Source organism: Megalops cyprinoides, chromosome 13 (assembly GCF_013368585.1).
Source record: "Megalops cyprinoides isolate fMegCyp1 chromosome 13, fMegCyp1.pri, whole genome shotgun sequence".
NCBI lineage: Eukaryota > Metazoa > Chordata > Actinopteri > Elopiformes > Megalopidae > Megalops > Megalops cyprinoides.
The window spans coordinates 19,826,473-19,897,762 of record NC_050595.1 but is presented as its reverse complement, the minus strand read 5'-3'; the positions used below and the strand labels follow the sequence as shown (position 1 = coordinate 19,897,762).

Below are 71,290 nucleotides of genomic sequence, written 5' to 3'. Positions count from 1 at the left end.
ATGTTGTTTTATCTAAAGGAATAGGAAAAATAAGGTATTCAGATAAATTCATTTGCTTCTCTGCATTCGCGTCCCTAACCATTGTCGATCAGTGAAAATAGCAGTTGACTTAGCTGCCACATATTTAAAAGTTTATACAATTATGATATGGAGAGCCATACATTTGAAATACCAATATTTCGAAATGATGAGCACTTCTCCTACAGCTATAGGTGATTTTGTCACCATTATGTTTACCAAAGCTGCCAACTGGAGTTGTAATTGTAAATCATAGTCGTTCATAAATAAAAACAGAGGTGGGATCAGGCGATTCCAAAAACCACTATAAAAATAATCCAAGTTATCAGAAAGTATGACTTAGATTAGGAATCCTCTACTATGATCAGTTAGATCTACTTTACCATATTTTCTTCACATCATTTACAAGGTTAAAAACCATCTACATATCCTCTGAGGGGTAGTAGAAGTGTTAAGACCTCCTTCCTTTCATGAATAATCCTGTTTAAACCTGTTTAAAATGATACTACATCAAAAGAACCACTTGTATTTATAGTGCCTCAGCTGAGACAGACCTCAAAAACAGCTGCTTCAAATTTTGCCTTGTAGTTTGTAGTTCATTGCAAGACAAGGTTTATATTATTTGTCAAACGTTAGCATAAAAAGTTGCTTCGGTCTGTCATAAAGGCTACCCTGCTAAGCGATACCAGTTGTTACTGTAATTATGGCTGACGAATCTAACGTGCAGGCCTGCGCTGTGTTTTGTGTCCTCGGGGGGGTAGGTGGTTGAAAGGTACAGAAGGGAAGAGAGGAGCCCTTTCATTCGCGGGGAAGCGCTTGCGGATGGTCGCGCATAGTCGCGGAGATGGGAAACTCACCTGAGGTTTTCCCCCGTGGCTCAGTGCAGCTGGTGCAAGCGCCAGCCCCTCCGGACCCACGGCTCCGCTCTGATCCAGAGCCAGTCGAATGGTCTGAAATGAAAAGCAGACGGTGGACTGTTCTTACCCCTGCCTTTTTTTCCACTAAAGTCGCACCGAAAACGCTGCAACCAGCGTCAGAGGCTACCTTCGCAAGCTATCAGCGAGCTCTCTGCAGCGATCGTCGTACTAGATCACTAGACAAAACCCGCATCACGTTCATATGACATGTTCTCATCAATTCTAGCGCAGCATCAATTCAGGGGCGGCTCATTCTGGTTATGTAGACAGCCTTGAAGGTTCCGCAGCCACCCTAGGCGTTGCTGAAAGTGCTGTTCCTGTTACTGTTTGTAGTCGCCCTGGATAATTGTAAACGGTAAGCAGAAATTAGGATCCCTACTTACTTTGCTTAATTGGTGTGTCATCAATCATCGTTGTTCTGCTTTATTTATATAATTGTATATATACTTGTAGTTTCTGATGTATTCCTGTGTAGGTTTTTTCATTCAGCAGTGTGAAAGGGTTTATTGTGCTGCTATTGGAAATCAAAACATGAAAAAACACAAATGGAGCAGTGATTTTCTATGCTCCACACCCCCACTACAATGCTGTTTTTTCACAGCCATCAGCCGTCTCTAGGAGGACAATGGTAGCTGAATGTAAGCTCATTATTGGATGTGATTTTAAGGACTTTATTCTCCTTTATACTGCCTGAAAATGTTTTTTCTGCATCACATTTTGAAATGACAGAGATTGTGCACCCAAAGAAACATTCATGACATATGCCACTAATCTATAAACGCCATTTATGAAGAGCACCAACTAAGTCTTAATGTCAGATGGACTGACCTTTAATGCAATCACTTAAATCATGTGAAATAACAATGCACTTTGAAAATGATTTTTCCATTCCAAAAATACATCCAATGTGACTGTGTTTTCCAGTAGTTGCTTGTTTAATATCCACAATCCCATACACAAGTTTGCGGACATTACTCAGCTCTAATGATATTAAGACATTTACTGTGTTATTGGTAGAAGAAAATTATATTATTAAACATATCATTCATCCAAATGAACATAATAAAACTGAAACACATTTACATTTTTACATTCTGTGCTACTTTTACAATTAAGAGCTTCACAGCATTCTGCAATAACAAGTTTGTTTTGTTTTGTTTTAAGTTAACATTCCATGAATGGACTGATATACTGGCTAGCTTTATTAGCAGCTGAGACCCTTTACTGCCATGGAAAGGGTAGATGGCATCTACTTTAATACTTGGCATCCAACCTCTAGTGCCTAGTTAATCATTGCTGTGTTATTATGTTAGCCCAAAGGGCTTAAAAAACCTCAGGCCTTAAATGAACATTGTCAGCAGGTGTGTACATGGATCAATAGGTTATTTTGGCGTTTGGATCAGTGCTAATGAGTGAAAAAGCACCTCTCTACAGCCACGTCTAAAAAGCAGCGGAACACTAGACTAGTACCTTGCTGTGCGAAATGCCTCTTTCCACATCTCTGGTAAGCTCATCAGCTCATCAGGATGAGACGCACACCCACCTCAGCAAGTCGTCCCACTTCTGCCAGACACCGGAGAGCACACAAACCTGAATTATCTCTGAAAACCAAATGGTCATATGTGAAACAAGTGAGTGTTGTTTACTAATCACAGTGTGCCAAGGGATGCAGCGGAGGGACCCTCGGTCTACGACCATATGAAGGAATCATCAAACGTTTTTTTCATCATTTTTTTTTCTTCTGAAGTGTATTAGTCTGGGTTGGTGTCTCACTAGGAGCACGAATGTTCCATAGTTCTCTCTGGGACGGTACAGGTTATGTCTGGGTTTTCGTGACTGGGTTCTAGCGCCGAAGCACTGCTCGCCGTCGTTCCAGCTTCCCCCGGCGGATTTCCATTGTCCGAACAGAGGGGGACCCTGCATCAGCACCGCTCAGCACGTCCTCTGCTTTCAATAAAGAGCAAATGAGGCTCAGCTTGGGAACAGTATCGTTTTTCAGCTCTGCGGCTTTTCCTCCGAGCACTGTGTTTTTGGCAGCTGCACCGGGGTTTCATTCAGCCCATCTCCATTGTGCAGGCCTCAGGCACGGCATCTTCATTCAGAGAGGCCTCCGGTTTCCCCTGCGCACACAGGACACAACCCAACTCAACTCTACACACATCTCAGAGGGAGTCTACAATGCAATATTAACTTTTTTTTTTTAACTTTTTCACTGTATCATGACCAAAAACAGGTGAGAGACCTCCTCTCCCGAAAACAATGAAATAAAGACTCTACTTTCAGGACTGTTGATGATAAACACAGGCAAAATCCCAAGTACCCCACACACTGCTGCTAATGACACTGACATGACAGACTGTGTGGGTTTGAGTTAGCCAGCTGTAAGTGCACTGTGTACCACTGTACCCTCCATGATTGGGTGGGGCCTGACCTCAGTGCAGTTCAGACCCATGCTTGTGGTTTGGATGTGTTACCTCCGGTACTTACAGTCTGGACGCTGCCAGCTAACCATTTCCAAAACTCCTCTACAGTAATGTAGTGATTTGTCAAAAGCCATCCAAGCAGTTTTTATAAAGTTTTTTTATGGTTATTTATCATTTCGACCACTTGTCTTCCACCAGTCCAATTAATCAAACCAATGTTTTCAGTCTGGTTTTGATGGTTTTGATTTTCTTGGGTTAAGGCAGAACCTCAAAGTGATTCATTAACTTGAACTCAGCTGTGGGGAAAAAACAACACAGAGCACCTTGGCCATCTCTGAACCTGTTTCAAAGACAACAAACACACCAGTGCATTCTAACCATCTGAGGACCACCAATAACAAAAGCAATAACTTGCACATAACTTTGAAAAATCTCCTCTTTCCCCTTATCCAACAAATGGTGAGGTTTAGGTGCGGTAATGAGGCTGTAAAGAGTGGACCAGCAGAGGGAGGCTGAGCCAGCAGAATGGTTTCAGGTTTTAGGAGGACTGCAATCCGCCAAGGCAAACGCAACAAAACACGGCCCTCGCTGTCTGCTCCTGCCAACAGCAATTACCCTCTGGATGTGTACTGTACCCAGCCCAAGGCCTCTGGATTACAGGTTAGAGAGAGGTCACGACCACACAAATTACACTGACCACGGATCTTCAGGATGCTGTGGCCCAAACTCAATTTCAGAGGTCCCATTCTGTGGCACAGGAAGCAGGTGCAGAACTTAACCATTGTGATGTTATCATAGGCCCCTGACTCTGTTTGGTGACAGTATCCAGAATGGCAAGAATGAGGTGAAACAGCATAATCAATGTATTTTTGCCAGGAGAGGGGAGAGTCCAGTTGAGGTCAAGATGTAGTGTGAACAGGTGGGTCTTCAGCCTACCAATGGAAGATGACTAGCAACTCTGCTCCTCTGACTGCTGTGGGAAGCTTATTCCACCGCACAGGGGCCAGAACAGACAGCAGACATTATATATTCTCAATACCGTATACCTGAATACCTCTTAATACCCATGTTCTGACTACAATTAATTATAATGGCTGGCTCCTTCACTTTTGAATTTCTGTCTCTGTGCTACATGATCAACGCCCAAACAAACACATACTGAGCATAATAGCATGCTATTAATGGTGTGCTGATAATGGTGATGGTACACTAATAATGATACATAATGATAATGATACACTCGTACAATGTTCCCTTGCTTTGGTGAGGAAAAAATAGTCATTAGGATTCTCCATTCAGACAAATACATTAGTGATACAAATGAACTTTTTTTTTCATCTTAATGATACAGTCATTTCTGATAACAAATATCAAGCCACTGCCTTATTCATCTGTGAAACAGTCAAGCATTATTGCTTTATCTATTTGTTAAGAAGACACTCTCATGTGGGTCATTTGCATAGCATTTGTTTCTACATATTATGCATTAATGCAGGTGGGAGTTAGTGAAGCAGTTCTGGTTATGTGCTTAAATCTCACCTGAGATTGACACCTGTAACCTTCTGGATGGAAACTCAATTCCCTTACACCCATCAACAGACATTTGATGAGCTGTGTGTTTTTTAAAACTATTTGTTCTGTTCTTGCAGGCCGAGGCACGTCATTTGGATTTAATGGATTGAACACGTACGTGTTCACATTAAGAGAGTGCTCTCACAGTCCTGTTAGGACACTGGGTCGACAGGAGTGAAATGTGACATTATTGGCTCACCGCTGCCTCCTCGGGCTCGCCCGAACGCCGAAATAACAGCAGTCCAGTTTGCAGAGGTCAACAGGGGTCGAGCAATGACGATAGCGATGACTGCTTTTTGCGTTCAATAGGTGACCTCCATATCAGCCTGCCAAAATGATGAAAATAGAACACAAAGTTCACTGCATTAGCCATGAGAGACCTCCCCAAACCTCGGCCGCCCTTTAAACAGAGTTCGGTCAAGAGTCAGATTACAGCAACGGAGGGAAGCTATTGCTCTGGACATCAATGCAATCTGTTTGACCCATCCGTCTTGTTTCCTCCAAATGAGGAGATTGCTTGACTTGTCGGGTTTGAAATGGGGATTTGGGTAACAGCAGCTGGGTCCTGTCCACCTCCACGCAAGTGAAGATGACTGATTTGTAAGCATTCTGAAAGCGCTTCCGTTGATTGAGAAACATGGCCAGACTGAAATATCCTGTGTGCCTTTGCTGAAATGCATTTGTGAGAGTCAAGTAAAAATTCCTTAAAATACATGAAAAAAAAATATTTTATGTAACTTTTTGTCACTTCCATTAAATTTTCTTTCTATTCAAACAGCAGTGAAATGATAATAGTTATTGTCATGAATATAATTGTGATTAATGACTACCATTGTTCTCAGTAGTAGTATTAATTTGACAAACACTTTTATGAGGAGGGATTTACAAAGCTAACGAGGCCAGAAACATTAAATGTATATAAAAGTGAATAAATACTTTGTATATGACAGCGCTGCTCTCAGCCTGAAGCTCAGAACATCCAGCAGCACAGTTAATGAGCTTAAAGTTGAGAGCATTGCTTTTATATACAGCATATTTACTAAAGCATACAACAGTAACTGTTTTAGCATACACTAAACACTTGTATTCACTGAAAACTGCCAAGTCATCAAAGTGACCTTTTTCCATTAATATGGCTTGGTGGTTTTGATTAAATCCAGGAAATAAAGTCTTACATTTATCCTTCGAGAATATCAGGCTTACAGCATACTAATGTGCACTGACTGTACATTCAACCTAAACTAGATCTAGGAGTAACATTAGATCATAGCATGCTACTGCACTCACGGCATCAAACAGTGATCTCTAAGAGCTATATCAGATAGCTCTTAACACTCTATCAGATTTCACTTAGGGGTTTGAATGATCAGCTACTGAGTGCTGGGTACAGGATATGACCAAGTTCTGGGAACCAAGGTGAAGCCACAAGAGTTGTGACTTTAGCCAGAAATGTTTACTGTTTTATGAAAATAGGAATCATCGCCTTAAATCTGAGACCAGCCGCTATGGATTTTGCACTTTGACTGAATAGTTAGAAAGATTATTTTGTATTGCGCTGTTTTGGATACAATGTGGATCCTGTTTAGCCACAATTCATGTTCTTCAGTCTCACAGCACAAAGGTAGAACTGTATCGGATCCGCTATTGTTCAGAGCACGCTCACCTTATCCAAGCCAGGGACTGAGATTGCACTCCTGTAGCTTTAACGGTCAAGAGGTCAAATTCCCCCAGGGCAAAACTTCACCATCTGCCATTATATCATGTGTGCTGCTTTAAGTGTTGTATCACTTTTCTTTTTCTCACTGACCTGGCTGATGCTGTAATGAAACTGTGGAACTGAAAATGCAACTGTCATTTGCCCATGAATCTTTTTTTTTTTTTTTAGCAAATTAGGGTATTAAAATCATACCTGAGCTTGTAGACAAGATCGAAATCTCACTCTGAATGTCAAATTTGATCACTTCATTGGTTAAATTTGACTGCGTTTCGTCTGTGCACAGCTTTTGTTTATAGCAGGTGTAGTCCTGCCTCAGAACCCTCAACCATATGGATCTCTTTCCCCCTCTAGTGATGAGTATGGTGGATAGTAAATGATAATTTATGCAGGTAATTATGTGACTGTTCAACATCTTTGTTTCTGGATGAAAACCTGTGAAACAAATGGCTCAGACAGTGGGTAGAATGAGTAGAATTTGTTTAAATATTACCCCTATTAGCAAATTCATAAATATTTCATCAAACTTAAAGTGCAGTAGCTGTACCTCAACCCGTACACCCACAGTTAAAACTTAGACTGGGCTACCCCCTGGTGGAGGAAACGTTACAATACAAAATTTTGTCCTCTCTCCTGATTATGGTCCTATTGATCTTACATGATGATGTCATATTAAAAGATTTCTTACAGTGCACCTTAGAATTCAGTCTTTGGATTAACCACAAGGCACAGTGGTTACTCATTAAAACCAATTTACTACTTTACTGCATTAGCTACAGTGGCCTGCAAATGTATTCACAGCTTTGATATGTTATTACACAAAAATTTAAAAGAAACCATGCAAAGCAACATGCACATTTTTAAACAGATCTGATTTGTTCACACCCCTGATGTTTGTATTTTCTGCATCTTCTGTTGGCCTTGATGAGCATGCAGGAGCAGCACCTGTAGTGTTTTATGAAGTTCGGACTCCTCTCATCAGGGATTTTTGGACCAAGTCTCCTGGCAGTAGTTCTGCTCCTTGGTTTCCTTTCATTTGAGCAAAAACTGTTCCATCAATCCCGATGTCTGTAGACTGTGACAACCAATTCAGGACATTGATTTTGTGCTCACATAACCATTTCTTAGAATCTGGATGTACTGTAAACACTCGCATGATATCATGTTGGAATGTCAATGATTGACCCAGCATGGGCTTCTTAGGAAGGGCAACAATATTTCATTATACCTCCTCACTTTAAGATCGCAATGCAATCTCCCTTTTAATGGAAATATCTATTGAAACAAATTATATAAAAATTTATTTTACTTTAATTTTAATAAAATACGGAAATTATTTTGAGAAGGGCTTCCCAGGCCGGCTCTCACTCCACGTCTCCATGTCCAATGTCTCATTTTTAAGTTTTAGGAGTTTTTCAGGTAACTCGCTAGCAAATAAACTGTTTTTTTTTTTTTTTTACACGATTATGCACTTCTTCAGACAGTGCAGAAAACGAATCATAGCGCCTTCTGGTGGTGGTTTTTAGCGATGAAAACACTGAACTAGTAAACTAAGCAAATTACACCTTCAGATTTAAAAAACAATTAGAATGGATTGGACCATTGTCTTTCCAAAGAAATGTAAGTGGTGCAGTTAATATTAAAATTAGACAGAGTAAAACTGATTGCTTGTCAGAAATAAGCAGCTGTGGTCGATACACGATTCCCATAGGGAATTTAAGCGGATGAAAACAAAGTGACAGGAAAGTTCAGAAAAAATGCTAAGACTGTAGAAACTGAGAGGCAAACAAGCTAAAACAAGCGGCTATAGTCCTCTCTTCCCTTCCTCCTCTCCTCTTTCTGCTGGCAATAGGAGGAGCTCAGCTGTTTATTCGTTCACGTCACCCTCTATCTCATTCCCTTCTTCCTTCCTTCCTGCAATATACACAACGGGGACCTTGCGCTGAAACTCGCTGGTTTTCTGCGAATAAAACTGCTACAAGCCTCTCACTGTCTAATTGACGATTTGGGAACCGGGTGAGTTGAAAATGGGTTCGATCAGGGCAAAAGTAGCCGAAACTGTACTGGTTAAACAAAGAAAGAATACAAATCGGGCTGACCGGGTGTATTTCCAGGCGAAACCGCTTTGGTTCACAATGACGAACCCTGTAAAACAATTGACACTCCAATTTTGACGCCGCTTCAAAAGATTCCGGTTTTGTTTTGACATTTGAGTTCTGGTTTGGTACAGTATTTTGGGGAGAATATCTAACTAGGTCAGTAACTACAGCCAACATGTCGTCTTTTTCTTTCACTTCCACATTCTGTCATGCCACAAACAGATGGCGTCGGGAGGGGGGGATGGAGAGAAAGAGAAAGAGCCGCATAAACGAATGCAGCCATGCACTCATCCACTTCTGTCCATCACAGCGCTGTGCCCTGCGAGTGGCGTGTAAAGTCGGAACAGAGGCCACAACAAACCGTTCCGGCTGTAGGCTGAAGAAAGTTCCGGTTCAAGTTTACAACCCTTTCAAAGTTATCTAGCTGCACGTGTATACAAGATACGCAATATGCTTGGCAGACCGGTGCAGAATATACGCAAGTAACTGGCCGTGCAATCGGGATCTCGTAACTCGTAGGCTATTCGGGCCGCATCACAGTCCAATATCAGTAAAAACACTACTCCTGACGCAGTGCATGTACCTAGCTAGCACAGCTAGTTGACAAACAGCTGAAAATTCGGGAGAAAATCCACCTGAATCTGCCGATGTAGTAACATAGCTATATGCGATCATTAGGCCCAGAGTTAGCCAACATAAACTCATAAACAGCGACAAAGAAGATTCGGACAGAATCTAAACGGCTCATTCTAGCTACAAAGATCACACATATGAAGTAGCTGGATGTTTTGGAGGTGGCATTAGTTCACCACCTGTGTAGCTATTAGCTTCAAAATGAAACGTAGGCTACAGGTTTGGTATGTAGGTTTGCACTTGCAGTCCAAAGAGATTGACTCAGTTTTTTAGTAGTGAGGGCAATTTATGCGGGGATATACTAAATGAAGAAAAAAAAAACTAATTGACTGTCAGGTTGCTATGGCAAACAAAACATGAATAAAATATTTTAAATAAGCCTATGCATGAGATACATGTATGTATGTATTTATTTATTTATGACATTCTTATTTAAGAATTCTTATCCTGTGGACCCCAGGTACACTGTTATGCTGGCCAGGTTTCATTAATGTGTCCTGCTGTAGATAAATGCACTGCAATACCGTTTCTGTTTCAGTTTCTTGATACTGCTACACAAAGCATATGATAAAAGGCAAAGCCCAACCAAAGAAACGTTTCCTAATTAAGTTTACATAACTGAAGGAAGTTTTTTCAATAACCTGTCAGTCAGTCTCAAGTTGATGAAAGCAAAGATGATAGTTTCAGCAGTTCTAAAATAAAGAGCAAGTTGTATACTATAGTTTAATTTTTTAATTGGAATCCCTTTTGACATTTACCATAGTTATGAAAACAGGAGTAATGGGTAAAATATTTTGTTACACGTTTTATCTTTTTGGTTTAGCGGTTTCTTAAATGGGAGCCACTCTTAAGGAGAGAAACAGACAGTTACTTCAGACTGAATGGGTAGTGTTCATTATATTCCAGATAGGCAGCTGGGTGGTGGAAATATTTGTGCGTCACTGTTCAGGGAGGTATTGTGAAGTTTCAGTGGTTTGTGTTTATGTGTCTATCTGACAACATTGCCTGGTATGTGCAAAGAAAATTCTATCAGTTTAGAGGTCACAGGGTTTTGCTGTTGTAGTCAGCTAAGCCAAACATGATGGCTAGCTAAAATAGTTTGATATCTATGTTTAGCTGTATTACTATATATTTTTCTTTGCTGTTTACAGATTATTTACTTTACGGATTATTTTGCACATTTATAGGTGCACATTTTACCCTGTTAAATTGTGGTTGCTGGCTAATTGTCAAAGTTGTGTTTGTGCTTAAAATTTGCCTCTGAATTCAAATACTTTGAATTTGAATTCAGAGGCAAATAAGTGTTAGTCACAGTCATAGCCCAGTCTGTCTATTTCTATCAAAATTGGTTTGAAATCTGCAGATTTGACCCAGGCATATCTCCAAACTGACTTTCAGTCACTATTTGTTCTTTGAAGTAGACATGGCTTGAGAGCTAAATGATTTCTGTTGCTTCTTCTGGTGCCGTGCAGAAAACTCTGACTTCTTTCTAATATATTTCTATAATTTGCTCCTGATGTACTCCTTAATGCTCTGACTGAGTACAATATATGTTTATTGAGCACAAGACTTTTGCTTTGTCTGCCATATACTGTTGATCTGGCCAAGGTCAGACTTCTGTTCAGATATTAATTTCAAGCTCAGCTGACAAATATTTACATCTTGCGAGAAACTAAAACAGTGCATCCATTTATATGGTGTAATTCAAGGCTCAGTCGTAATGATCTCAATGCCCTGTAACTCAGAACTGTTCTCTTTTACATCAGTTTTATAACCATGTGTTACATTTCCATCCATCTGTCGTCTTGCTCACCTGGCTAGCATTAGGTAATCATCTGAATTACAGAGGGGATGTTTGTTGCTAGGTTTGTGAATTTTTCCCATAGATCTTCCAGTCTGTACTTATTATTGCCAGTAGGTCTGATATGAATTGTCCACTAGTTCCTCCCCTCCCCAGATGTTACCAATCTGTTAGTTAATCTATTGTCAGTCAGGAGGGTGCATGTCAACAGTAAAATGTAGTCTTCGACAAACGTGCCCCCCGAAAACTGTTCAAAATGAAAGAGTACTAGGTCATATTGGATGATGTTGTGGGAAGGTTGGGGCATTCTCTTTCCCATTCCAAGCTCTTTTGTTGAAGCAATGGCCAGCTTGCAGAGGAGCAGCCTGCTTTGTGGAGCAGCACATGGAACTTAATGTGATTGCAGAGAAATGATTGCCTCCGATTCAATGCAGACATTGCTGTTAAATGATTAATTTTTATGTCATAATGTGAAGCTTGTTCATTTAATTACTTCAGTGTATTATTGCTATGGTGGATTGTTTCATTAATATTGTTTGTACCTTTATGCCCATCTGATCTTGTCAATATATTCAGTGAAGAATGCAGTGCGACTGTTCACAATACAGAAAGATGTTGCAGTGTAGTGTAACTTCTGTAAGTGGTCAAAATTTTTTCAGTTGGAGTTTAGCTTTCTAAATAGAGAGGATGAAGAAGTTTAATATATTTAGCTAGCAGTATAAATACAGATCAGTTTACAGTTTTAAGCAACAAGGGCTGATTGAAGTTGGCTTGAATAGGCTTCGGTGTGCAACATTTTTTTCTACATGAACTAGCTGCTAGCAGTAGTATTAGAGGAGTTTGTTAATATAACTAGACAAGTTCACTGATCGTGTTCTTGCAAGCTATCACATTGAGATAACTAAAAGGCTAGCTTTGTTAGCCTGCAACTAAGTTAATGCTGTCTGTCTAGCAGGGTTAGTTTAATTGAGTTATTATAAGAAATATATCTTCATCCTTTTAACAAAACACAATTTTCCTGAATCTAAATCACATCCAGCAAGCCTGCTACAAGTGTGAATAGTATACAGTTACATACTGTGAGCAGCTAGCTACCTGGAAACCAGCAGACTTTGTTAGCAAGCTAGCTAATGTTAATGTTATTGGAGCATTATGAAATTTAGCTGTTGTAACAAAATGCAAGTTAGGTTAATGACCAAGACTTTCATAGTGTAAAGCCTAGGCTTTTAAGCAGGCCTATTCATTATTTTTTGGAAGCACCCTTTTTGTTAAATACATGCAGTAGTGTTATGTTAGGAAGTATTTGCAAAAATAATAGGCCTGTTCTTTTTTTTTAATAAACACCTTGTTTCATTAAATAACTGTTGTTTCTTATGTGTCAGCATTTTGAAACAAGTTAGGCTTCTATTGACAGGGCTTGTTGTGATGAAGCATGATGACAGAGCTTCCTTAACCTGCAAAGCCCGCAAAGATGACTAAAATGATAGTGTTGAGAAATGTATCAACCAGTGCACATTTGTTTGTTGTTCTCTCATGATCTGTGTTAAAGTGATTGGTACATTTTGAAATCTTCATAAGTTTTTTAAAAAAAACATTACCCTTACCATATTTCATACTCCACAAATAGCGATTAGTTAATTATTGGCCATCTCCGCCATCAACAAATCATCCGACAGAAATATGTGTCATTTACATCCCTAGTTTCCAGTCTTAGCCTCGGGCAAGCAGCACACCATATGAGGCTCCATTTTACAAGTGCCCTGTGCTGTCTGAATCTCATATTCCCATTCAGTGGTGTTATTTTTTAACAGCACCAGGACAGGAGTGGGAATTGCAAAACCCTTTGGTGCTCACCTTACTTTAATCCACTTTGAGTAAGAAGTTCCAAGTTTCTGTACATTCATATCACAAAGAAGACACAAGAGAAAGATTACAGTCAAGGTGATTCCTGTCACAATGGTTCATACACCTCAGCCACATAACTATATAATGGATTCAGTGAAAATGAACAAGTGTTATAGATATGTACCCATTTCATGTAATATTTCTTTTAGGTCATGTTCACATAATGTTGTATATAGGTGGTATCATTTAAGCTGTGTTTGTTTTGTTGCTTTTTCATGGTTGAGATTTTGAGCTGGCTCCAGTTTTCACACAGTGTAATTAATTAGAGGGAGGAGACATGAATGCCTGGATTGACAGGCAGTGGTAGTAAGGTGCTGTCAGAGCTGACAAATAAATAGGAAGGAGGAGTTAAACAGCATAGTGCTCTTGGTTACATGAAAGTGAGTGAGTATGTGTGGGTGTGTGGTGTTGGTGCCATGTCACAGATCATGCTTTGCTGAAGCCTTCTCACCCCTTTGGGGTAGATTTCCCTCAGATTACCGGTTTGGTGATCTCTCCTTCCTCACTTCTCAGCAGACCCATGATTATCCCATCCCTCGGCATAAATTGTCTTGTAATGGAGACGTCAGTGTCACCAGTCACTAGCATGTTGGTTCCCATCAAGCATTTGTGTCACAGCAGATCAGCATTTACCTGGTGAAAGTCATGCAATGGAGCAGTTTATTGTGATGCTTCCACTGCAGTCATATAGTCAAGAGAAGAGGGTTGGATGTTTTCGGATCTCGTGCCAAAGTCCAAAGTGTGCAAAGAAGGGCAATCCCTTTAAGGAGCTTGAACACCCTTTGCAAACTGATTGGGTTTGAAGGATGGCTGGAGTATTTTTTTTTTAATCCAGTGAGATTGTTTTCTTCAAAGGGATTTTGGATTTTCTTTTGTTAGACACAAACAATTAGGCTACCTCTAAAAATATCATTCTTACCAGGAAAGGATACGTCTTTAAAAATTGAAAAGAACTACATCATCATGCGTCTACAATACCAACTAGACATGTGTTTTTTATTATTATTCAGAAGTCATTTATTCGGTGATAAAATGATTGTGTTTTATCACTCGGTCAAAAGTCAATTATTGTACTACCTGTACATATAAAGTGATATTATTATGCCCATTGCAAGAGTAGCTAGACTTATTTTAGGTTTAGTTGAGTCTTTTTATAAACCAAACAAATTTACATGTTTTCTTATATGAAAAAGCCTCAGTTTCATTTCCGGAACAGTTGCTGTAAGGATGGTACATATTGTAAATGCTAAATTTAGGTATGGGTGGTCAGATGGTTTAACTGTTGTCCCTTCACAGCTGCATTTTTCTTGCAGTCACCTGTCATCATAGTTCAGTGCTATGACCTACGTAACAAAGTAGTGGAATCCAGCTTCTGTAATGGCATATTTTTCTATTCTTGTTGACGGTAGGTGCCTTTAAGACGCACCATGGTTCCTTTCATTTCCTCACTGTAGCTGATATGTGTGATGTTAGAACCGGATTAGTTCCACTCTCAAGGTTCATCTTTAACAATTACCTATTGTAGCAGGCTCTCGTACAAGAGAATACAAGCAATTTTCTATTCACCCGTGTGGTGGACAAACACTTAACACCAACCGGTATTCTCTGTCTGGTGACTGTTTTGGGGGATGTTTGCACATTCTTTGGTAGACAGTGTCCTTCCTACTATGTCAGCGAAAAGCAAAATTTAGAGGAGGAATGGATTTGATTTTAAAATGTGTGCTCTATTAAGTGTGTTTCAGTCACCTGAAGTTGAATCTCTGCTGTTTTTGTCATCCCTTTATGGCTCCTTGTCTTGACCTGGAATTTCACCTTGGACCAAGAGGTCCTTTTATGTTGTGGTTAGATGAAGAATTTGTGCATCCCTTCTTCTTTTCCTTTCTCATGCGTACCTCTTCCTAAACAGATGATTTGATGGCTATAATTCTCACTGCCCACTCTTTTTTAGCTCTTTTTAGCTTTTTGCTCTGTCACACTGTCTCACACCATCTTGTTTCCTGCGCCCTCTCTCTCTTTTTCTCTCTCCCCCCCCCCCCTCTCTCTATGCACCCCCCACTCCCCCGTGTCTCTCGCTCTCCCTCTCCCCTGGAGTCTATTTCTTCCCTTCCTCTATTCAGATTTTCTTTATTCTCGGTTCTGAATGGTTGTGGAACTTTTTAAACGAAAGGGGAAGGGGAAGGAGAAGGAGTAGAGGGAGGGGTTTAGTTTCGGGTCCTAGCACACCCATGCTCTGCAACACCCGGACTCTGGGAACAGAGTTCCTCTGGCCGAGCCGTAGCGCACCCCTCTCGCCGTCGCTACACGCGTCTTTATGAGGCTCCTCAGGCCTGCCATTGTGTGGTGTAGTTGTCTTCTTGCAAACATGTGGAAGCAAAAGCACCATTGTGTCCTGGTCACTGGACGTGCCTACTAGAAGCCGAGTTCATCGTAGTGTCAGTGCGGATACCCAGGGGCAGAGTCGGACAGGGCAGCGCAATAAACGGCAAGCGCCGTTACCCACCTGACCGAAATGTGTGAGCATAAGTGTGTCCCCATCCGCTGCTGACGGATGCTAGGGAACTAGAGGTACTGTCACACAGAGCCATAGGTCTTTTGGTGTGAATATAAGGAAGAAGAGATGCATCATGGTAAATAAGGGTGGGTCTAAACAGCTTCCACTCCCCTTCCAGTTTGGCATAGTTTAGGGGTCATTTATGTGTGGGAACAGAATCCGTCATGGTACAGAGATCATATTTATGTCACGATGGCTGTAAAGTCTGGACTTGAGGGTTGGAGGCCATTTAAAAATACAGAACTGATCGGGAATGGGATGAAACTTTTTTTTCCTTTAAGAACTAGGGAAAAAATACAATATGACAAAATGAAGGGGAGAGAAAGGTGAAAGATGGATGAAAGTGAAGAGAGATAAAAGCTGGAAAGAGGAGGGTGTGGGAAATAGCAGGAGGAAGGGAGGCAGAGATGAAAGCCAAATGAGAAAGATAAGAACAGGGTGAGAGAGACAGAGAGGGAAACGGAGGGAGAGATAGATGGTGCACCGAACGGAGAGAGGAGTAACCATGGAAACAAGAGGAAGGTACAAAAGGAGAGAGAGGGAGGGAGGGAGGGAGGGAGAGAGAGAGAAAGAGAATGAGAGAGAAAGAGACAAAGGATTCTGAACTAACATAATGGAAGTGAAGGGAAAAACAAAAAGTTACTCCAGAAGAAATTTATAACAGGAGTGGTAGCTAAATACAAACAGCTAGTGAAACCTACCTAAAGGGACACTGGTTTTGTCTCTATCTTTTTACAAGTCTTTGTGAATGAAACTGGCAAAGTGTCTTAATTAGCTTCACATTATTGGGCACTGCAGAGACTATTGAGTGTTAAGAGGCTTCTTTGTTACACCATAGGTCACAAATCCAATGACTGGTAACTTGTTAACAGGAGTGCCCTGCTTGACCCAGGCATAAAACATTGTGTCATTCCATACAAATCCATCACTCAGTTGAACTCACCATTTTTTCTTCCTATTTTTACCAAAATCGTCTGCAAATGCACTTATAGGGGAAAATATTTACTGTGATGTTCAGACCTGGAGGACTACCTGTTCATGAGATACAGGTGACGAAACCTGACCAATGTGAGACCACCCTCTGCCCATCCTAATATTGTCGTACCCTCATCCCAGACTGTGATAAAACAGTTGTGACATGGTTTTAAATCTAATAATTGATAGAAATGGAAACCATGTCCTGAATTGCTGTAGCTTTGAAATTAGTTATACTGTCTTTAGATGTGTTCTCTCCCAGACTCATGTCTACATATAGCTTGCTAGTTTCACAGTGGCAGTAGGTGGTATTTATACAGTATAGTATAATCCAAGGGACTCAAATCAGCTAATAGTGGGACAATAATTAATCTCATCCACCACCAATCGCTCCCATCTGAGTATTGCATTGAAACTAATCACTGTCGGAACATTTTTGGCACAACAGTTATGATGGAGAAAGAAGGATTTGATGACCCAGTTGGTCTGGGGGACCATCAGATGGCTAGATGGAGAGCGCCAGACCTGGAATTTCGCCAAGGCGCCAGGGTGCAAGCTCCTACTGTTTGTGACAAATGCCACGAGATCTTTAATTACTACAGTGTGTCAGGGCCAAGGTCTTGGTGACGTTTTTTTCAGTATGTAATTTAAAAAAAAAAAAAAAAAACTTTGTCTGGACTGGAAGCAGACAGAACCTTGTGATTCCTATTGTCTTTTCTTTCAGCTTGAAGGAGAACCAAGTGGAATGAAACTGTGCTGCTTCAGCAACAAAAAGTTAGCAAACTGAAATCAGGAGCATAGTTGGAGTTTCCATGTCCATTGGCAGACATAGCCAATTACAAAGAAACTATCAAGTTTCTTGAAAAAGATGGTGGACAACATAATGGTAAAAATCAGACAGGCAAATACCTGATTTTCAAGAAGTATCCACTCTTAGTTTCACTAAAGGTATGACTGTTTTATCTTTGATTTCTTATTCTTCATTAGACGACTGAATTGCCTTCTTGTAATGTGTTATAATCTTGTAATGGCCTTTAACTCAAAAGTTGTTATTGTTATCACTGATGTTGTAGTGTAGCCCCTGTCACCTGGTGTTTAAACCGTCTCCTCACTTTTTCCCATTTCTCCAAATACTTACACTTCGTGCCATAAGATATGGCCACTTGGCCAGAGTTCAGTTTAGCCAGGTTGGTTTGCCTGGTCGCCATTCTGTTGAAGAAGTGTGATACCTCTCAGTTTTGCCTGACAGTCTGGGCCTGGTGATGGACGGGGGTAGCTGGGAGTGGAAGGAGAAAGTATGGATCTGACAGGGACCCTGCTAGCTTTTTGGATTAGTGTTCTGGATCTTCCTGGCCACGGTCCCAATTTTGGAAACAAGGTTTATGTTCTTTGACATCCTCTTGGAAGTTTTGGGATGTGATTATATATAAATGAAATCAAAATGTTTCTCTTTTGCTAATATTTGTCTACCCATATTTCATTTAAGGTTTAATTGTGACATAAATGTCTTGTGTCAGTTCCTGTAACGTTTAATTTTACACACGACAGTGACTATGAAGCAGGCTTTGTTTGCATGCGCTGTAGGTGAATTTTAAAAAAGCACAAAGCACAATATAATTAAGCAAATAAAATGAAGCACCAGTCTGACATGGCTATTAAATTATAATTGTAAGCTGAACTACTAAACACCCCTGTCTAACTGGGCCTCCGTTCCAAACTTTCTGTAAGATGTTGAAAAGTAATTGAAAATTAATCCTAGGGTAAGTGTTTAGTTGGGCATTGTATACTCCTAGTAAAGCCTGGTGCTTGGCTGATGACAAAAGTGCACCTAATACAGAGCAGGAGTTGGCAGACTGCCCCTAGTGGCAGGGATGAGTGTTAGCTCTTATTCCAGTTGTCCATTAAGTAGTGAGAAATTCTGGTGCTCAAGTTGATTGGGCGCATGAGTCCCCCACTGTTTTTGATTGATTGATCTCGGTGCATACATTATCTCAGTTTAGAGCATGGTTGTCACCATTGTCATAGTGCCTGCAGGGCTGATTTTAAAGTGTGGGTGCTGGAGAAGCAGAGCAGAAATAACTGCAGCAGAACTCGTGGGGAAGTCCAGATTCGGTATTACCAGGGCCATTTGGGAGACCATAAGATCAATCTTTGAAACCTCTGATGGAACCATATCAATTTTTCCTGTGATTTGCACTGGTTTTTGGAACCAAATCCTTTGTCTTTAGATTACTGACATTACTGCAAAAATAAAGAATAGAGGTAGATGTTATACTCATGTTTGGATGGCTGTCAGATCTTATCCCAATTTCTGTGGTGTACTGGGGGGGGCGTGATTACCCCAATCCGTTCCTCTAATGCAGAGTGCCAAGCAGGGGGCAGTAGGTACCATTTTTAAAGTCTTATTGGAGAAGGACTGAACTCATGACCCTTATGGAAAGGAAGCAGCATCATTTTTGAACTGAAAGAATACTGCACAGTGCCACAGAGTGATGCATATATAGCAGTACAGATCAAATGAATTTGAATGAGGTTCATGAGTCAAAGCTAAGCTATGCTGTTAGTCTGTATACTCTTAGACACATATATTTTACATTGGTATTCATGTATGTATATTTATATAGATTGAGAGACAGAAAGGGCCTTTTTTTTACTCTAGTTGGTCTCTCTATTTCTCTTTCCCTTCCCCCTCTATTTTTCTCTTCTCTCTCTCTCTCCCTCTCTGTTTCTGTCTCGCTTCTTTCCCCCCTCCCTTTCCCTTCTCTCTCTTGATCTCTCCTCCCCTCTCCCTCGCTCTCTTGCTCTCTCTCTCTCTCTCTCTCTCTCTCTCTCCCCCTCTCCCTCTCCCTCTCTCCCTCTCCCTCTCCCTCTCCCTCTCTCTTCTCATTTATCCCCCCCCCCCCCCTTCGGTCTTGCTGTCTCACTCCCCTCTTTCTCTCTCCCTCTCTCCCCCCCTTCCTTCTCATTCACTGTCTATCTCTCTCCCCTTTGCTCTCTCATTCTCTTTCTTTCTCTTGCTTTCCTCCCTCCCTGCTCGCCTTCTTTCTCCTTCGCTCTTCCCTTAGCCCTGTTTCTCTCTCTCTCTCCCTTCCTTTTGTGCTCTCTCTCTCTCACTCTCCCTCTTGCTCAGTTTCTCTCTCTCTCTCTCTTTCACACTCCCCTTGCTCTCCCCCCTCTCTCTCTGTCTCACTCACTCACTCACCCCCCCATATCCTCTTTGCTGAAAGCTCTTCTCCTCTCCTCCCTCATCTCTCTTTCTCCGTGTGTTCTCTCTTTTTCCCTGCTCTCTGTTCTGAGCTGTTTTTCTCTCTGCTGCAGGCATTTCAATCCCGATATTTTCTCTGCTAAATTATCCTCAATGCTGAATCGATATTCATTTCATTTAGGATCTCTGTCTGTCTGACTGTCTGTCTGTCTGTCTGTCACTAACATGTGTTGGTGAATCTCTAAATATCAAAACAATATCAAATTGTCAAAGCCAACATTTAAGTTGCCAATGTACAGCAACTTGGTTCTGTAGAATATGTTTGATTGTGTACAAATGTCCTGGAAAGAGCAAAAAACTTTGTTTTCCAGGATTTGGGTAGGGAATGACCAAATTTGGTTAGGAAGTTGCTATTTACCACACTGAGTGGGGAAGAGCTCAAATGACAATGATGCTAATGAGTGCTGGACAGCTGAAAGTCCATTCAGATGCGGACCGTGGAAGAACACCTCCTGAATCAGATTCACCCAGGTCGGGAGGTCCAGACAGAGATGTGGGGCACGCTGAGGTTTAAATTTTGGCTTTTACCATGTGCAACATTTTGATTCAAGCTGTGCAATTTGTCTGCCGTGGTAAAATTTCCTGCTGTGTTTTTGGAGTGGGGGGGTGGAGGGGGGGGCTTAATTAGCCCTGTAACTGTAGCTAATTATCCTTGAGGAACACTGGCTTTGCATGCGCTGAGGAGCACACTCGGTATTATACACAGAGTAGGTGTCAGGCTCTTTGCTGTCTGCTTTCAGACACATGTCGGGAGATGACGGATTCCTTGCAGGAATGTAAACTAGATTAACCAGGTGACTGATAGTGTTCTCAGGCTGGGAGTCATAGGGGGAAATGTACCGTGCACAGGCAGCAACTTCTTGGCTTTCCAATGAGATGAACCAAACAAGAGGTTTGGGGCTGGGGGTGGGGGTGGGTGGGGGATGGAGGGCAGCGAGTTGGATCATTTCCTCCTTTAAAGTATCACCTTTGCAGCAGCTGAAAAGTCGAGCAGTTGAGCTCTTTCTGTCCCTCCACGTGCATGAATGTTGAAAGTCCTCCTTTGACTCTCCAGGTCGGGGTTGGCGTGGCACTGGACTGGGTTTTCAGATTCAGTAGCTGGGCACTGCCCTGTTGTGGGGTGTTTCAGTGCTCAATCAAGCTGAACTAAGATGTCTGGACCCCGAACCCCCACCACCCCCTCACCAGCTGGAGCTTACTCTCACTGATCAGGGCAGGGAGAGAACCCTCACCGAACTATTTACTGGGTGTGTGTGTGTGTGTGTGTGTGTGTGTGTGTGTGTGTGTGTGTGTGTGTGTGTGTGTTCACATGTGCATGTATATGTGCATGCATGTTTGTGTATATGTGTGCATGTGTGTTTTGAAGTATAGTGTATGGAGCTGACCACTGCAAAATGAAATGTTTGTCCTGATATAATGCACTGTATCAACACCCCTCACAACATGCTATCCTGCATGCCCAGAAATGACATCAAGACTGTCAGTATCAATGCATTATCAGTAGGGGAACAAACTTCTGGAACCACATCCTTAAACTACAACGGTCTAGTTTCGGAGTTGCAGAGCGATCAGACGAAATGAGACGTGCCTGGTGGCACATGCTATCAGGTCTGGGGCTTTGGGTGGAAATCTCAAATGAGTCTCAGTTTCTCCCAGCAGGCTTAGGCTGGGCTTCTGCTGGCCTCCCTCTCCTCTCCCCTTGCGCAGAACCCCTGTAGAGGTAGAGGATTCTGGGAAGACGGGCAGTGTTAGTTATTCTCTGTGAATGCGGCCTCTCCCTCGCTGTGTTGGCGACACCAGTTTGCGGCAGCCCCATACGCCAGTGCAAATGGGCGAAATGGAGAGTAGGTAGTTTTTGAAGATGTGGGCCTGGAATAACGCCAAGGTGTTTGTGTGTGTGTGTGTGTTTTTTCTCTCTCTCTCAGCCCCATCTTTGTGTTCTCTCTCGCTGCGTTTTTCCCACAGGCGGGTTGCAAGTGTTGTTTTATGTACGAGTCCCTTGTTGTTCCTTCCATCTTGTTTCTTTCTCTCTTTCTCCTTTTTTTTTCTTTGGCTCTTTATCTCTTTGGTTCTTCCCTCATACTCTCCATCTTTCTCCCATCTTTTTGTTCCTTCGGCTTCCTGCTATCTCTCCCCCTCACTCGCTCACTCCCTCTCTCTCAGTATCTCTCTCCCTCACTCAATATCTTTCAATTCTCTTCAAACTTGTTTTCATTTTTCTTTTTTTTCCCTCCAAGTTTCCCCTCCTTTCTTGCAAAGAGGAAACCGGTAGTGCTTTACCCTCTGATTGTGTGCCTTTTGGCCACAGTGACCCTCGGAGTCAAGTTGTTTTTACTTCAGCTGAACTGGGATCCCTGTTAAAAATGGAAATTTCTAAAATGAAGCCTTATTTCAAAGTATGAGAAGCCGCCTTCACGCCACTGTGCAGGTTTCACCGTGTACGCATTGGACTGACCACCTGACTTAGCTGTCAGGTACTGTGGGTGCTGTTTACAGGCAAAGCCCAACAGAAATCTGGAAGTTTAATAGTTAATTTCTTCCCTTGCTGTTTTTCCTTTTCCTCTCTCTCTCCCTTTCTCTCTCTCTCTCTTTCTCTCTCTCCTCCCTTTCTGCACTCCCCCTCTCTCACTTGCTGATGGACTATTCTTTTTATTTTCACACTCCCCCATCCCCTTTTTTTCTTCTCTCCCCTTTCTCCTCTCGCTCTCCCTCCCCCTTCTCTCTCTTTCACTGTGTTCTCTTTTTCACCCTCCCTTCCCTCTATCTTTCTTCCCATCCCCCAGCTCTCTCTCCCCCTCTCTCTCTTTCTCCTTCCTTCTCTCTCTCTCTCTCTCTCTCTGACCTCCTGCCTCTCCCTCCCCCATTCTCTCCTCTCCTCTCTTCCTCATTTTTGCTGTATTCTTCCCTTCCCCCTCTCCCTCCCTCCCTTCCTCCTTCCCTCCCCTCCCTTCTTCCCTCCCCTCTCTACCTCTCTGTCTGACTCTACCCTCTCCCTCCCTTTTTTCTCTCACTCTTTCGCTCCCATGTCTGCTTCGCTCCCTCCCTCCCTCCATTCTGCTTCTCTCTCTCTCCCTCTTCTCTTTCTATCTCTCTCTCCTCCCTTCTCTTTCTTTCTCTCTCCCACTTATTACATGGTCCAGATTTTAGACTTGCTTCACTTCAGGGTGCCCCACTGTTTAATACATTTTTAATTAAGAGACAAATGGATCATGTTTTCTTCACTGGAGTGAGAGATTTAGAGTATATTCGACTGAAACACTGCAAGTGTCTGTCTGACAGTTTGCCAATGACAGACACGCCTTCACCTCTGCTCAGTGTATATGATTGCTGCAAACTTTGAGTTGCTGTGTGGGTCTGTGTGTGTGTGTGTGTGTGTGTGTGTGTGTGTGTGTGTGTGTGTGTGTGTGTGTGTGTGTGTGTGTGTGTATGTGTGTATGTGTGTGTTTGTGTGTGTGTTTGTGTATGTGTGTGTGTGTGGGCGTATGCACGAGTGCGTGCATCCACAGGCATATGTACACATGCATGGGTGTACATCTGCATGCTCTTGTAAGAGAGTTGATGTGTATTTCTTAGAGAATAATAGTATTAATTGTGCATATGTGTTTGACTCAGTTTTTGTTTGTGCTTGTGTGAGTGTGTTTGTGTAACAGAGGGTCATGCAGGATTGTGTTGTGGGGAGAGAGAGAGGGAGAGAGGGAGAGAGAAAGAGAGAGAGACAGCGGGTGATACAAAATTGTGTGTGTGTGCCTGTGTGTGTGTGGAGAGGCACAGTAGGTTCTGATAACGGCAGCAGTGGGAGGAGGATGAGCATATAGGCCCGCCCCTTCCCCTCCACAGATATAAATAGGAGCAGGGTTTTTTCGCCCTACTCATTTCTCTTGAAGGATGAGATCCCTGAAACACCTAAAGCCGCACACCAGGAGCAATGTGGTGAGTTCTCAGGTTTGAGTCGGACCGCATTTACTCTGCTGTTTTCCGGGGCAATCTTGCTGCATATAGGCTTTAATAGGTCAACAGCCTCATTCTCTTTTTTTGTTTGGTTTTGTTTTTTTTTGTTTTGTTGTTGGTGTTTTTTTTTTGGTAGTGCAGAATACAATGTGAACCTCTCCTAATGATTAGAGTTTAGCTGCACTATTCTCATGCACTCTTCCTCCCTCTCTCTCTCATTTAATTTATTATTTTTATTTTCCTGAGCCCAACTATGTATTTTTTTTACTCTGTCTATATCATTCTCAATCCTATCTCTCTTTTTGATCTCTTTTTTTGCTTTCATGTAATGTCTTTCTGTCTTTCATTTTGTCTGCCTTTCATTTTGTGGCTGTTTTTCTCTCTCTCTTCCCCTCCCTCCTCCCCTCCTCTCTCTCTTTCTCTCTCTCTCTCTCTCTCTCTCTCTCTGTCTCTCTCTCTCTCTCTCTCTCTCTCTGTTCCCCCTCCCTCCTCCCCTCCTCTCTCTCTTTCTCTCTCTCTCTCTGTCTCTCTCTCTCTCTCTCTCTGTTCCCCCTCCCTCCTCCCCATCTCTCTCTCGCTTTCTCTCTCTCTCTCTCTCTCTCTCTCTCTCTCCCCCCTCCCTCCCCCTGGTCTCTCTTGCTCTCTCTCCTCTCTCTCTCTCTCTCTCTCTCTGTCCCCTCCCTCTCCCTTCTCTCTCACTCACATGCTCACTCACTCAATCTCTCTCTCTCCCTCCTCCCCCTCTCTCTCCTCTCTCTCCAATCACTCTCTCTCTCTCCTCTCTGCCTGCTCTCTCCTATCTCTGTCTTTCCCTTACACACTCTCTCCATCTCCCCTCTTTCCTACTACCTTAAAATCAGTAATTATAAATTATGTGGCATATCAGGGCATCTAGGTTCTTTCTCTCTCCCTCCCTCTCTCTCTCTCTTCCCTCTACTCCTGTGTGTAACTCTGAATCAGACTGGAGCAGTGAACGGGTGCTGCTTCCTGTGCTGCTTCACTGTCACTCGTGTCACTTTTAGACTCGGGGCTCTCTCACAAATTTACCCATCAGGCTTTGCATATGGGCCAAGCTTCGGGCTTGAAAGAGGTGTGTGCTCTGGATCGTAAGCCATGACTCTATAAACTGGTTCTGCTGTGGTAGGTAGTGCTTTAGCCCTGATCACACAGCATCACGTGTCACAATAATAATAAAATATGTAAACGGCTTGCGCTGAAATGAATAGAGCCGTTTACTCTAGAGTGACAGCCATAAACATAACCTTGAACAGCATATATATTTGGGGTCCCTCTCAGAGTTATTGTTTAGAACAGTGTTCCGACAGTAAAGTATGTCATACTTACCAGCGCCCTTTTTAATGAAAAGCTGGAGCAGAGGCTGTGACAGAGTTCAATTACTAAAAAGATGTTGATGTACAGGTGTGTAAATGGTGAAAAAAGTGCTCCAAAGTTGCTTCTGGCAAGCTATAGATGGTTATTGTAACAGTTTATCCTTCAGAGTATTGGGCATTAAGGGGACATAAATGAAGATGAGTAGCTTTGTTATATTGGTGGGTGAGGCTGCACAAGGCATTAGTATTGAGCTGTACAGTGCTCACTTGCTGTTATACTGTTTACTGGAGTGTAGGGCATGAGACCTCTGGGACACAGACTTAGAAGTCAGTAGGTCGCAGGTTTAGTGGGGTGTTTTTTAACCTCAGTTGCTTCAGTTAACATCTAGCTGCAGAAATAGAAAAGTAAGTGTTTCAGTGTCTGTGTTGTTGGAACAACTGTCTTGTGTTGAACTGTCTGCCCTGAACCCAGAAGGCTGTTGGTTGGATCCCCAGTCACTGTCCATATCAAAGACTGTCTATACAAAAAGCCTCCGTGCTTGGTACTTTAAAAGACACATTAAAAGTGATGGATTGTGGGTAGTTGTCCTGTAATGGGCCGGTGTCCTGACCAGGGAGGTGTACTTGTCCACCAAGCACATTCGCCCCACAGAAATCGGGGCTCGCTCTGTACAGGTGTGGAAGTGGACATAAAATACAAGCTATGTACGTTACCCGCCCTGTGTGAGGGCATCTGTTCAAGTCATGTGACCATGGTTTGCTCACAATCTGACAACCAGTCAGGTTTTGTACCATGCTGTTCGGTGCATCATACTTTTAAACAGTCTGGTTTGAGGGATTGGTGCTTACTGTGGTATTCCTGCTGCACGAAGCTGGTGCACAGTGGCGTTGCATCCTCTGTCGTGACAATGGTGCTGCTGGCCTGTGAGGTCACCCGGGGCTGCGCCGCATGCAGCAGGAAGCACCAGAGACCGTCTGGAGCGGCAGGGCTTCCTGGTCAGGCTCGGACCCCTTTTGAGTTAACCGTGTGAGGAAGGACGCGCCGCACGTACCGAGATCTGTTTAATCTTTCGTCACTCGCGCGTGTGCTTTCTCTGGAGGAGTACAGCCAGACCGTGAGTCCCTCCGGTCACTGTGAGGGAACCTGCGTGTTTCTGAAATGTCGTTAAACTGCTCGACGTCCTGTTTAGGAGAGGTCTGTACTACCGCTTTCTCCCTTCCTATTTATGCAGTAAAGGAAGTGCTGAGAGACTGGCGACTCGGAGACAAAAAGAAACAAACAGCTCGCTCCCGCTGGCGCCTGCCGCTTAAAAGAGATGATATCCGTTTTATTTCTAATTCAAAGTAATTCTGTTTCCGCGGGCTGCTTCGGGTGGTTTTTGCAGAGGTGCGACGCTGTCACCGATCTACAGTGTAAGAGACGCTAGAGTGATTTACAGCCCAGATTACATTCTCGGGGACTCAAGGCACTTGTTTCAAAACGTTTTGATCAGCCTGTTGCATTTCTGCTCTGACGAACTATAGTGGAGTGAAAGCGGGTGCGTGTGCCAGGCGGTCGCCCCGCTGTGTCCTGACTCCCTCTTTCTCTCTCGATCTCCCTGTCCTTGCAGGTGGAGGAGAGCGGGCGCCTGGTTAGATGTTACTCTAAGGTGATGGATCGGCAGGTGGACGCGGGCACGCAGACGGACCCCGTCGTGGTTCTGTCTCTGGCCCAGGCCGCCGTGTTGGGCCTCATTTCCCAGAACGAGGTCTTTGGCGCCACCATCGCGCCGAACGGCTTCTACACTGGAGAGGCCAAGGAGTGCCCCCCTGCCCCCGCGGGGGACATGGAGTACGAGTACGCTGACCAGCTCATCGGCGCCAACGGGGATTACCTGGAGGAGCCGGCGGAGGACGGGGGAGGGCTGCCCCAGGCCATGCCCCCCGGTAGGGAGAGGCGGGGACCGGGGGCGGCCAGCTGTGAGGGCGGAGCCGAAGATCCCGCTGACGGCTTTTCGGAAGCAGGGGTGGAGGTGAAAGGGGAGGGCCAGGAGCTCGCCCTGCTGCCCCCCTGCATTCACATGCTCAACAACCTCATCCCGAGAGAGGGGGTGCAGCTGGTGGACCCCACCACTTACAGGGTAGCCCCGAAGGAGGAGCAGCAGCCCAACAACTGCTGCCCCGACTGCGAGAGGGAGGTGAGGAGCCGGCAGACGGACACACAGCCGGGGGCCGAGCAGTGCCCCCCAGGGGTCGGAGAGGAGGAGGGGGGGCCGCAGGTGCTGGAGCAGCAGGGGGAGCCGGAGGGACAGGAAGAGGAAGGGGAGGAGAACGAGGAGGCGGGGGAGGAGGAGGAGGACAGCGAGAGGCCCCTCACGTCCGGCGAGGAGGACGACGGCGCCGAGATGAGCCGCTACTTCGAGTCCAGCGAGGTGGGCTACGAGTCCGGCGAGATGGGCGTCCCCGGCGACTTTGAGGAGAACGGCCAGGGCCTGATGTGGCCGGAGCCGGCGGACGGCGGCGGCGAGGGCCAGCCGGGCCGGCGCGTGCAGATCGACCGGCTGGACATCAACGTGCAGATCGACGAGTCGTACTGTGTGGACGTGGGGGAGGGGCTGCGGCGCTGGAAGTGCCGCATGTGCGAGAAGTCCTACACCTCCAAATACAACCTGGTCACCCACATCTTGGGCCACAACGGCATCAAGCCGCACGAGTGTCCGCACTGCGGCAAGCTCTTCAAGCAGCCCAGCCACCTGCAGACCCACTTGCTCACCCACCAGGGCACGCGGCCCCACAAGTGCACCGTCTGCAAGAAGGCCTTCACGCAGACCAGCCACCTGAAGCGGCACATGCTGCAGCACACCGACGTCAAGCCCTACAGCTGCCGCTTCTGCCGCCGCGGCTTCGCCTACCCCAGCGAGCTGCGCGCCCACGAGACCAAGCACGAGAGCGGCCGCTGCCACGTCTGCCCGCAGTGCGGCATGGAGCTGCCCAGCCTGGCCCACCTCAAGCGGCACCAGACCAGCCACCAGGGCCCCACCACCTACCAGTGCTCCGAGTGCAACAAGTCCTTCGCCTACCGCAGCCAGCTGCAGAACCACCTGATGAAGCACCAGAACGTGCGGCCCTTCGTCTGCGCCGAGTGCGGCATGGAGTTCGTCCAGATCCACCACCTCAAGCAGCACGCTCTCACTCACAAGGTACTGACTCAGCAGGCCGTCACACACAAGGTACTGAAACCACACGCGCTTGTGTTACACCCCACCCCACCCCATCACACCCCTACCCCCCCTTGCTTGCTTGTTTGTGGCCCTCTTCACTGTTGAAGCCCCTGTCTGACAATGCGGGAGGTTTAATAAGCCTGCACAAGGGAACTTTGTCCTTAAGACTGCTGCCTCTCACAGACAAAGCTGAGTTTCAGTTCAATGTGACCACTCAGTGCCTCCCTCATTTCCTCTTCTCTCCTCGTGCGCCGGACACAGTGGTCTGTGCTTTATGCTGTTAAGTCTAACGTCCCCCAGACACTGCCAATAATGAAACCTCACGGCCAGGCAGCCTGTGCCGTTGTATGATTATTCACAGGTGATGATGGCTCAGTTTACAGCCGCATTCAAAAAAATGTTTGCAAAGTCAACAGCCTTTCGTTCGGTTATTATAACGCCACTGTGAGGGGCTGGCTGAAATGTGAGCAGCTTTGTGCAAGGGTTTTGTGCAAGCTGGCCTCTTTGTAGAGAATGGCAGTGTCAGTGTGGCTGGTAATCGTGTTGTAGCGCCCCCTGGTGATAGATGTTGAAAACCTCTCCAGAGCAGGCACTGGGTGGAGCTGAAGTGAGAGGCAGTCAGAAATGGCTGCAATACCAGGAACAGCAGATTAGCACACCTGCTTACCTGGCAGCGGAGTTCAGTTACAGCCCTATTTGATTGTTTGTGTGCGTGTATGCAAGTGTGTGTTTGTGTGTGTCTTCTGTGTGTCTTCTGTGTTATTGAACACCATATTACTCTCTATTGCAACCTGAATTGCATGCATTTCATTTCCATGTAATTCCACTATTGTTGGAAAATATGGAGTTATTCTACAAGTCAAACCTAATTTATTAAAAAAAAAAACAGCTTGTTATACAGGTCATTCATTAATTATGTTATTAGCTTTATTAGCACACTGCCTTGATGTGTGGTTGGTATGTCATGCTTAACACTTTCCATAGGGTTCATTTCAGCATTTATTGACTGCATCCACAGAGCATACTACAGTTACTATTAGATATATACATATAGATATAGCTAATATTAGATATTAGATATAGCTATAGATTAGATCTCCTGTGGTAATGAATTAGGCCAGTTTTTGAGAAAATTACAGTCTTTCAATGCTGTTTTGATATGTGTTATTTGTAGTCAAAATGTGTTTTATGAACAAAATTAAGATAAAACATTTTTACATAAATGAAATATTAATATGGTAAAAATGGGTAGCAGTGTATTATAGTGGTAAGGAGCAGGACTTGTAACTGAAAGGTTGCCGGTTCGATTCCCTGCCTGGGCACTGCTGTTGTACCATTGGGCAAGGGACTTAACCCAGAATTGCTTCAGTAAATATCCAGCAGTATAAATGGGTAACATGTGGAAAAAAAAACCTACGTAAGTCGCTCTGGATAAGAACGTCTGCTAAATTCCAGTAATGTAATGTAGTGTAATATATTTGTCAGAGGTCCCAGCTAAACTTTCCTCCTACATTACGTTATTTTTCTCACTGTTTATTTTCTCAGGGAATGAAAGGATTCAGGTGTGACGTGTGCTCGCGGGAGTTCACCCTGTCAGCCAACCTGAAGCGGCACATGCTGATCCACGCCAGCGTGCGGCCCTACCAGTGTCACGTCTGTTTCAAAACCTTCGTCCAGAAGCAGACGCTCAAGACGCACATGATCGTCCACCTGCCCGTGAAGCCCTTCAAGTGCAAGGTGAGTGGGGGAGAGGGGTGGGAGGGGTCTTTAATGTACGGCCACTCATTCCTAAATTACTTCTTCATCGAGCTAATTTTGCTTTGTGAGACCTGAGTGTGCTGAAGTCTTAGAGATGAAAATCTTGCTGAAAGGTGACCCTGCCTTTTGGGACTTGAGTAGGCACATCTGTTGGCAAAACAAATTCAACCAATAATAAGCAGAACATGGAGTCTTACTGTGATGGCAACATAGTCCAGCTGGAGTTGGCTATATGTTTGCCTGGCTTTGGTGGTATGCAGAACTTCTCGAAACTGTACTAGCTAGCTATCTTGCTGAAAAAATGACAACTGCGCTTCCGGATTCAGTTCAAAACTACAGAAAATGTAGAATAACAATATCTGATAGCTCCTCCCTGATCTTCACTGTTCCCCCTTGGGTCAGGGACACAAGTTAGGCTACACAGCACTTCAGCCCAAATACCTTTTCCATACTATTTCCCTGGTTTTGGGTTCCGGCAATCAACGTTGTGCCAGTGTGACTGGATCTTAAGAAATCTGCTTCCTGCTTTGGCCCTACAGGTGTGCGGGAAGTCCTTCAACCGAATGTACAACCTCCTGGGCCACATGCACCTCCACGCCGGCAGCAAGCCCTTCAAGTGCCCTTACTGCTCCAGCAAGTTCAACCTGAAGGGAAACCTCAGCCGGCACATGAAGGTCAAGCACGGCATATCAGACACCTCCCCCGACGGACAAGGTGAGGGGCAGCATGACTGCAATCCCATAATGCACCGCTCTGTACCCAACAGGTGAATGCGTAGGATAGTCACCCTATTTTGGTTTGGCTGTGTCAAAAATTGAATAATTTGATTTGTCCCAGTGTGTTGCCTACCCATGATAGGATGAATTTTCTGAATCAAGGTCCAATCTCCACTAAATTCTGCACTTTTTAGCCTTTTCCCACCCAAGAGGCACATGTGACTGACAGTACATTAATAGTGTTGGTATCTGATGTTGTCAGGGTAGGTTAGTTCTCCATAACTCATACTCTTCCTGCATGTCAATTCCACCAAACTATGTCCTGTTTGCTTCACACTAAAATCATCAGCCACCCCTGTGCGTGGTTTGCAACGGATACCAGCCGACACATTGACAGAGGAAGCAGGACATGCCAAACACTCATTGAGATCATCACTTAATCTAAGATTCACTAATTCCGGTGTTATGAGCAGCCTACTCCAGAGTCTACCCACCTGTGCCTGTTGTTTTTTTACAATCTTTACTTTAAATAAATTAGCGTATCAGTCTCGCACTGCTGCCGCAGGATTTTGAATGAATCGGGGTGTACCGCGTGTGCGGCGTATCTGAGGGTGTCTTTGTGCCATCTGCCGGGAGTGCGGGGCGTGTAATCCGGCGCTTCGCCGCGCTGTTCTGTATCTGCAGTGTGGTGGAGATGAAGCGAGCCTGTCAGTACGGGTGGAGAGAGCGGGGGACTGCGCGCGGTGATAACAGCGGCAAGGGGGGGGGGGGGGGGGCTGGAGCCGGGGAGCTATTTTAAGACTTCAGCCAACTATGAGCCACATATATACACGTTCATATTCATTTTCTGGATAATCAGGCGATAAATCATAGATCAAATGCTTGAATATTCAGGTCAATGCCAACAGCAGACATGACATGCTCAATTTTTTTACCACCATTTTATGATTGTTTTCTTTTCTGAGGAAACCTTTGATACCTTTCAGTCTATGCCTGGCCAGGGTCATGACCCTGGTTCTAGTGAGCTTGCAGCAGCTTCATATCGGTGCTGAAGCAGCACAGTGTCCATATCGCACGGTTCTTGTTTAGGCCGACAGAAGAGTGTGCAGTATAGGTAGTGGTTCAGGAGCGTGTCTGTTAATGTTAAGTTTACCACTTCAGTTCCTGTGGGGCTCTGCTGCTGTATGCTTAAGCAGGGCACTTAACCCAGATTGCTTTAGTACGTGTCCAGCTGTGTAGATGGATGACATGTAAACTATGATTCTCACTCTGGATATGGGTGTCTGCTAAGCAAATAAATCATGTAGATCACATAATGTAACTACATGGTTCCAGTGCAGCTGGTGTGTTGAGTGACAGGGAACTAAAATGTGTGCATGCACGTATATGTCCGTTTTTCCCTCTGTAGATGCACTCCCTGAAATCGAAGGCCAGGAGGACTTCGAGGAGGAGAACTTCGACTTCTCAGCACAGGAGAACCTTGCCGGTAACAATGCACAAGAAATGGCAAAACTGTCCGAGGGAGCCATGCAGGAAATGGACTACTACTCCTTTGGCAAGGAGGCCGAACGCTACAACACTGCATAAGCTGGTGGCAGACTGAAATGAACCAATAGGGAGGAATGAACTAAACATAAAAATGCCAGTACTGGCTGCTGCGGGCACTGTATGGGTTGCAAGGCCCTAATACCACATGAACTAATCTGTTCTGATGGACATCCCTGCAGGGAGAAGAGTGTTTAAAGGAAGCCATTTTGGCTCAGTTTTCTGTTGGGAGTGTAGTGGGAGCAAGAAATTGGTGATTTGGGTGATGATGGTCCTCTGACCTTGACCAGTGAAGTTTGCCTGAAGTTTCACTGCAGCTTGAAGAAGTCCAAAGTCAGAATATTTCATCAGATATGCTGTATAATATGTAAATTACTTGCCTCCACATTTGAAAGACTGGTTTTGTAGCATCGTGTAAGTCATAGAACAAATTACACAACATATCAAACTAGAGATTTTGGTCCGACTTCTCTCACTTCAGTTATTTAATGTGCCGGCATAGCTGTTGGCACAGTCAGAGAAATTGCTGAAGAGAGGTTGTTTCTTGTGAAAATATGACATTTCAGGGTCATGTTCTGTCAACTAATCACTGATAAAAACCCACAATCTGCTCTGAGGAAGAAGCTGTGGGACAGGAACTGTCGAGAAAACTTTTTTTTTCACCTCATTGAAATGTGAAATAAGTGTACAGAAGGGGAACCAATAATCTCTCTACATCTTAAGCTTGATGCAAATCGCATTGTCCTATCTTTAAAAAAAAAAACCCGCAGTTGAGGTGACCCACCCTTAGATTAGACTGATTATAATGACCTCATAGTCTGTCCAGCAGATGGAGAAGTGTAGGATATTTGCTTCTCCATCTGGGAAGGGTTGCACTGTTTTGATGTGGTCCTCTCCACCATAAATGAGATATTCAAGATTCAGCCTTGGGGTGCTGCTTGCCTGTGAGAGGATGACCTTTCTGAGCCATGATCCAATCACGATGACTACGTCTCGCCCATTTCTGCCTATCCCTGCTCTTCCCCGGAGCCACGTGTGATTGACATGATGACGGCCAGTCATACTTGTGTGAAATGTTAGCACGGAATGCGGAAGGCCAAATGTTAACAGCGTGACCCTTTCCAGACAGAGGTATCTTTGAAGCATTAGCGGAGCAGGCTAATCACCTACTGTACACCAGAAAAGCTAAGTTCAACCGAGGACATTCAAGGGTACAAACCTGCACCCTGCAAACAACAGTAGCTAGCACACAAACCTGACTGTTCGCCTTGCATTTAAGACTATACAGTGGGTTTAAGGTGTTTACCTGTACAGGACTGCAAACCTATCTTTCTCCTGTGTTTGAATGAAACTGATAGGGGACACTTTTGTTGTAGAAAAGAGATACTGAAGCGATTAATTGCTGAAACTACTGAAAAGTACCGCTAGAAAGTGCAGAGAAGTTCCTGCAGGAACATTTGGGGGATGAGGCCTAATTAAAGTAGGATGACTCTAGATTATTTCTGACAGGTGTAGGAGCAGAGATGTTGAATAGCACTCATTTCATTTGGAAAGCACTCTTTCAGTGATCATTATATAACCATGTTAGAATGGAGTGAGGCTTTGTGTGTGTGTGTGTGTTTATTTTTTGTGAACAGTACATACTTCAAAAAAATTCTTGAGATTAGAGACTTTTTTCCTGATTTGTAGCTGTCCAAAAAAAAAACACTTGAAGGGATTTATTAGACTAAAAAGTGATGTTCGAATTTACATTTTTATGAGTACTTCAGTTCATGGTAAATACTGTTCGTTGTTGTAATGTTTCTCAGCACAACCAGTTCCCAGCACAAGTTTAAAAAAAATCCTCTAGACAGTTTTCCATGCCTTTGGAAGTGTGCTCGCTAATTGAACACAATGCTGTGAGAGAGGTTCTGCCACCTGTTGTACCTCAGCGATCTCAGGGCCCAGCTGATTGTACTGTTCCATCCTATGGCCTCTGTGGACCAAAGATTCTGACTACTACTGTAACCACAACACCAAAACCTGCGGCTGAGGTGCGAACGCATCTTAGGCCTGTACATTACTGACAAACCCGCCCCCTATGCCTTGCCCCCCTTTTTTGCATCAGAAAAATTTTATGAGGGAAAAACAAATCTTGTCCTAAAGGGCAGACTCTGTGAACACTCAGCCATCTATAGGAACAGGAGTTTTGCTGCAGTGACAGGGGCCTCTGACAATTCACACAATTCGACATCAGTTTACTTTTCCATTTTCTGGCCCTCAGAGGGGGGCTGAAATGTCATGGTCTGTGAAAATGTCTTGACCCCAACACGTTTTTTGTCTGTTGCTGCGTCAATGCAAACTGGCAAGAACACTATCCACCCTTGCGGGTGTGGTCTCACGGACACGCATCTTGTTGCAAGCTGAGGTGAGGCAAACTGCCATTTCCCAGCTTTCGATACAGCCACAGTGGTAGAGAAACTGTCCTTTAGCTTTATGCACTTACAGTGCCCCTGTATATGTGTGGTCTTTTTGGTGGGAAAACAAAATTGCTTGGAAATAAGCGGGGGAAAAAAAAAAAAAAAAAAAAAAAAATTTGTGAATTCGCCCCTCTCCTAACCGTCAGTTTGAGTGACGGAGCACCGGTTCTGTGGCTCATCGGTGTGAACATACTGTGGACATGATGACATGTAAATGTGTACCTGACAATACTGTAAATAATAAATTTATTTACCTTAAAAAAAATCACTTGATTATTTTATTCAACTTTGTTGTTACACAGAAACAACCCTCTTCTACATCAGCTGGAGTGTACAACATGGGGATTGGATGGAGAGGATAAAACAAATTAGGAAGATTTATTAGCCATCTCTTCCCTGAAATGGCTCTTCAAGTTGCTGTTGGTGGAATTAAATTACACACGGTTCTGGAGATGAGTACTTCATATTACAAAAATAGAACCATGGGAACAGAATGAGGCAGAGGGACAGAAACAACAGTACAAATGCAATGACTACATGGTACGCACATACTTCTATATTAGAAAAGGTGGTACTCTCTTTCCCTTCAGGCAGGACAAGTGCATGTGATGACCTTTTTTTTTTTTAAGTTAAGAATGAGGTACAAAAACAAAAGTACGCCGTCATTGCTGGGCCCTCATTTGCCTCATTTTCCGAGGGCTTTGTCCAGGTTCTTCTTGATGGCGTCCAGGAAGTCAGTCGTGTTGACGTAGTGTTCATTCAGCTTGCAGCTGCAACACAACAGGATCAAAGTGCGAGTCAGAGCAAGCTTCTGAACACCTGCATGGAGAACTGTCGTAAGAGGCATCTCTGAACACTGAGGGTAGACGTTAAGGATTTAAACTGTGCTGCTTAGACTAGATTTGATCCCTTATTTGCACAACCATCCGCTCAGGTTGTGCTGACTTTGGGCTTTAGGCAAGGAGGACTTTAAGGATTTCTTTTTTTTGTTATTTTTTTCCCCTGGCTGTTTATTCATATGCATGTGCTTATGTGTTGCCCAAACAAGCGTCAATAATGACAAATACCACCACAGATGTCTAAAAATGAAAAGGGTGTTTAAAGAAGCCTCCCACAGCCACAATAATGGTATAATTCTAAGTATATATAATTATATAATATGATACAGGGTTTTGGTAATATAAATAGATGGGACAGGTACATGCTTGTTTGATCAGGGCTGTCTGTGTTTGCATAGAGTGCGTGCTGAGGAACTCACTTGGCGAGGCCGTGGATGCAGCCCGCGAGGTCCTTGGTCATAATGCCACTCTCCACCGTCTCCACACACACTCTCTCCAGAGTCTGGGAGAACCTGTAGGTCAACAGCAGAAACAGGGCTCAGCACTGGCCATTGATTCTGCACACAAACACACACACGCAGACATGCACGCATTGTCTGACACTGCTTCTAAACATAGAAATAGCCATTTAACAGTGCGATCACATCTACTCTGAGTCACCCTTTTACTAAGTCTTACTGTAATGCGCTTTTTTGCCCTGTACTAAAAGTAGCAAATTGAAGCAAGAGCTCTCCCACACTTAATATCAGCAAATGCCAAACTCAGTATTCAGAAAAAAAGTAACACCTGTACACATTTGTTTCTCATATTAAAAGACACAAAGTTCACAGTCAGTAGTTCACACTCAGCTGTAACTGTGGCTAGAAAGCCTGAGTGACTCCAAGGAAAGGCTCAATTAACGATGCAGAGGTCTGAGATGCGTGACAGGGGGGTTACTTGATCAAGTCAGGGTTTCCATCGAGTTTCCCACGGTGTTCCAGCCCCCGGGTCCAGGCAAAGATGCTGGCGATGGGGTTGGTGCTTGTTGGCCGCCCCTTAGAAAGCAGAGTGAGGGAGGCAATCAAATTACTCACACTGGTCCACAACACACTGACCTCCGACCCGTAATTCAGCATGAACTACTCATCCGCTAGAGAGTACCATATAATACACATCACAAAATGCAAACATGGGCTGGGCCATTTCTCACAACGTGGAACAATATATCATTTCCTCACTAGATGGCACTGCACACACACAAAAGAAAAGCAAGGTAGGAAACCTGATTTTCCCTTTAAAATCTCTTTTTATAGAACAGATTAGGAAAATGTGACTTTTCCCCTCACTGCTTTTTTTTTTTAAATCAGATTTGGTTGCGATTTGAACCTGAAGGCTTATCTCAGGCAGTCTGCATGGGTGCATTTAGGAGGCCTGCGTCAGGTGTGTCACTGACCTTCTGGTGCTCGCGGTAGTGCCTGGTGACGGTGCCGTGGGCCGCCTCTGCCTCGATAGTCTTTCCATCGGGACATACCAGAACAGAGGTCATCAGCCCCAAGGACCCGAAACCTGGGAAGAGAAGTGACCCCATCCCCCACCATCAACAAAAAGAAACTCACCTCCAACCAACACACTAACACACACACACACACACACACACACACACACACCAGCCACTAACATACAATCACACTCTCTGTTCTAAACAGTGTTACGTTTTTACAAAGAAGCTGTACTTGTAAACAGAAGACATCAGGTTCAGTTCCCACAGGGGGACTGCTGTGGTTTTCTTGAACAAAGCATGTGCGTTCTATTCTGTAAATAACCTGCTGTGTAAATGGATGTGTAAAAATGTACACTATGCAACTTGACCTTCATGAAAGGCATCTGCAAAACAATTAAATAAATCAGCAATGGGATGGTCTTGCAATTTAAAGTCATTTCACCTCCTACCAAAGATTAGTGGAGCTCAAAATATTTGTGTAACGCACAAAAAAAAGGAAAACGGCTAAAAGGCACGATGCTCAGCTGCTTACCCTGGGCCAGAATATCAGACTGGACGTCTCCGTCGTAGTTCTTGCACGCCCAAACGAAAGCACCGGAGGACTTCAGCACCTGGGCCACCATGTCATCGATGAGCCGGTGCTCATACCAGATCTTGAGCTTGTCAAACTCAGGCTTGTAGTTCCTGCAGACAGCATAGGGCAAACACAAGCATAAGAGATGCACTTCCTGATCACAAAGACACCAAAGTCAATTTGAAAAATATGTGTAATATATACTTTATGTGTGTATGTATACATATTCCATAATTTCAATTACTTGAAATATGAGTCAGGTATGTTTTCCAAAGGAAACTCTCTCATAATATTGGGGGACACATAAAATGATCCTCTAAAAAACTCTAAAAAAACAAAAAGCAACAAACGACAAAAACCTGAAAATTGATTCCAAAATGATTGGCTAGACACAGCTAAACACCCCCATTTAAATGATGTGTGCTTGGCATGTCCAACCAAACACTTTCCCAGAGTTTAAATTTCAAACACTGTCCTCTTAACAGAGAACTCAAAATGTATGTCTGAGTGCAATCAGGAACATGTTAATAGTAAAATCAAGTGATGACCTTTGGTACCTCTTAACTGCAGAGGGAGAGATTTGGGCTGGGAACCCTTACTTCTCAAAGATGTCCTGGAAGATGTCCTTGAAGCGGCCGTCGTAGGCCTTCAGGATGGTGTTCTTGGTGCTCATGTAAAGAGGCCACTTCTTCTGGATGGCGTACTGGAAGCAGCTGTGGGCGAACCCTGTGATGGACTTGGCAAACGAGGAGAGCGCGCACACAAATACACACGATCATTACAACAGCGCCTTCCTCTCAGGAAGAGACAATAAAGCTGCTCTGCGTAAGAGATCGTATCAGTGGGGAAAGGGTTAAGGTGTCATGGCTAAGGGCTCAGACGGTTTCCTCCCCAAGGGCTGCTTTATACTTTCGTTTCTGGTCACCGGGGTCAAAGTCCCCACAAGCTAATAGTTTTTGATGTTGTGAATTCAAACAAGCCCTACTGATGACAAGATAGTGGCCGCAGGGGTGGATTTGTTTACATTATCACTGATTGTGGTTTTTTTTTTTTTTTTTTTTTTTTTTTATAAATAGAGTAAAAGCTACGCCAATGAAAATAATCATTTTGAGACCCGCAAGTCTCCTAAGTTCCCACTACACTGAGTAATTTATGATATCATAACTTACATGTTTTTACACCTTACTCTCAGGAGCAGTGCACACCTGATCAGGTAAAGACGCTGCACTCACCTCATCGGTGTTGTACATGCCCATGCCGCAGCCCCCGCCAGGGAAGTCGTACACCTCCCACTCCTTCCCTGTGCTTCCATCCGCGGGGATGAACGAAATCTTGAATTTCCCTGGCTGGTTCACCACAAAGTCTGTTGCTCTGTACTGTGCAAGGAAGCAGCACGCATCCATATTGAACATATGGCATTCTCATTCAAGGGCTGTGGAGCAAGAAGAAAACAGAAATCGCACACATGGGAAGAACTTACCTGGTCACCGAATGCATGTCTGCCAATCGTGATGGGCTGCGTCCAGCCAGGAACAAGACGGGGAATGTTCTTGCAGATGATTGGCTCACGGAAGACGGTGCCACCCAGGATGTTCCTGATAGTTCCGTTGGGGCTCTTCCACATCTTCTTCAGCTTGAATTCTGGGAGGAAAACAGAAGAGGGGTCACCGTGAATGCACAACCGCTTCCTGGGGTCTCCAGCTACTTCCTGTCCCCATCTGAGCCAAGAAGTGTGCCGGCAGGTACCTTCCACCCTGGCCTCGTCAGGAGTGATGGTGGCGCATTTAACAGCGACGCTGTACTTCTTGGTGGCTAAGGCAGAGTCGATGGTAACCTGGTCATCCGTCTGGTCACGGTACGGAAGGCCAAGGTCGAAGTACTTCAGTTCCACATCGACATTGGTGAGGATAAGCTGAACAACAGCCAAAAATTGTGATTAGTTTTCTTCTAATGCAGGAAAATGTTACGCAGGAATTTAACTTCCCTTTCCTCCTCCACCACACATTTGCTTTAGAACAGATATAAGAAGCTAACTAAAACATTCAATGAAACTGCAGTATCAGCCAGCCTTTGATATTCAGCCAGCATTATCCAAAACTAAATTCAACACCTAAGGCTATTAAATTTCTTCAAAAACATCTGAATTTTGAAATCTGAATCTGAAATTAGTACATAACGACCCCTAGGACTGTTTTGCTTTGTTTTGGACTGTTTTGCTTTGCAGCACAATAACTCTTCTTAGATGTGTAGCTGTATCAGGCCTGAAAATATAAGTTTTCTGAAGAGTAGAAAAGCATTACAAAAATTAACCCTTGGGGGAAGTGTCAGCTTAGTGACTGCTTCAAGCATGGTTGGAAAAACAGAGCATTTATGAATCAAACCATTTTCCTCCTTTCACTTTCACACAGAGCAATCACAGCTGTCATCACAGTAAAGGGGAAAAAATTGGTTTTGCACTCTGTTGCAATGAATGACAGGAGAATAACTCATTAGTGTGAGTTAGGCTATGACATCAGTGAATGAATAATGGAATTACTGCCATCACTGCCAAGAAGCCATTATTTTTAAACTGCACTTTGTTTTGGCATTGGAACCTGGCAAAATGGCATTGTGGGGGAGACTGGGAATGCAAGAGAAGAGACCTCACAGAGCTGGGACAATTCACTTCTGAGCGGTCAGAAACCAAAAGGCCGTGCTCAGACTTTATTCAGTGTGTCAGGCCAGAGCCTCGCGGATCACAAAGGAACAGAGGGGGAGCCAGAGCTTTCAAATGGCCCATTGGGCTTGTTCTGACTTGTAGGAGCATCACAGCAGCTAGAGTCAGTCAGTCCAGTCAAGACGGACCCATCTGCTCAACCACATGGTGAATCCGCAAGCAGATAAAACCACAGAGGCCTGGCACTCCCCACACTCCCCAAATCAAACGAAAGCTCCCACGCATGTCTGACCTTCTCCCTACGGACGTCGATCACAGCCACGTGTTTTGGTTTGTTTGCTGGGATCGATGCTGCAGATACAGTGGGATAAGTGAGTACATGGAAACCATGATTTCAAGATCAGTGATTCTCTGTAGACATGGCTTCCGCACAACAGTGATTCGAATAAAAAATTTAATTAAAAAAAAAAAAAGACACCCATCACTCCACAGTCCACTTCTCCCTCAATCGCTGCAAACAAAAGCAAATACACCCCTTACAAATACTTTCTGGTGAAGGTGTAGAACATTGGCATAGACATATGTTCAGTTCAGAGCTGTTGTATTCTTATGCAGGGTACATTATCTGAACATATTCCTGAAATGTAAGATGTGGAAAGTCACTCTGGGAAACGACTTCTGCTGAAAGAATGTCACTGTGTCATGTAACAATAAACCACTGCCTGTCTCGCTGCAACAGTACCTTCTCTTTGATGAACTCCCAGATGATGCGGGTCATCTCATCCCCATCCATCTCCACCACTGGCTGGGCCACCTTGATGCGCTTGTCAGCATCTGTGGGGCAAAGCAAAAAAGAAACAGCAGTCACCAGTGGCTCTCTTTACACGCAGTTCAACATCAAAACCGGTACCATCAAGCTTGCGGGCTCCATTCCAAGGCAGTGCAGCTCAACAAGGTTCTGTACTGAGCTTGAAATACTTAAATACAGTAAATACTGAAGTTAGTCTTTGAGAAAATAGAAATGGAAGCTGAACCTGAGGGGGCAGTTTCACCCGTACTAGGTTCAGGCTACTTTGCTATCACAGTGGGGTGTCGGTCAGGACACAGGAGTCAGGTTCCGGGTTCAGGTGTTTATTGGGGATTTTGAACGGATGGATACAAGGGTTTGTGGTGCATGGGTGTGTGTGTGGTCCCTTAGGCACAGACGCACACAACAACAGCACACTGTTTGGTCCCCAAAGGCTTGGTCTCCCCAGTTCTTCACCCCCCAGATATTGTTGTGGTACTGAGGTGGGGGAGGTCACTGCCACCTTTATCTTGTCCCGTATCCCCGGCCCTATTGAGGCCCTGATTGGTGGCCAAAGGATACGGGCAGGTCCGAGGGCAAATGGTGACCTGGGGGCCGTCCTTGGGGGTGCGCCTGTGCCTCGAGTTACCGGTGGGGGGCCTGCTGATAAGGGGAGCAGCAGGACCGGTTTGGCCAGGTTTCAACTGAGTCGTAAACAAGTGCCTGTGAGAGGTGGGGGTGGTGCGCAAACAAAGACAAAGACAAAGACAGAGACAGAAACATGTGGCCCTTTTCCACAGAAGCACAGGTATAAACAAGTGCATATACAAAATCCAGTACACAGAAATTAAGTACATGGCTTTTTTTTTTTTATTTGTAGAGACTGGATGTAAGTGATATTCAAGGCTCAGGACAGTTCTAAACTCACCTCTGAATGACAATGCCACTTTAAAGCCAGAAACAAGTGCTTCTAAACTTAGGCTGCTAACAACAATAGCATTAGGGACGGGGCCAATGAGAGAGCTCCTGAAAGTTCCGTCCCTGAACAGAGAGCGAACCAGGCCTCCAGACGGGACAGGAGTGAAGAGAGAGATGCTAAAAAAAGACTGGGTGACAGGAGGGCTAATTTTCCAGCTCGATTCACACTCGCACAGAAGGATGAGGACTGGGCTGAAAAGCTGCTACACCTCTTCTCACATAATTACACCACGCAGCCTGTGTGGAGCGTCTCCTTTACATTACATTATTTATGTAGCAGATATCTTTATCCCGAGCGACCTACATTGGTTATTTTAGCTTTTTTTAAAATCATATTTATACAGCTGGGTAATTACTGAAGCAGTTCAGGTTTACTGCCTTCCTCAGTGGCACAACAACAGTGCCAGATCTCAGAATTAAACACGCAAGCTTTGGGCCATACCCATTGCTATTTAATGTTGAAAAGCAAGCTATGTGTAGATAAAATAGGTATAAAGCCTATATTTTTATAAGATATAACCGATGTTGCTAACTAAGTATATGGCCATTACAACACTGGCATGTTCAACTAAACATGCTCCCAAGGTTTAATTTTCTAACAGAACTATCCAAGGTGCCTTTCATGCAGTCCAGCACATTAAGGGCGTTTCCCCATTTTCAATACTGATGCCATGTTTATGAGGTTTACTGTAATATCTAAGCAGTCCTCTGAAGTGATACCATTCGTAATGGACAGCCAGTAAACTGAACTTTTCTGTGGACACTTAAATACTGACGTGAGGCTCTTAAGATTCACACTCATTTCCCCTTTACCTCTGCTGGAGGAATAATCACCAAATGCATTTAGAAGGCTACTTGAACACCTGCTCTTACTGAATTAACATGAAGCTTTTGAAGTAATTTGATTGGATTTAGAGGAGGTAGAAACAGCCAAATTTTCAGACAAATTGCTTAGCGTCAATGCACTGGTCTTGTCAATGTACTTCAGAAAAAAATGGCAAAAAAACAACGCAAAAATTAGTCAGAATGTGAAACAGAATAGGAAAATAATAATATACTGACAACGACAAAAAATATGACACTATGTGAGAGACGGAACACAGTGAGTTGAGTCAATTCCTTTCTAGAATACTCAAGTTGAGCCCCTCAGCGGCCCTCTCCTCCTGAGCCATTCCAAAACCCAGGAAAAACCCAGCCCTTCACTGCACTGTATTCATAGAGAACTGAATCCCTCCCCTCCAGCATTCCTGAGCTGTCCCCTCAGTTCAACATCAAGTTTCATTTTTCAGACAAACACTACATCACAGCAGAGAGCTACGCAGCCCCAGCAGTCCAAATAAACATCCCTTCCTCAAAACACATGGGGAAAAAAAAAAAGAGAAATACCATGAAGTCAAACTGGACACCACACTGTCATGCTAACGGAGTTATAACCTCCCATACTCAAGGGAGAGCCAAATTCCTACAGGTCTGCAGAGGACAACATTGTAGCTGTTACCAGATGCCTGACCCAGCGTAGCCTTGTTAACCCATGGGCTGTGAGGCCTGCGAGAACATCCAGTCACAGCCATGCTGTAATCTGAGGTAATTCATGCAGGAATGCTGAGAAAATCAAATGCACTGGGCGATTCACTCGCTCAATCACCATGGGATTGAAAAGTTGGTAACATGCAACACTCCTCCCTGCAGTGAGGCGTGGCGTGTGCCTAATTATCTCAGCTGAGCACACCGTTGTCACTGGTATTATGCAAGGCTGGATGTAGGAGGCAGGCCTACCACATGGCCGGGGAGAGACGCCAGAGCGGCTCTAAAGGTTATACACTCGCTCCATTCACCCAGGCAAACTGGCAGGCCACCAAGAGGACCTCTCTCCCACACAGCTTCCAGCATAGCTGGCTGTCATTCGCCCCCCGCTCACAGTAGAGTGTGTGTGTGTGTTTGGGGGGGGGGGGGGGGGGGGGGGGGGACCTGCAGCTCTGTGACTGTCAGCTCTGCCTGTCAGCTCAGGGATCCTCACTTATTTTGCCTGAACCTGCCATTGCTCCCAAGCACCTAAAAACGACTGGACCAGGAGTGACAGATCTGCAAGGGTCTTCCCATGAACCCACCCCGCCACTCTCACCTTACATGCAAAAACCAAACCCGGCCCACTAAAACAAATCCCCTCACGTCTGTGAAATGGGGATTATCCAAGCAGATCACCTTCTCATTACCAGCAATTTTTTCCTGTTGCTGTCATTACATCACTGCAGATCATGCAGAGATTATCTGCCAGCCATGTGGATGACTCCCGCATTCCAGTATACGAGGTCTTGCTGTTGTGCAGGCAGAGGAAGCTTCAGAGCGTGAAACAAACTCAAGTTTTCCGTGTGGTCCTAATGCCCTCTGGACTTGGTGATTTGGGGTTTTTTTGGCCTGGCAGGGCACCATCGGTGGTTGGTGTACGCAAAGGGGACACTGGATGTTTTTTCAAATGTGAGAAAAAAAACCTGATCTGATTACGACTGCTGGCTTGCTGCACTCCATCATTATGTGAATAGGAGACACTGTCATACTTTTGTCAGCGGACAGTGGTTTAGAGCTGTTGAGATCTCTATAATTCAACTCCATGGTCCCTAAAAGGAGCCAGGACCGATGGTCCGAGAGAAAACATTACCATTCTATTCAGGCTCTTGAAACAGATTAGAGGGACAAACTGTTTTTCAGGTAGCCGACCTCTAAATCACCCCCACCTCCATTATCATGTATGTAACCCATGAGCTCAATGGTGATTGACACTGGTGATCAAGTTCTGGCATGGATGTCAGGTTTTAGTTGGAGTCAATGGCTAACTTTTAATGGCACGATAGTGCACGAGGGTCAGTGATCCTATTCTATATGAGAAATTCATGTATAAATACCATATTATAAGACAAAGACTTATTATTAATGACTTATTTCAGAGCAGAGAATATGCAAATGTTCAGACTCGTGAATGTAACACTCTTCCTTCCAAAGTAAATCAGTATTTATAGGATTTATGTGCCCTTTTGTGAATCTGCCAAGTCTGCAGGGAGGATGAGGTCAACACTCTGCAAAAGAAGGTGGCAGTGAAGCAGCTTTTTCAGTCCTCCCAATCCAAAGTACAGGTCAAGGTCCCTCTCCATCCACTCAAGCACAGCTAACTACAGATCTAATGGTGACAGCAAGGGCAAAATGGTGAACAACACCTTTCAAGTTAAGCTGGATCAGACATCCATTTACCCCTTGCATTTCAAATACAGACTTAATCACATGCTCAAGTTTCAGCTTCTGTATAAAAAGCCCTGCAAATCTACCACAGCTCCAATCAAGGATAACTCAAAGTCACATATTGTCCTTTTGAATGGTGAATAGCATGTCTTTCTACTACAATGTTTACCTGTTACTTGAAAATTATATGGTCCACAGACTATAAGTTCCTGCTCTATGACTGGGAAAGTATTAATACTGTTTGCGCTTTTTAATAAGATTTTAGTAGACACCAGCTCACAACCAACCTTGGATGACTCCTGTTCAGTCCTCCTTAGCCTTTATATTCACACAGAATCATCTTAATTTAGAGGCTACACAAACATGACCATTTTAAGATATTCTCCCCACATCGATGAAAAAGTGAACAGGACTATTTGGCAGAATCTTTTTTTTTTGGTAAAAGAAATAACTGACATCCTCCCCACCCCACTCTCCTCACATTACATGTAAGGGGAAAAAAAAAACCATGATACCATTTAATCTTTGGAGCACTGGCTGCTTATCCAGCTGTACAGACACTAAAATGGAGAAACCCATAGAAATTCCCCACCCTGCTGTTCCAGATCTCTGCAGTAACCTCCTAAGCTCTTCACAGCTACCTGCATTCCCGGTGCATCATGGGAAATACTTCTTCAACTAGGCCGCGCTGAAACATAACATTACATTTAGACAGGTTTCGAAATGAACAGCGTGTATTCAGGGGGAAATAATTTGACAACAAAGAAGTGGGTGTAAGTCTTAGACTGTATTGATGTGAACTCACATTAACTTTCATTATGACCCGTTTTCAGTAACAGTAAGCTGCATTTTGCACATCATAAAAGGTGTATGAATCAGAAAGTGCAATACTACATCCACTGTAGTTATATGCATGTTTATGTATATGCATACATTTCAGGGACTGTCCTGGATATCTGAATGCTTGAGTACTCAAAATATACCAGATGCTGAAGCATTGATACAATATAAGACAATTATATAGGTAAAATGGTTGTTTCTGGGCTATCAATTTATCAATTTTATTTACAAGGACAATACTATGACAATACTATGATTCAACAAGATTTTTAGATGAGAGATGACGAGTCCGAGTTTTTTTTTGCCCTGTGGATTTTGCTTTGAACTGTGGCTTGGAACCTAACTAAAGATGTCCCATTTTATTGCCTGGTTGAATGTAACATTTTACAAATTTATTTTGCGTGGGAAGTAGCTTGGCGAGAGATGGACATTTTCCGGTAAAACATGTTTGTTGAACTTTCAGTTACTGTTTAATTTGGCTAGGTATGTTTAAACAATTAAGAAACTTCAGCAATGATAACTTACATGGCTACATGCTTGATATAAAAGAACAGATAATAAAGGTGTTCTTTAATCTTACATTAGACTGATTAGATCAGTTTATATGATGATTGAGCGTGAATAAATGAAGTTCAGTAACATAATGCATCACACCAACTTCATTAGTCTACTAGGTTGAAGTCTGTCTTTAGATTAACATGTATTCTGACAGAAATTGTTAAGTTGTTGTTTAGCCCCACCCCTACCCACACACACCCATACAGGCTGATACATGCAAGATAAGAATTAACATTCAAATGAGTTAAGATTTTTACTCAAGGTAATTATAACCTGTTCAGCAATCAGTCCATCTTGGCCAACAACCATATCCAAACACATTCTCTTAAGTACACAGAACATGGGATGTATAATTTATCCAAGGGCCTCACCTCCCAAACTTCAGAAAAGAGGGGCCGGGTACAATGTGACCTTAAGTACCTCAGCTGAAAACTCCAAATCATGTTGCAAACTAAAAGATTTACTTTACAGCTCGTCAACATAATACACTCCTCTCACAATGCAACTAAGTAATTACTGGAAGTACAAAACACCAGAGTTGGCAGCTTTAGTTTTTGATTCTCTTATCTTTCATTTAATAAAAGCTGAAATCAAGTTGTGACAGTGGGTTACATGCCATGAACAATTCCAAAACTTGAACTTACCAGTGAAAAAAAAAAATGCAATTGCGCAGCAAACATAACCTGTGGCATGTGCTTGATTTAAAGTGTTCAAGGACAACTCAGACAAAAGCCATTGTTTAGGTACAGCTATTTTGAAGGTCAGGGGTTTAGCACCCGTAGCGGGAGCGTGCCAACGGCCTGTTTACGCTGTAGACAAGACTCTCAATTTCCGCAGCATTGAGCTTTTTGAGGGGATATATGACCAGAATTGCAAATTTTACACTTCATTTACCTAAACATACAAATTAAAGCCTCGGCAACCAGCTGGTATTCTGGGTCTCTGACAACTTGCAGAGGGAAAATATGAACAGTGCTATACATGGGCTATGGGGGCTTGCACATGTACTAACAGGCCAGGGACAGCAGGTGTGTTACAAAAGAGAGAACCATGACAACTTGGTAAATGTGACACTCACAGACCACATGATCCTGCCTACAAAAATCCTGGTTATCCATTAAAAGGTTTAGCTTCATGTTAAAGCATGGCATGCTCTAAACCCTCACAATTCAAGGGCGACTTTTAGAAAAAAACCTTTACATGAGAGGTGCACTGCACAAAAACTGCACGTTGTATGGGCAGTTAGATGTCTGATCTTCAGGACAGAGCCACAGACATTGTCAAAAGCATTCTTTCATTTCCTAATCAAACCTCTGAAAAGGACAGGGGGAAAAATTTTTCAGGATTTGCTACCATGTCTACCAGCAGCTCCGGCTGGCAGAACATGCTGTGTAGTCAGAGCTTTAAACTAATAAGTGCAAAAGGTATAATTTTCTGGGCGGCTCAGTGCTCCAGGAATGAAATGTCTGGCAGTGACAGCTGACGTCTTGTGACGGGGATAAGAGGAGGAACTGCATTCTATCCTTATGCGTTGCCCACACCTGCACAAGATGGAACATCACCCCTGTCTTCATGTAATGCGAGTTTTAAATAACATCATGTGGGAAAAAGTACAACTTTCATTAGGCAATCATCAGGACACAGCTGCCAGACACAGAGGTCACAGTGACCCTGAGGGCTGAGTTCTGCACACAGAAGGGGAAGAGGCTTCACCAGACAGACACCAAACTTCCATTATTCATTACATAATTCTATGTGCAAACAGTTTGTTTGGAGAGGCCACATCTTAGGTCAAAACTGTCACTCCAGTGAAAGCACACCTATGTGGAACAGCGCTACTGAAACGTTGATTGTTATGAAGAGCACTTTCTGGATTACTCAGTGAAACTGAAAATTTAAGCATCAAGCGCCACCATTCACTGGACTGAGCGTTATCAACTGAACTGTTGCAGCTATGTGTGTTTAATGATTATTTCCACAACATCAGACAACTGTTGAAAGATTATTTGCTGACTTGCCAATCATCCTTGGCATTATTAATAACAGAATATAAAGACACCCTCCAAGAAGAATTGTGATATGCCAAATTACAAATTACATGAGACAGCTGTAACACACATGTGCAACATGCCTTAGTGACATTTTATACCACTCCCAGACTTGAGTGTGACCCCTCTGTCCTCTAGTGTTCTACACCTCACAGACTATGGTCACGGTTTTCCTGTGCCTGCAAAAATGCAATGAGTATACTGCTGTCACACTTTTAATCTGCTTAGAGGTCCTCCATTCCGGCAACCCTAAATCGTCCAAAGTTACGCAACAGTTATGTCCAAGGTGACTTTGAACTAGTAGGTAACTAGGGATATCGTTCTTACAGAGATTAAGAACACAGAGCACTTACTCTAACACAGCAGAAAGGGGGAAAATGTGTCCTTGGTATTACCCCTGTTTACATATTTGCTGTTCCACGGACAAATACAGCTGGTTTGACGCTGGAATCATGTATTCTAGTTTCATTCTCTTTTACCGATATCTTCTGTCCTTTGGATAATACTGTGCGATTAGTTGTCAAAACATACTATTTCTAGCGAATGAAAAAAATAATTTGCTGAATGGTGTGATGGCACCTTGCTGTTGACCTTGACGTAACAATTTAAAGGGAACACTTAGCCCCTCCTGTGAGGCTGTCGAAATCAAAAAGTTTGCGCGTCTTAGAATATAAAATCAAGCCTGTGTGAATCACTTTCCTGCAATGTAGAACACGCGATGTTACTGCTTTAGTTTAAAGTGCAGCTAGTGCTATAACAAGTGACTGCTTTATGACTTTTCGGCTGACATAACTTTGCTTAACGTTACTCCTGTATGCTCTCATCTGCGCCCTTTCCCACATGTCCACGACGTCAGAGGTATCGGTACCCCTGCTGTGAGTCCTTCAGATTACCCAGCGACCGACCTTCATGAAATGCAAACTGAACTCAACAGTTCACGGAACGTCCGGTTCAGGTGGTCACAAGGTTACGACATTCGAATCGGACACAACTGCGGTCATTAGTTTATCCACGACAAACCGGTTGCAGAGGTGTAAGGGGTGCAACAATCAAAAAATATTTCTAGGAAAAAAATCTCCGGAGACAGCACAGCTAACATCAGCCACAACAGGTTTCAATGTGTGTATATGTATACAGGCTGGCTAAATAAGAATACATAGCCACCCAAGTGCTTAGCTCAATAGATTCATTCCTGAATTCCGTGGCTGCTAGCTGACAATAACGTTAGCCATTTTGTTGTGTTTCCGTTAAAGTCTTTTGATGATAAACACCGGTTTTAAACTGGGTTTATATTTAAGTTACCAATTGACATAAATGTTTAGGATATTGCCGTAGCTAAACAGGTACGTCCAAAATTGTTTTGGTGGAACAGAATTCACTGTGCAATGGAAAACCGCCTTCTCACTTAATACCGGCATAAACTCTTATGAAAATGGTTAGCTGAAAATACAGGTAGCTTTAATGTATAGTTTAACAAGGCATAAAAACGTGCTACCAAGAGCAGGAATACAAATTTCGCTTCAACCAGCGTTGTCTCAGCATCGGCTGTGCTATGCGTGAGTGACCAATGCTGGGCACACGTTGGTCCAACGTGTCCTCTCTTAGCAAAAATCAGCTAGTCTACACATTCTCCTCTTAGCGACTGACACTAGCGAAGTAAAGCGGCTAGTAAAGGCAACTGGTCAGCCATTTATTGACCAAGCAACGTATTTTTTTAAAATAGGTAACTCAGTTGCAGAAAATGGCAGAGAATGGCTAAAATGATTGCATAATTGTAAACAACAGCGATACCCAGCTGGTTTGCTATCGCTGGAATTAAACCATGGAAAGCGGTTAGCCTTACCAAAAGCATAGCTAGCCAGCTATCCAACTTTCATGTGATTAGGTAGCGATTCGGTTCTGTACTGGCCAGCAATCAAAGCTAAATACAAGACAGAATTAACTAGTTTGTTTGTAAAGTTTATTCGCACAAATGTAGAATGAATTGTTAACTCTAATTGTGAATCAGTCCGTAAACAGTCCACCCAGCTAGGTAGCTAACTAGCTATCCAGCCACAGGATGCCACCGGTATCCTCCATTCATTGTCAGATGTTCTCCACGTCCTACGAAGCCGTCGTCGTGCAATAACGATATTCGTCCTCTTTCCCGTTTTAGAACCACTGTAGTCATCGTTAAACGGCCGACTACCCAAATAACCAACTGTGACTAAGTATTGTACCGCACTAATATCAATATTAAGTTAATTTGGGGTATCAATCTCAAACGCACAAAAAGCCACAACAAAGGGTTTCCCAACAGAAGCAATAAGAAGCTGCAGCAATCGAAAGAGCCAAATTTCTAGGTCAAACTGACGGCATCATCGGTCACACGGTTATGGTTTGGCTAGTTTCATCTCATCAGCAACATTTTCTAATGGAAAAAAAACGACAGTCGGAAAAAAGTAATTCATCCTGAATGGACTGGAAGTTAGCAAGCCTGATAATAAGCATTCCCATCTGTGGGCTACAATTCATTTTTGCGGGCTATAAATAAATGAACTTGTGCACCCAGTGCGGTAAATGAGAAAAGGCTTTGGCACAAGTCGAAACTCACAGTTCCGCTGTTGCAGCTTCTGGCAGGACACAGCAGCGGGTGCGAGCACGGCGGGGGATTTGGAAAGAACGGCGGCGGACCGCGACAGAGAACTGAGGACCTTCAGGTACCCAGCCATGTTTCACAGAAGTCACTCGCTGCTGCTGCTGCTAGCCGACCGCACTCCGCACGAAGAAGGGTCGATGTGATATGACGGGCAATGCAATATATCTAGAGCACCTCCCAGACAAAACACGTTCTGCCCCACGTCAGCGTCTAAATGGCAAAAGGCGGGGAGAGACAAGTTTCGCAGAACGGGGACTCGACGTTTTCCACTGGACCAATTAGAATGAAATGCGCTGTGTTCGTTGAAAAATGAAGCGGCACTCTGTGTCCCTGAATGCGTGTACTTGTGTGTTAATGTATGCCGTATGTCTGTGGTCTATTGATCGTGCTGGTTGTTTTAGTTCATGTTTATGTTCTTAAGAAAACGTCAACCGTACCCAAGCCAATGTGCATATTACTTTGTATAGCAGACTACTTTGAAAATATGGTGAGAACACTTAAATTCAGATTGATTTATTTGACTGAGAAGTGAGAAGTGAGAAGAAGCTTGATTTGATTTACCTTAATGTTCCATTTAATCACATACTGAGCTACTTATCTTACTAACCAGGTCAATTTTACTCATTTTCCATAGAGTCTGATCTTTACTCAGGTTATCCCTTGCTGGAGGTTATGACACCTTAGCTTTGCACATATATAATCAAACAAATGTGCTTTCAGATGTTGTCAGAAAATTAAAATTACTATGTTTATTTCCCCATAGTGTCCTCTTCAATTAAAAAATTCACTTGAAGGCCTTCGATCCACCTCTACACCACAGTATAACAGTACAAGAGAAGGACATGGGTTCAGTTCTAGAGGGAACTGAAGGGCAGCTTCAGCTCTTGAAAGTATACTCTGACATTCTGACCTTCCACATCTGAGCCAGGCTCTAATTTTAGTGATGAACAGTGCCCATACTGGGAGAAGGAATGGGCTGTTCTTAGTCATGTGAGAGATTGTCAAACTCTGGCAGAGCCAGCATTTAAAGGGGAACTACACCGCAAGATTTACTTAGTAACACTTTATCTTTTATTCATTCTGGGAATCTTTCTTCCGTCATCTTTAATATCTAGAATCAAATACTGTAGTTCTGGAACAGGTCCACGTGGAGTCACATGTCATCCTCACCCATACAAGCCTAAGCAGGACTTGCACAGATCCACTGATACCTACTCTGAAACTGAGTATGGAGCATGAGGTGATTCAAAGACACATTCAGGCAATGTAAACATCAATGAGTCTGTACTTTGTCTTCAGGTGACATACTTCAATTCTGCAATACTGGAGAGGGTTCAACTGAGGGGGAAAGGATGTTTTAACACTGTACTCATAACCATAAACTGATGCTCGTAACACTTAGATTAACAGTACAGGGTGTGTATCAGGGCTAAATTCTTGGACAAAGTACTGTAAACAGTGTTGTGGATAGTCTTTGAACCTTTGGAAAACAAAAGGGTTTCAGACCGTCTGGGGTGTGCACAGGTCAAAAGGACAGGGTTTGAGGTCTAATGGGATCCTTTTTTACAAGCATAACTTAAAAACATGCACTTGGGAACTTGGTTACGTAATCATACCCATGTGCAAACTGAATTGAAAATTCCAACAGACCAGGGACAAATGGAAGGTCACAATCCAAAAATTCTAAATTAGATTATAACTACAGTTAGCTTTTTTTTCCAAAGTCTTTTTGGATCAGTAGAGTTGGCAAGTAAGTGCCCAATGTCTTGCCAGCTGGCACCTCTCATGAAAAAGACCATGCAAAACTGAAGAAAAAACCATTTTTGTTATATAATTTTGACTGTTTTTGACTGCATCCCTCTATTGTTTGTAACCTTGTTGGAATTCTTAATTTTAAAAAATCACCTATTATTTTACAGCTACAGTTTTTGGTCTAAGGCTTGCAATTGGGCTCATTGTATTAATAATGAATAATGTTTTTAAAAAGCCATGCCACCTTTCTCAGGCTGAGCAGGGTCAAAGCTTGTAAACACTATCACTGGCAACCTCTTAGATCCCTTGGTGGACACTGGGCCTGAAATGAGCAATAATCTCAATTCAGGCCCATGCCACAGACAACACCTTCTAGGTCAACACACATTTTTACTAAATAGTAATGATGACACATTAAAAAATGGCAATGCACATTTTCTGTTGCACAACAGGGGACATATACTGGTACCTCTGAGAAATGATAGGACTAACATAAATTTCAGTATGTGAACAAATCAACACACACCATGGTGGTTTTTATCCCAGCGTACAAAAGTACTGAGACAAAGTCCCCTGTGTGTAAGAATCAGAACACATTATCTTAGACTGGGATTCAGTTCACAGAGTAGTGTTACTTTCCTGTGAGGTGCCTCCAAGGAATTGCACAGACAGGCAGAGACAATAACCAATGCAAAACAGTCTGGGACATTAGCCACGGAGATAACTATTTACGTATGACAGAGTTTCTGTGTAGATGCAAAGAGGATAACAGAGGTAGGTCAGGGTGCGATGCATTGATAATTCTCTCCCACCCAAGAGCAACAGCGGTCCATAACTTGAAAGATAACACCGTAAATAGAGGAGAAGCTCATTTTAAGCACAGGCCTTCATCAAAGGGACAACCCAACATATAGGAGGGACACCTAGGGAGGGCCAATATAACACTGTGCCAGGAGTAATATTAACCCTCGCCAGAATGTGCAGTGCTTTTCTGTCCCAGCAGCTTCATCAATTATCATGTAAAAAACTGCCAACTCTAGATTCATGCATTGAATATAACTACTGCAACTGGTTTGCACTCAGTAAAGTACAAAGAAAGCCTTGTCTTTACATTTCAGCAATCCCTGCCATGATACACGGATAAACATAGCTGGTGCTTAACTAAATACTTCCCAAACCTATATAACCTATAGATAATATTTGGATGTACTGAAGGCAGCGCCTTTCAAATATCTCTTTCCTTGGTATCTTTGCTGTGGTGTCACCTTGCTGTTTGTTGTCCTGTCAGTTTAACCTGAGGCTGTTTGCAGAGGAATACACTGACAATGCCACCTTAGCATCACTTGAATGCAGGAAATATGTCAGTTTTACAGTGTAAAATCATACACACAAAGGATAGTGGAGGATAACTACACACACACATACACACACACACAAATCCGGTATTTTTTAAGCCAAGAAAAAATTGGGGCATGTTGATTATGGTCTGCAGGTCATGGAACTGAACATTGTTTAGAACTTACCATTGCTCACTGTATGTTACTGTGTAAACATGACATTTTGATCAATTTTCTTTGGAACAGAGGACATTTTTGTAACAAACAGGAGTTCCACAAATGTTCACATACAAGTATTTCATGCAGGGACTACCTGCAGAGTAAAAGCTTGTTCGTACTGAAGGCATGAAATGTATCAAATATACATTTATTGGCAACATAAATGGATTTATGATGGACTATTAAATGCAGTTCCAGTTTTACATCTATGACCATGACATTCAAATGCATATTCTATCATGAAATTATACAGACTGCATATTATTATGTACATTTCACTGCAAGTTCTATACTGCTTATAACTGTGCATGTGACAATTAAAGTTTGTGATTCTTGATTCCTATTTGATCTATTCTAGTGTAATACAATGGCCAAGGGGACAGCTCTGTAACTGGATGTTTAGACGACCAGGATATTGCATTTCAATGATTGTCAATACTTGTGCAGTTAAAGCTCAACTGTGAAATAAATGCTTTTAAAATTCTCGTTCAACAAACAATTCACCATCCCATTACAGTGAAATCATGAATTTTGCTGAATTACAGTGCTCCCTTGTGGTCATGAAAGTATCACTAATAACGACACAGAAAAAGCACAAAGAAACACCTTTCAGGAAAATCACACTTATAGCAATATATATACAGCATGGAGCTCAATATAATAAAAACCATTTGCTTTGTAGTAATAAAATTAATTAATCCCCTCTATTCACAACTGTACATTTCAGTACAGTTAATACTGCATGTGAGGTTATTTCCACCTGGTGGACCAACCGAGAATTGCAATTCAAATAAAATATTTATAGGGGGAAACAGCTCCAAGCAAGATCATCAATTGCTTGACAGAATTTTATATTCATATTAAAATGAATAAGTTCATCAAATAATACACATTAATATTCCTTTTTTATTTTTGGCACTTGACCAAGGATGAGCAGTGGGCCACCACACACCATGAAGATTGATCACATTAGATTGATCAACAGAATGTGTACTCCCTCATTAACATCCATAAGATCAAAAATTTTGCCTGAAGATGTAACAAATCTTATTCATATATAACTCCTAGTAAGATGAATTTCTGATAGTAAGGAATTTGCAGCAACAGGGCCACAGTTCATTTGCTGGACAGTGAGACTGATAAGGGCACAACATTTTAATGCTCCAATAGCATTACAGAGATTATTAGACAGAAGGAATATCATTAATGTTTTCCTTAACAAAGACAGATAGGATTTTTGTGGCACAATCATGAATTAGGATATGTTTGATGTAACTGCATTTTTTAAGAAATCTAGATTCTGGAAGAAGAGTATCTAGCCACTATACATTCATTTTTTTTCTCATTATGACTTTAATTAGTCATCAATGCACTTGGTGTGGAACAGTATACAATACTCCGTAATACCCCCACAACTCAAAGCTCTCGGGATCAGACAACAATAGTCAACAAAAACAAACATCTATGCAAGGCATATTCATAAGGGAGATCTTTGCAAGAATTATGACAGAATTTAACATTTCACAAGTTAGCAAAAACAAATCAGGGTCACAAACTATTCAAAATGTTAACAGTTTCCTCCATAAACAAAAAATTGCTATTGCCAGTAATAGACTACAGTTGTGTCAAATGTAACAGTGATCAAACTGAGAAAACACAAGATCTCCTCACTGCACTAAACTTATTTTCATGATAGAATCAGAAGTAACATTACTTTTGCATTGCACAATAATGAAGAAATCTGATTCCATTCTCAAACACTGACAATCTTTTGGTAAACAGTGATCAATGATGAAATGAACACTTTAGACTTCCACTTAACTTTCTATAGTCATACTGTTTCAGCAGTACTAAACCATCTTTCTAACAATTACACATGAACAATTTTAACATGTACTGATAAAGTATAAATGTAGCCCACAAAAAGTGTCTTCAAGCAGGATAGAAAAAGTATATTAAATTCAGAGTAACAATGAATGTTGTCCCTACAGGGAAAATTCTGTAAATATTCTTTGGTTTTCAATGCAATTCAAACCCTGGCCATTTTCATTGGAATTGAAGAAACATACTTACATTAAAAACAAAGCTCCACAGACATAATAAAAACACACAGCAAAAAAGGGAATGCAATAATTTTGAAATGATGTCTTGCACCTTTGTAAACAGGTAGTCACTGTATGTTTTTTACCTTTTATTCAGGAGAGGCACATGACCACAAGCAAAGGCCATTTAAGAATTAAATTAAATGGCTACAGGTCTTATTAATGACACTGAAATGTGAGGACCAAGGGGTGTAGTTCTAGAAGCAGTTGCATACATTGGTTCCAGTCATGGGGTTTTACAAATGAAAGTCAGGTCACAAAGGAGTTCCAATGTCGTGCATTAAGTGCTGGCAGCCACGGCAGTTTTCTTCTCAGTGAAGAAGCTTTTGAGCATGAGTACTTGGCCGATGCTGACCACAAAGAGGATAATCGTTTCTCCAATGGACCAGTAGGAGGTACGGTCATGGAGGTCTTCAGCTCTGATGCGGTCTTGCGCCTCCCGCAGCCTGTACCAGGTCTGTGAGTCCCTCACCACCTTCAGGATCTCGTGGATTGAGAGGCAAGAAGATTCCATCTGAAAGAAGAAAAGTTACACTGTAATCTCACGCCCTGCAAGGTGCACCACAGCTAGTAAGCAGTCAAACTGGATTATCAGATAACTCTCTCCTTTCAAATGGATACATTATATGATGGCATGGGCAGCAGTGTAGCATAGTGGTTTGGGTATTGGGCTTGCCGTGATGAGGTCACAGGTCAGAATCTTAAGTGTCAGTTGGGGGAATTTCACTGTTGCCGTTGCTCCCAGCCATGAGAAGTACCGAACTGCAATTGCTTAACTCGTTTTCATGTTTCATGCACCGGTTCTGCACTTCATAACACCTTAAAACTCTATCATTATTACTTCTACCACTGACTACAACAAAGAGGGCTGGCATATCTCGAAAATACCTTTCCTGATGTTTGTAGTATCTGCATCAGGTGATACAGTAGGCACACTCAGTGGGGACACCTATCTAGATGACTCATGAATCTGCGCAGCAAAACACAACCTATATCATCTGACCTTCATCTCCCATCAGCACCACTACTGTAGTTCTACAAAAGTTCATTACTTTTTTGGCAACAACGTTTGCGATGGTTTTGTCATCTGATGCACATCTACCAGCTTGTTGCCCTCCAGCACTAAGCAGCACCTGCCCTGCACTCTACTTCTTGCTCACAGTAAACACAGGTAACATACCTGAGTAAGGGCGGTGGCTCTGTTCATGTCAGGTAGGAGAGGAGCCTCTTCCCCAGCACGGAAATCCAGGTAGACGGTTTTGTGAGAAAATGTGGAGAACTCATTGCTGAAGCAGACCTTGTAAACGCCTTTAGTCGTCGTGGTGTGAGAAAAGCTGTCGTACTGTTTCTTTCTCTCCTGATACAGGACATTGCTCATTGGATCAGTCACAAAACAGTCTACGTCGTAGTTGCCTCCAGCAATAACCTGAGGTTAGACACAGGACCATAGACACACAGCGCCAAGTCTTAGCAAACCCGTCATGTCAGGTGAGCATAGCTTTACACGGTTTCTGACTTTTGCAGAATGTTCATACTCTATTAACTGTTCCTAAACATCTTTATCGCTGGCGTTGTTATACAATCAGAGGACAGGCACAACGACACTAGGAAATTTACTGACACAAACACCAAATCCACCAAGGAGAATAGCAACCATATGAAGTGGTCGAGACAAATGGCACTTAAATATGCCATTACAATATTAGGTGATACGGGATTAACCAAATCCACATGCATATTATTGGGATCGAAATGTGCTCTGTAAATATGCGCAGGTACCGCTGAAGAGTTTGGACGCACCAAGGTCACTGTTCTGGGTCTGATTTATCGATCACCGTCAAGTCTTACGGTACAGAACTACTGTTTTAATTCTGAGGTATCACTCTTAAAACAGACACCTACCTGAAAATCGATGTCAAACTTAACTCCTTCTTCAAGTTCTTCGTAAAAACACTGCTTTTCGTTATCCGGTAATTCAAATGTCAACTCTGTGCAATAAACTATGTAAACATGTAACATCAAGCCGTAAAATCCGAGAAGTCGCATATTGCACAGTTGCAAAATATACAACAACCAAACACAGGTATTTCAAAATTAACACAAGTAACAGTTTTGTCTTCTGGGTCTTTTAGTCTACAGCAACGCAGATGTTTCACGCAGCGGAACGGACGCAAATTATGTACTAATTACTCCGTTCAATAACAGGAGCAGTGTTGTGAGGAATCGACGAATCCCCTTTCTCTAAAACTGACGTGGCATGATTGCAAAGCTCTTCCGGAGTAGATTTTAGGCAAGTTGTTTTTCTCTCTGCACGAAGTTCGCTCTCTCTTATGATTGGGGAAAACACCCCATATGACACATATGGACCAGTCGCATCTGAGCACGTATTGTATGCGCTGAGGAATGGATCATTTGTTCCAAGCGGTAAATGAATGTTACGAAACTACGCTTGCTCCTTGGCGTCCATACACAGTGTTTCGTCACTGATCCTTGGTGGGCATGTCAAAATGTGAGGGTTTTGTATGGCTGTGTCGTCCAGCTTTGTGGTGGCAAAGTGCGGCGCGACTGTTTCCTGTGAGGTTGCAATGTTGCTGAATTTCAGAGAACACAGGCATACTTGACGCAATATGCTGTATTTTTGAATGTATTACCCCGTTCATTCTGAGAGGAATTCGGTCATTTGATTGGATTCATGTAAATATTGTAACCTGAAAAAGTCCTATGCCCTGGAAAAACTTATGGTGACAGGAGGATACCATAGGTTTTCTTAAGGAATGTTGAAAAAAAAATAAGCAATGTCTAAAAACTACGGCACTAGTCTGTGTGTTTTGATAAAACAGAGGGTTGTCTGCATCTGCCTCCCTGTCCACATTTTCGTGCTTTGATTTCCTTTCCCTCTTCTGATACCTGCAGTTTCAACACTGTGTTTCAGGGTCACCTGGGGCCTGACACACCTCATGGGTGATGAAGGAGAAAAGCATAGAGAAGCTGTTCAGCCTCCACCAAGGGATTGTGGGGGATTGGGGGGGGGGGGGGTATTAATCACTATTCGGCCACACAAGAGAGAACAGGCTGCAGGAGGGAGCTCTGCGATCAGTCTCTGTGACTGTAGTTGTTTTCATTTTGTGGCTGAAACTAACATGCTTTGCAAATCACCAACCAGATTTACATCCCACAATAAGATGTATTTGGTGAGCAGGCATTCTGATCAAGGGAAGTACATACATACTGCATTTGAGATTAATCCTTTAATACATCTGGAGGGTTCTGATTACACATCCATTTTTTCTATCCACAGCACTACATATCTTCAATGACTGTCAGCCTGAAGCATAATTCCCAGTTCTGACCCACAATATTAGCTATTAACTAACCACTGAACACTAGGAGGAGCTAGTGGAATTTTTGCAGATACACAGCCAAGTGGTGCACTCACTACTGCGGCTATGTTGGGACTGACTGGAACTTTGTGAAATGTTTGGCCCAGTTTTTGTCTTTCTTATTTTTGGTCTGCTTATTTAGGAATATGACAGCAATGTATAATTCGTGACAATCTTGGACCTGGGTTTTTTTTTTTTTTTTTTTTTTACAGAAGTAGCAGCAGTGTTCACAGTTCTCACCATGAGCTGGAGAAATCGAGGTCCTCCAACATTACTCAAGCTATAGACCTGGTATCCCAAATCTGGCATGGGCTCTTCGACTGTCTCCTCTCCTCACTCAGTAGACTCTATTAGAGAGACGGGATAAACACCGTATTGGAAGTCCCCACATAACCAGCACAATAACAATAATTATTATTGTTTTAACTGCCAACATGATTCCTCCATGGTATGACTGATGTGACATGTAAACAGTGAGTTTGGAGTCAGACGTCAGCTTACCTCTTCAAAAGCAGCAGCATACTACCTGTCGATTGCTCCAGGTGTGTTCTCAGTGTATCAGTATTTATCATTAATATTTTTCTTTCATATTTAAATAACTTGTGACCAAAAGGTTGGAGGTGTGATTTCCATGTGGGGCAGTGCTATTGTAGCATTGAGCAAGACACTTTTGAGCACATTGAGTAAGACAATTGCATCTTTAAATATATTCTACTGTACAATAGACGATGTTTAAGGTGAGGACAAAGGCATGCTCAGAATTTGCTACAACACCCTGGCGAGGCAGAATCTGTGGCTTGTGATGGCAAGGGAATAAAGCCAGAGGTATTGCAGTAAGTATAAAGTGATTCATGGAGGAAATTTAATTGAACTGAAGGGGAACTTTTGCCTGAAAAGACCTTGGCTCTGTTGTCTTTCTTCATGGCTGCAGGCTTAAGATGGCTGTAAAGGATCCTAACACCCACCACCCAGCGGGATCTGCTTTGGTGCACGATGTCCTCTCGTCTCCCGCTGAGAGAGAATCTCTGGCAACATCCTGCGTCTTGAAGGTCCAGGTTTGCACATCTTGCTGCTGGTGCACTTGTGTGTGTGTGCATGTGCATGTGTATGTACGTGTGTGCATGTGTATGTACGTGTGTGCATGTGTATGTGTATGTATGTGTGTGCATGTGTGTGTAGGTGCACGCAAAATTAATTGTCTGAATTTGCTTTCTCTGTGCAGGCATGTATCACTCCACAGGAATTTAGTCTTTTCTGTATTTAGTCTCTTCTCTTTAGGTAGAAAGAGATCATATACAGCATTCATTTGGTGTCTGGATTGGAAAGCTTCACCAAGCATTCTGAAGTCACAAAATTGATCAGAAATTCTCAGAAAGACAAATAATCACAGAGTAACCAAGTTGCATTTCACTGACCAGCAGTAGATCAGCTGCATCAAAGGTTAGCTGGAGGTGTTTCCTCAGTAAATTGACCCAATTTGCTAGTATATTGGCCAACCCTTAAAATGTTGGCAGTTTAGCCCAGTACCCACACAAGTCAAGTGGAAGTACCTTATGTTATCATCAGCATTCTCCTAACATGACAACAAAGCTCTTGCAGCACAGCTAATTTTACTTACTATTGGCTATGAGAACTAATGTTTTGTTCATTTATTTATTTTACCAGTTGCTTAAACATGGCAAGCAAGGACACACCTCCTGCAACAGGCCCTGTGACCTACATTGCTCCATGGCAGCTCTGGCCTGGGGCAGCCACCATGCAATCAATAAAAACTTGCATACAGTGCAGAAAGCGCATCTCTTCATTGCTGGGCAACTTCAGTACTCTAATATAAGTCTCTAATATAAACTTCCCTTTGAGCTTCATGATCTTCAGTAATTTAGCAATATACCGGAAATGCAAGACATTTTTTCAAAATGTATAGTGTACTCCTGCTTGTATGGAAACATTATACATGAAATGATGTTCTTGCCAACCATCTTAGAGATGGATTGTCTCACAGGTGAGTTGTATGGAGCCAGTTCTCTGGATTGTTGTAACATCACACTTGCATTTGTTTTAATCTAAAGATAGTTTTATATTGAAAAATGGTAAACATTGATAATTATTGTAGTATACAAGAGAGAGTAGATTTCTTTTCTTTTTTTTCTTTATTTTTTTCCTTTGATGTGCTTATTTGGGTTTCAGAGTAAGGTTTAAGTTTGATTTGATGATGACTAGTAAAATAAAGAAAAAAAGTCACACCTCATTAATTACCAAGAATGAGTTCATTGAATAGATATTAAATGTCACTGCCCAGATTATTAACTTGGCAGGCCTGGAGATTTAAGTACAATTAGAAAAGGACCTTTGTTTCTGTGGGGAATATTAAATGAATGAATTATACGAAAAACTTGGAAGAAGTGCTATCTGAATGAAATCATCAAAATCAGCTATGCTATTCTGTCACCAAATTCATTCATATAATAAATAAAATGAATAGATGATCACATCCATTTTTAATATTCAATTTTTAACTGGGTGTGTCATGGTATGGTTTAAGGTAAATAATCAGAGAAATTACAAATCTACAGTGTAAAGGTAAAGATTCCGTCTGTTTCATATTTATGGACTGAAAGAGGAAACAAAATGAACACGTTCCATTGATGCCTTTGCTTATTTGTTTTTCTCTTTATTATTATGAAGGCACTATATACATATTGGCTACACATGTTGTACTCCTGCCTTGTACACAGCTACAACACAGAAGACTACATCACATTATTGACTGACAGTGGTCTCTTCCATCATAGGTCACACTTCTGCCACTAGATGGCGCATTTGATAAACATAAAATCCACAGCCTGTCAGAAACCAGTCCAACAACAGGCTGTGATGTATTAATACCGTATTGCGAAATCCAGTTACTGGATCAGCAAAGCGGTGAAGACTGCACCTTGTGTGACTGCCTGTACAGTGCTGTCAGATGACCAGTGGAATGAAACAGTCTAGAGAGTGCATTACCTTCTCTTGAGCCATGTTAGCTAAATGTCCACAACACAAGGGAGCAGGTAAACCTATTCCTCAGGAGGTTACACTGTATGACGAGAAGAAAGCACATGACTCCTATAAAGTCTTTTTCTTGCTATTGGCCATGTTTTAGCGTGTTCTACATTATTCATTGGTGTTCATAAAGTATTCAATTGATGTTTCACAAGTGTTTTGTTCATGATTTGAAACATAACACGACAAGTGTTTCTGTCACTGTATTATTTGAATGTGCTGAGTTGGTAATGAAATGTTACACGATTCTTACTTTATCATGACTCAGTAATCAATGGTAGCGAGCTACACTGTTTTGACAGCGCAGCTGGAGTAGCGTTAGATCACTGCTGAGGGAAACACCACTTTTGTCTCTTTGCTGTCTTTCCTGTTCACCTCTGCTTTATGTTCTGTGTTTAATCCATATTTGGAACTCACTGAAATTACTTTGTGCACTTCCGCCTTCCGCTGTAATCTAGCTCCGTGCGAGAATCATTGCTTTTGCTTTTTGTCAGACAAACGCAGATGAGACAGCCTCTTTCTGCATTGATTTTGAACTGCAAAAATATGACCGCTTGAGCCACGGATCAATATTATTATTCTGTCTAAATGACATTCGCTCTTGCTCTTAATCCCTGGCTCGACACGGCAGATTGTTCCAACTTGTGAGTCGCGGAGTAATCGATATCTGATATTACTTTCTTTTCTTGGGTCTTCTCCGTTGCCTTAAGTTTATTCATGTACACAGCCTCGCGCCCAAACGGTGTGTGTTTTCCTAACACATGTTGTTCCTCCTCTGCATGCGGATTATGCCCACGAAGGAGATGGAGTCGGCTGTGTTCATACAATCATTGTGCAGTTGTGAAGACGCCGCAGACAGCTCCTGGTGGACCCACACGTGGTTTGTATGTGTTCATTCACAGCGGCTGGGCAAATCGTGAGGGCTAAGCTTCACAGGCTCTGTGCTGTTCACTTTTTGGGTGAGCTGGGTGCCCGTAGTTCTGTACTACCACTTCTGCCTTCAGACCCGGTCAACGTGCATTTGTGACCACGTTCCAGTGTTTGAAATAAGGCTCATCGTGAGCAGAGTGCTTCAACCATTGGTCAGGGTCTGTGTCATCTCCCATCACTCTGGAAGCTGTCAATCTCTGCCTCTCATACTCTTTTTATTATCCAGCAGACAAGCTCCATTCAAGCAACTGCTGGTCCTGCAGTGTCCTGAGCATGAAAAGATGTTGAGCATCGAACCGGGCAAACAACGCTGCACGTGGACGTGGATTTAGCTTGAGGACAATTATGCTTTCTCGTGGTATGAAGGTAGATAGCTACATCGACTCCAAAAGGAAAACAGCCACCAGGTCTCCTTACTGATTGGCCACCAGCTCTTCGAAGTCTGAGAGCTGTTTCATCTGCTCCACTTGCATAGAGTGCCTCCTTATCAGTTTCTTCTTCGGCTTGGGGAAGCCTCTCTTTGGCGAGCTGGGCGCTACAGGGGCGAGCGACCTGAGGCAGGTGGTGAGGGGGGAGGAGGGCTTGCTGCTGGCTCCGATGTCAGGGATGGGGGGGTTAGGGTTGATATTGAGGGGGGGCAGGTGGCCCGGCCGCGTATGGGAGATGTGGTCCAAGAGCAGGGTCCCGGAGCCCCGCCTCTCCAGGAGCCCCGGGGCCCGACGGCGGGCCGCGCCTGGGGACGTGCTGGCGTTGCTGTCCAGGGACTCCCGGGATCCCGTGAGCAGGGCGAGGGGGGAGGCGTTGTGCTTGCGTCTCTCCAGCGGCACCTTGGGCGAGTCCAGCATGGCTGAGTCAGAGTAGAGCTGCGAGTCCGAGTCATAGTGCTCATTTCCCAGGCGCCTCCGGTACACCGTGTCCCTCAGGCCGGCGGGCCCACAGATGCCTCCGCTGCTCTCCTGGTCAGCAGGGACGGTGCAGCGTCTGGCCAGCGGCTGGTGCTGCGGCAGGGACTTCTCGTACGACGGCTTCCGAGACGTGGGGGCGGAGATTGTGGACACGGAGTTCGGCTCCCCGACTGAGGGGAAGGAGCCGTCTTTGGCCTCCACGCTGTTGTGCCGGGACAGGGGTGCCCTCCTGGACAGAGACAAGCCGTTGACGCCCGCGACAACGTCCTCGTTGGAGCTTGCCCTCTTGCCCTCCTCGGCGGCGGCGGCGGCTGCAAGGACGGAGGGGGCGATCAGGCCCCAGGGCTCTGACTGCAGGCGTTTCAGCTGGGGCAGACGGGCCCGCTTGGGGTTAGCTGTCGGCTCACTGGGGGGCTTGACCACAGGGATGCCCGGGCAGGCCACGCCCGCTGTCACCCGCTTGGTCTGAAAGCTGAAGATGGTGTCACGCTGCTTGTCGTTGCTGGGAGACGGAGACGTCTTGAGGTCGATGTCGGAGGGGGAGGTGCACAGCGCGGGGGAATATCTGTCCTCCAGCTCGGGAGATGGCGGGACATTCAGGTACTGCTTCGTGGTTTTGGCCCCGGAGGCCGACTTGTCCGTGGTTATGATAATAACCTCCTTGCCCTTGGCCTTGCAGGTGTCCAGCAGCAGCTTGAGGGTGTCCTTGTCGTCCGCGTTGATAGCGTGGACCAGGGCCGAGGCCCCACCGTGGTCCTCCAGGCTGGGGTCGGCCCCGTTGGACAGCAACAGCGACGCCACCTCGTGGCCGGCCTTGTGACTGCAGGCGTGCATCAGCGCCGTCCTGCCTTCCTTGTCCTGGATGTTGGGGTCGGCGTTGTTCTCCAGCAGGTACTTGACCAGCTTGGCCTTGCTGACGCTCTGCTGGTCGGAGTGCTTGGACATGCAGGCGATCATGAGGGGCGTCTCCCCGCGCTCGTTGCTCTCGTTGATGTAGGCACCGCCCTCCAGGAGCAACCTGGTCAGGCGCAGACGACGCAGCCATACTGCCTTCAGGAGGGAGTTCCCGTCCGTCCGGAGCTCGAGGGCGTCCTCCATTCTCCTGACAACTGCAGGCGTCACCCTCAGTCCAGAGACAGAATCCCAGTCTGCTGTCATTGAAAGAAAAACAGAACAGGCTACATGATCTTTTGAGATTTTGCCCAGTGTCTCTCGTGAATGATAAGTAATGATGTACAGAACGCAACGAGTATATTTTGTTGTTGTTTCATCCATTCTTTTAAAATTATCACTTGCGTCCGTTAGTGTCAAATAACGACAATGGCGGCTAAAATCAATCAATTAAAAGTCCGTTATAAACAAGGGGAGTTGCCCTCTGAATCGCCAGCAGATGGCGCTCATCCTGCAGTGGACGGTGTCCGTCAGTGCGGACACACTTAAATTTCACGTGCTAGACAGCTCCAGATCAAACTTTTCACCTCGGTATAAAGAAGCAAGAAGAAAGGGAAAATCTACGAAAACATCCAGCAGAATAGAACAAGCGGTAACAGGCTCTTTTCATCAATTCGCTTTTGCTTATTCACACGTTTTATACGACTGTACTGGTGTTGTTTTCGAAGATGGGTGTATTTAAGAGTGTAAAGATAAAATGTTGTACATACTTTTTTTTTCTTATCAAAGATGTGCGTCTGATATGTTACCTATCAAAATGCGTTGATGTGAGCGTCCAGCGCACATGTGGCATGGTTTGTTACAGGGGATATTGCGCCTAATGTTGTAACTTGGACCGACAAAATTTCTACGATTAATCCTTGAAGGTTTTGGCGACAAGGCAATGAAATGTATCCAGGTATTGCGCAAGTACGACTAAGGCTTAATACGGGAATTTGAATGGTTGCTGAAACTAAAACGATTTTCCATCATAAAAGATTAGGTTTAAAAGATTATGGTCAGACTCACAATTGTACAGATAACCTGTTGGATGTGAGCAAAAACAATGAAAACAGTGTTCATTTACAAAACTCTAACGTAGCCGGTAATAGGTTAACATTAATGTTCTGAACGATTGTGATACCTTACAGAAACCTCTTTATTTCTTATTAGTCAATCCCATCTCCCGTTGTTTGGCCAGAATGAGATTAAGTGTAGTGTTCTTTGTAGAGCGAGCAGCAAGTAGATGTGCAGAGGCTGGCTAAGGAATAAGACCGTTAATGCGTCCGTCAAGTAGATGCGCCAATTTGTATTTATGAAAACGCCGCAACCAGGTTCTGTTGCTCTGATGTTGCGAGAGCCATGGAATCAAGTCGCTCTCCATGGTCCCTAAATGGCCCCCACCTTAATCGGCGTTCATTGCAAAATCGAATATGGTACCCAGTAGTGTATTGCTTCTGTGTTTCTATATGCTCTGTGTTTATGCAAGTGCAGTGCAGTTTCAGTTTGAATGAAAGAATGAAGCGTGAAAATACAATACTTAAAATAAATGTGTATGCAACTTTACATGCAAACTTGATAACTATAAATTATAATGATAAACCATTAAAAACATCCTCAACCACATGTCTAAATGCCATGTCTATCAAATAAAAAGTGTTCACACGTTTCAGGGTCATTCTGTCCGTTATAACTGACACACACCTTAATCAGTCGAAGGAAGCAATCCATCAACTTTCCTCTGTGGAGAATAAAAATGACTCAAAACAATACCAATACTCCAACCAAGAAAAATACATTTTTTCAGCGTAGCAATTTTGTCTTACCCCGTCTGAAGACAGCCTTGCCATTTCAGAATATGCCCAGAGGTAATGTTGCCAACGACAAGGTGCCAGAATAATTTGAAAATAAAATGAAACCATTTTCACAGGACGTCTTGTAGTTTACAGACATCTTCCCTCTCTGCCTTTCTTCCACAAACCAGCACCAGCAGAGGCGAAGATGTCCTATTTTAAGTACAGATCCACCGTGCTGGCGCTAAAACTAAGCGTCCAAGACTTGCAGCTTCGCTTTTGTTATGGCAACGCAATTGATCAGTCCAATAGCTGCATTCCTCTCAGTGCGCACTGCAAAAAGCACAACCCCAACATCTTGGGTATATAAATAACTTCTTGCTTGGTGAATGAAACGTACATCTTATTGACGTCAGTATCTACAAAAATAAGCATTGCATCTGGTAAGAGCCCTCTTTCATCTTAATGGGAAGCGCACAAACAAACAAAAACACGTTTCAGTTGTTATCTATATTTATGAAGCGTCTTATTTTGGAGAGGAAAACCGTAACATTGCAGTATTTCCCCAGGATTATATTTTTCAAATGCTGAAGGCTACACAATCCGAAAGACGCAACCTTAACTAACGAGAAATGCATTCGTTTTTATTTTAACCCAGAATATCAAACAATTAGCCTTTTTTTCAATTCATATATACGTATCGATTTGTCAATGTTGTGAGCATACATTTAACATGGTGCATCCGTGGGAAAATCTGACATTTCGTTAGAAATAATGCTGGAAGTATGTGAGTTTTAATTCCAAGTATAGACATACATATTTGACACGTCTGTGGACCTCAACGTCTAGATTCCGTCCATCATTCTCAGTAATTACCATTTGAGAGATCCCATCTTGTGTTGCGCTGTTGAGCTTTAGAAATGTAATTAACACATGTCGATGGCTGACACTGCGCTACAGTTCTAAAAGTTGACGTCCAACAGTTTCTCTCACTTGCCAGCATGCAGCCCAGATGAAGAATAGTACTTTGACGTCATGTTCTCGACACCTTTTCGTAGAACGTCACCCGAAATGTTAGGGCTGTGATTCGTTTACAGAAGACAGGGTTTCGACAGCAGATAATGTGGATAGTGCTAGGAACCATCCTGAGTTCGGACGTAAAACGTTGATTTTTTCTAATACATCTACGTTGAAAGTCAGACGTTTTTAGATGGCAGAGTTCAAGCAGTTGTATGAGCTTTAATATATATATTCATAGACCATTCTTTTTCTGGTGATAACATGATCCACATTTAAATCAATTAATTTTGTGTAAGCATCTTGCTCAGGTGATTTCTATAATGCGGGATTTGAATCGGCAATTGTTCAACGTGGTGATCCCAAGTCACCACTTGAGCTCATTCGTGCTCATCATCTTAACGTTGCGCGTCTTTGCTTGGTGTACAGCGTGCATCTTTACGCATGGGATTTAAACTGATTGATTACATATGTCCCTAACACCAAAAAAGGATTCATACTCATGGCCATTTCCTCTTTAAACCACTGAAACGACACCTCTCCTCCATTGGTCTCGTTTCCTTAATTGGCTCCCGATGGAGAAGTAATGAAACGTCCCCTGGACAGGTCTCAACGGAAGGACAGCGCGAAAGTGTATTGGCGCTCGAGGACTGCGATTATGACTCACCCTACAGACTTAACATTCTATAATGAAAATGGAGGCAATTTTGCAAAACATTTCTAATTGTATTATTATTGTCATTGTATCAATCAAGGAATATAGTTTTTGGTTTTGTTTTGCTTTGCTTGTATCTTCAGAATAGGTTATTGCCCACATAGTATCCTAAACGAACATCTTTGCTAAGGTCTGGTTTAGCGCAGGTAGGCACTTGGACACCTATGTATCAATAGGTGTATTATCTTATTACACTTATTAATAGTGTATTATCTCCATGTATCAATGAGGTAAAAGTACAAAAGTACTCTCTGCTCACTAAGGCAGATTAAGATAGATTTAAAATGGGGTAAATGCCTAAGGTAGCAGTACTTCAACTGGTTTCGGGGATTCCATATTCAGAAAGGATTAATTATACATCTTTGTGAAATAGGCCTGCTTATGAATTGCTCATGAGATGGAGTAGAAGGCAGAACGCTTGTTTGTCCCTTCAAGAAGCGGTACTTGTGCCAGCAGGGCAACAAAGCCAAAGCAATTGCGCCAATGGCCTCTGGAGATGGCAAACTTCAATGCTAATCAGGCAGGCCGGTCCACCCCTTCTACACTGGCATGAGTCGCACGACGCTTTGTGACAGGAATGGAGTCTTCTCAGATTGCAGCCATCTAAGTATTGTCTAGTTAATCCTGAAGCAACATGACACCTGTGAAAATTACTACTTATTGAAAAGAGTAATACATCCCATGTCATAAGTGAGTCATTGATTACTCGGTCATGTTTGATTCATGGACACAATCCAGAAAATTGAAATGAGTCAGGCTGACAATTGAAACTGAATATGGTCTGAAGAATAGTCTCTGATGTTTTTTTTTCTTAGTGGTGAATGCTTTGTGTTTATTCTCCATGCTATTTGTTAATCTTTTCCATCTTTAAAATGGACATTATGTTACACCACAGTGAAAAGAGGAAAAAGCGGGCTTCAGTTAGGATAGCCATGAAATCCAGTAAAAGCATTTAATCATTATTTTTAGGTTGCTACGAAACAGCAGTGAGAGGGAGAGAAAGGGCAGCAGAGTCCTCGGTTCTATGAGGAGCAGGTAATTATAACCACATCGCCCAACCCTTTGAAGCGTTTCTAATCACCCATCCATACTCCTCCCCTCAGCAGTGCAGAACCTACATATATGGAAGCATAAGGTCTGTCGGTCTACCCACTGTCAATTTAAATGAATCAGCGAATGCTCATTTTTTACATTCACGTGACACATCTTCCCGCTCATGAAATTTTAAGTACTTGACAAAGGTAAAAGCTACCTGTACTCCAACAGCATGGTTTGCTGGTACCATCTGTAGCTGCACAATTATGATTAAAATTACTCACACAAATAATACTTGCCAGTGGCTGAGAAGACTCGAGCAATCAAATCAAATCTGTGCCTTTGCAATTTTGTGCAGTTATGAAGGCAGGTAGCTAATTTTGCTTGCTGAGCTACTTGTGGAGGGAGATCAAGCTATTTACCTGGATCATTGAGATACCAGTATGGTGTCTTGGGCTCAATAAGTGGTCTTGTCTATTGGTTGTCAGTGGGTGGATTTGTTGGCATGCTGGCACACCCAAGGTGGGCAGAGTTTGCAGTTGTCCACCGATTAGGTATCTTATCAAGTACAAATTCCCCCTGACTCCGGGTACACTTGAATGCAAAAAAAGAGTACCCATTGGAAAATGGCAAGCCACTGCAACAAAATTAGCCCAATGATTATGTTGCTGATG

At 43.4% G+C, this 71,290-nt stretch overlaps 4 protein-coding genes across 5 annotated transcripts; 1 reads left to right on the top strand and 3 right to left on the bottom strand.

Annotated features, from left to right (window-relative positions):
- Window positions 1-23,758: 23,758 nt before the first annotated feature.
- Window positions 23,759-35,095, top strand: LOC118788517 (zinc finger protein 710-like). The gene is made up of 5 exons (XM_036544535.1): window positions 23,759-23,803; window positions 26,763-28,361; window positions 29,898-30,089; window positions 30,650-30,824; window positions 32,235-35,095. Exons 1-5 carry the CDS (start codon window positions 23,759-23,761, stop codon window positions 32,411-32,413), a joined length of 2,190 nt encoding a protein of 729 aa, XP_036400428.1. The 3' UTR covers window positions 32,414-35,095.
- LOC118788518 (isocitrate dehydrogenase [NADP], mitochondrial-like) lies at window positions 35,096-51,686 on the bottom strand. The gene is made up of 11 exons (XM_036544536.1): window positions 51,415-51,686; window positions 41,122-41,213; window positions 39,470-39,635; window positions 39,204-39,364; window positions 38,956-39,099; window positions 38,323-38,459; window positions 37,682-37,833; window positions 37,102-37,214; window positions 36,606-36,703; window positions 36,089-36,181; window positions 35,096-35,600 (listed from the first exon to the last, which is right to left on the bottom strand). The coding sequence occupies exons 1-11, from the start codon at window positions 51,530-51,532 to the stop codon at window positions 35,516-35,518; spliced, it is 1,359 nt and encodes a 452-aa protein (XP_036400429.1). The 5' UTR covers window positions 51,533-51,686; the 3' UTR covers window positions 35,096-35,515.
- Window positions 51,687-56,115: 4,429 nt separating this feature from the next.
- Window positions 56,116-59,108, bottom strand: tmed3 (transmembrane p24 trafficking protein 3). Its single transcript, XM_036544537.1, has 3 exons — window positions 58,772-59,108; window positions 58,050-58,295; window positions 56,116-57,383 (listed from the first exon to the last, which is right to left on the bottom strand). The coding sequence occupies exons 1-3, from the start codon at window positions 58,913-58,915 to the stop codon at window positions 57,150-57,152; spliced, it is 624 nt and encodes a 207-aa protein (XP_036400430.1). The 5' UTR covers window positions 58,916-59,108; the 3' UTR covers window positions 56,116-57,149.
- Window positions 59,109-63,285: 4,177 nt separating this feature from the next.
- LOC118788054 (ankyrin repeat domain-containing protein 34C-like) lies at window positions 63,286-68,108 on the bottom strand. 2 transcript variants are annotated; one of them, XM_036543893.1, is made up of 2 exons: window positions 67,883-68,108; window positions 63,286-66,277 (listed from the first exon to the last, which is right to left on the bottom strand). In XM_036543893.1, the coding sequence occupies exon 2, from the start codon at window positions 66,222-66,224 to the stop codon at window positions 64,635-64,637; it is 1,590 nt and encodes a 529-aa protein (XP_036399786.1). In that variant the 5' UTR covers window positions 66,225-66,277; window positions 67,883-68,108; the 3' UTR covers window positions 63,286-64,634. The 2 variants fall into 2 exon arrangements, with proteins under 2 accessions (XP_036399786.1, XP_036399785.1); XM_036543892.1 differs by having other exon boundaries at window positions 63,286-66,274.
- Window positions 68,109-71,290: the final 3,182 nt, after the last annotated feature.

Excerpts from the sequence above, each read along its gene's own strand:
- LOC118788518 (XM_036544536.1), bottom strand. The coding sequence starts at position 51,532 with ATGGCTGGGTACCTGAAGGTCCTCAGTTCTCTGTCGCGGTCCGCCGCC. Across the intron at positions 39,636-41,121 it reads GGGAGTTCATCAAAGAGAAG|CTTATCCTCACCAATGTCGA; the intron begins GTACTGTTGCAG and ends GCTGTTGTTCAG. Across the intron at positions 39,100-39,203 it reads GACATGCATTCGGTGACCAG|TACAGAGCAACAGACTTTGT; the intron begins GTAAGTTCTTCC and ends TTCCTTGCACAG.
- LOC118788517 (XM_036544535.1), top strand. The coding sequence starts at position 23,759 with ATGAGATCCCTGAAACACCTAAAGCCGCACACCAGGAGCAATGTG. Across the intron at positions 28,362-29,897 it reads AGCAGGCCGTCACACACAAG|GGAATGAAAGGATTCAGGTG; the intron begins GTACTGAAACCA and ends TTATTTTCTCAG. Across the intron at positions 30,825-32,234 it reads CACCTCCCCCGACGGACAAG|ATGCACTCCCTGAAATCGAA; the intron begins GTGAGGGGCAGC and ends TTCCCTCTGTAG.
- tmed3 (XM_036544537.1), bottom strand. The coding sequence starts at position 58,915 with ATGCGACTTCTCGGATTTTACGGCTTGATGTTACATGTTTACATAGTT. Across the intron at positions 58,296-58,771 it reads AGTTTGACATCGATTTTCAG|GTTATTGCTGGAGGCAACTA; the intron begins GTAGGTGTCTGT and ends GTCTAACCTCAG. Across the intron at positions 57,384-58,049 it reads GAGCCACCGCCCTTACTCAG|ATGGAATCTTCTTGCCTCTC; the intron begins GTATGTTACCTG and ends TTCTTCTTTCAG.
- LOC118788054 (XM_036543893.1), bottom strand. The coding sequence starts at position 66,224 with ATGGAGGACGCCCTCGAGCTCCGGACGGACGGGAACTCCCTCCTGAAG.